The sequence below is a fragment of the Ostrea edulis genome, chromosome 4, assembly GCF_947568905.1.
Source record: "Ostrea edulis chromosome 4, xbOstEdul1.1, whole genome shotgun sequence".
NCBI classification, from domain to species: Eukaryota; Metazoa; Mollusca; class Bivalvia; order Ostreida; family Ostreidae; genus Ostrea; species Ostrea edulis.
In genome coordinates, this window is record NC_079167.1 from 86,428,245 (window position 1) to 86,478,859 (window position 50,615).

The following is a 50,615-nucleotide window of genomic DNA, read 5'->3' on the forward strand; positions in this document are numbered from 1 at the left end:
GGGAGATATGAAGATTTATAATTAATCATTTTCCCCGACGGACCCTCCACCCTTTCGTCAGAAAATTTGGCTGAAAAGGTAAAAATAATGCATTTTGGGGGTAGACCCCCACTTTTGAAAACCAAAATTAATGGTAGTCATGCAGTATTGCACAGTGTTCTTTTCTTCTGTCTGAGTTGACGAAATGAGAACTGTTATTTGTTATCTAGAATGAAATAAAAGTGATTGTATGTTTTTACTTTGCATGACATAATTATCTGAAATAAAGAATTTTTTTTAGCTAGGTAACACTTGCTACATTATGTTATTAATAAACAATGATTTCATATTATCTTAATGATGATGTTTGAGAGCAATATGTTAGAATAAGCAAATATTTTTCTCTCACTTTTGTGATTTTTTCTCCTGCAATAAATAGTCTCTGTAGAAAGGGGCGCAACTCTTAACAAACTACATAAAATACTTATAAGTATTGACATACACGAGTTATCCTTCTTAACTGGAAGATGAATGCAGTGTATATTAAACCTGTGTATTTCATGTTGATATTCTCAAAACACAAGATTTGACACTTTACCAGAACCAGTTTAACTGCATGTGACGTCACTGAATTGCCCAATACCCGGTGTTTATGATGCAATAGATGTACATATATATCAAGTTTTTATTTTAGATTTGAAATGTGAAAAGCACTTAACCAGGGCCGTAACTGCCGATGAGGCAGACGAGGCAACTGCCTCGTCTGATTTTTTGGCAAAAAAGAAAATAAAATTATATAAATGTTATATTATAGGATATATGTTTAAAATGAAGACAAGCACCTTTGTCTTTGACACCATATTACGATTCTTTACATAGTACAAATGAAACACAAACATGATAAATTGGGATTTAAAAAGTGTCATTTTCAGTCGTAAAGTCAATCGGCGGCCCCCAATCCCCTGCCTCCCCTGATTTAGAACCCTACTTACGGCCCTGTAACTAGATGTACATTATCTAAAAAAAGTATGATATTTTCGTAAATTCTAGAACATCATAGGTTTAAAAAAAAAATTCAAATGAACATCACTGTATTATTTTAGAATGGGAAGCATTATCGAAAATATATTATAAGATATTGAAATGATAGACACGAGAACAACCCAAATGTGTTTAACTTTTCTACATCAAAACTGGATATAAAATTACGTGTTTATTGTTAAGATTTATGAATTAGCAAATCATGATAATCTTTATTTATACAGGACTGCAATTTTAGTTATCATACAAAATAATTCACATCGAGGTCCTGTCTTTAACATATCAAATATCACGGATAATTATCTCAAAAGAGACCATACACTTGAGAACCAATGAGAATCAAAAAGCTGATTTAAAAGATGTCGAAGTTGTGCAATTTCTGATAAAATCTGGTAAAGAGTTCCATAAAGTTGATAAATTATCCTGTTCTCCATGAACAAACATGACTTGCTTTGTACAGGTTTTACCTGTCAATCTACATAATTGTCCCCTCTTAACGTTTACTTTTAACTTGTAAATCAAACACAATAAACAACTGCACATGCATCATGCATCCATTGAATAATATGCTGAACACCCAGAGACGTAATTCGGGATTCCTCTGACACTTACGTACACTTATTATAGCTTTGCATGTCAATCAGAACAGTATCGGATTACCCATGGTGTTTTGCTGTAAAGAACATCCATAGATGTTGATACCGAACCAAGGGAACTCTCGGAGAAGTTGTGTGGAGGAATTTAGTAGCTCTCGCTCTCTCTCTCTCTCTCCTATTAGGTGTCACGTTTCCTTGTGTACAAATGTCAACCAGGAAAGCATAGAATTATATTACAATGAATTTACTACGGGTATATATAATATTGCTACCCTCTGCGAACAAAAATGATAAGACGCAATGTTGTCCGAGTGTCTTTCAACAAAAGATGACCATATATAGTTTTTTCCCCCCGAATACCTCAAATTTGTAGGCGGATTAAGATCAACTAATTTCCATCGTAAATATATTTTTGAAAGCATGCATCAGGAAGTTTACTTACCTACTAAAAATCGATAGGTGAAAAAGGTGAGAGACAATTTTTAAATTAGACCCAATATATAGGATTTCTTGTATCTCAGCATCCATATTGTGTTAGTATCTGTTAAATTAGCCTGATCTGCAGAACCAAATCGACCAGTGTGCTAGGTCGCTCGATTAGGCCTCTGTTGGCAAATGATTTTGAGATTAAGCGAATCGGACACTTGGCTTGCGAAGATGAAATAACTGCAGCTTCTTCTGATACCGGTAGATCACGTGATAGAGTGAAACCGACACCATTTGGTACGACCGCCATGCAACCAGACAAAGGCACTATATAATCCTAATAATACAGTTTGTCCCAGGGAATATCCCGATATACTGGTAAGGATTTACTATGTATCATTTAGACTAACATTACTCTTCATATTAGTGACAGATATATGAATGCCGCATGTCACGTAATTTATATGAGGCTATGGAAAACCAAAAGGTACACAATTCTATTGCTGCAGGTTGGAAATTTGTGATAAAGACATGCATAATTCGTGACATAAAAAGGTGAAGATTGGTTAATTTCATAACTCCTATACGGAATACAAAATAGGCAGCTGGGCAAACACGGACCCATGTAAATGTTCAACGATCCGGTAATTAAAGTTATGAAAATTATCACTCACCTGAAACTTGTAATACGAAATCAGACAGCATGTGCACGATTCTGACACTGTTCAATATGAATAATAAATCTGTACTTTATGATTGCATATACAAAAGTGTAATTAGTAATTCTTCTACGTAGGCCTAAATGTTGCATATACAAACATAAATTGTATGGGTATTAAAATTTGTATTTCACAATATGTACTACGTAAAATGCAAAATCAAATTGCTAGCAAAACTCCCCTGGTTCGGACTTTGACAAAATTGACACAAGTTCGGACAATATACTGGTCTGTTGTTCATTGATGAAAAGTGCGCTATCGATGTATTTCGGAACAATGATATCTGTACCTATCGGTTCTATAGTAGAGATGATTTTTTTTTTTTTAAATGTCACGTGACTTGGTACACTATCACGGTGGGAAGATTATAATGAAGATTGGAAGCGGAATTGCGCAAGGAGAAAATCGAGGTAAAACAATTTGAGGTATTCAATGTATAATGGAAGGAGATTGAACGATTTAAACCAAGATAAATATTTATTGTTAGATAATGATGAATGTGAAATAGTTCAAATTCACATAACTGATAAATCTCTTTTCGGAAATCATCCGCCTTTGATAAAAATTAGAAAATTCTGATTTTCTAAAAATTTATACAGTAAATGATCAATTCTATTTCCTATTTTTGTAAAGAGAAAGTTTATGTAACTTTTTAACGAAGATATTTGTATGGAAATATAAATTCTTTTGAAAATATTTTAACGAAGATATTTGTATGGAAATATAAATTCTTTTGAAAATATTTTAATAAAGCATGCTCTTCCCATAGACTTTCATGTAAAATTCAAGGTGAAATAAACAGAGTAGAAATCAAAATAGGGTGTTGCACCGAAGCGGGAATTCATCCATATTTATACTCTTATTGCGTATTTGCCATTAAAATACCTGTAGGATTCTCCAATACTAAGGGCAAGCCTAATACATATTATGTGTCAATACATAATACATGTAGTCTAAACATAATTTTTGAAATCGTGAAAATCAAATTGCCTTTTTTCTTCTTCTGAGTATCAGATACAATGTATACGGTTACATGTTAGGAGTATATCAATTATTTGATATTCTATACTACTACAGTCCAAAAGTTCTTATACTCGTATGTATTATTTTCTACAATCAACAGCTGGCAACTGTACATAACTCTGACTACACAACAAAATATGGGAAGTTTATGAAGTACATGGACCTGTAAAATTGATTCACTATTATAGCAATTTGCTACTGGAATACATATAATCTTATCCAGTTAAACTGTTTACTAGTTATCTTGTTTGGCCTTAAAGTTTTTCTTTCAAAGCTTTGCAAAGTTCACAACGGTTTTTCGTAAAAGGCACCATGCTTTTGTCAACACCTTTCACTCAGAAAAACATACAACCTTGACTATTAAAACACAGGAATTGCATGCTGTATTCGGCGTGTTTGTTGCTAGTCCTATTCACAAGCTAAACACTGTCCAGGTTGAAAGCTTATTTCAAACTCGACACCTTGTCATAAACAGAAATTTGACACGAAACATTTATAAAATCTAGAAGTGTGTTTCAATTAAGAAAAAAAAATCTAGATGGAAAACGTAATATGAAAATAAAAAAATTAGTGTTCGTGAGGGATTCGAACCCGGTCGTTTTAAAAAGGAAAACATCGTTACCCATCAAAGTCTATGACCTTACCCACTGAACCACACAGTAGAATTAGCGTACAGCCTGTACTACAGGTGATGTTGAAAATAATATCAGTGAAGTCGTTTCGATTTTTTGAATTTTACCAAAAATGCCCTTGTGAAACAAAATTTGAAAGCGACAGTTTATTTAGTGGAAAACTTGAAGAACATGTTCATGCTAAATTTATTTTGTTTCACGGAGGCATTTTTTCTGAAATTTGGGGATACCCCTCCATTTAAACGCTAAAAATCATATAAATCGATTATTGCTTGATTTAAACTCGAATTAATTTGGCTAAGTTTTGTCAATGCACGACTGTTAAACTTATTTTCACAAATGTTTGAATCAAGACATAAGTTCCAATTGGTTTTATCATATATTCAAATAACTTAATTTTATCGATCTGATAAAATGGTTACCAAATTCGCACCATTCATTTATTAGAAATGAAATATGTTCGTTGTACATTGAATATCTTAAAAGGACTGATTCATGATTTTCCTGAACATTTTGTTTTTCACTTTTGATGATCAAAATCTACTGTCTAATGTGTTTAAAAGAAAAAGAATTTAAAAGGTTATACATTAGGACAGAAGCTCATTGTAGAGAGTTTATTATTTGTGATGTACACAAAGACTGAGGTATGTTATTGTAACATGTATGATGATGTAAGTTCTATATCACATTTCAATTATTCTTTAAGTAAAATGTGCCATTCAAAACTTAAATTTGTATCTATGCAAAATTAAGATGCTTTAAATTACAAAATTAACATTTCACTAGTTTGTTTGTAGACATAAACGAGGTTCGAGTCTTGTTTATATACCACAGAGTTAAGGCTAAAATATTGCTCGTATCCTTGCATTAAGAAGGTCCAAATTTCTGTTGTCAATTTTAAATGGCCTGTGGGATATATTTAAAGAGTCCTGGTATAAAAATATTACAATTCTAAAAGTTTATCAAATACGGTAAACCAACAATTTCAAAATAGAAAAATATTGGTTTGTAAAAACGTGACTGAGTTCCTACAATAACTAAAGCACTATTGTTTTATTTTGTAATTTCCAATCAAGTCTTGTTCTAATTATCTTACTTTTGATACAAAGTGCTCAGTGATTCATTAGGAATATGAACTATCTATAAATCAATCCGCATCTAAGCCAGGCTGGGGTTCGTACATCGCGATGACCTTGATTCGTGAACTAATTGTATTTCTACAACTAAGGGTATAATGTGAAAAATATACAAGTCTCCTGTGAATCCGGCGATGAAGTATTGCACTATGTTATATAGATATAATTATGTTTGATAGATGCCGTCAATATTTTTGGTACGCGTTGCGAGACACATAATCGTACACAACTGGTATATAAAGTGCAAAATATCTACCTGGTATTTAAACGGATTTAATTATTAGTTATAATTTTCAAGCTTTGCTGAAAAGTCATTTACTGTATCACCGTGGACGGTAAATTTGGGGGTGGGTGGGGGGTGGGGCGGGGCAAAGCACGTGGCTACAAAGGGCGTACTTCCTGTATACATCACAGGGTCCTGGGGAGTATGGTATTGAAACTGATTTATAGGTACAGTATACATATACTCAATTTTAAAGACCCCTTGAAGTTGAAAAAGTGCACTTGTCGGTCAGTTCAAGAGTTGTTCACTATATCAGTCTGTAGACCATGTGTTGTCCGCTTAATATCTTAAGAACCCTTTGCTTGACAGACATAAAACTTAGTATTCTGGTTTTCCCTATAAGGAGTAGATGATTTAGAGGTCACAAGGTGAAAAGTCAAGGGTCAAATTGGACATAATAAGATATTGTCCGCTCAATATGATTATATCTTAGAACCTTTTACTTGACAGATATCAAACTTGGTACACTGATTCTACATAATGATTAGATGACCCCTATTGACTCTGAGGTAACAAGATCAAAGATCAAGCGTCAAACTACTCCGGACATAGGAAAATATTGCCCGCTCAATATTTGTAAACCTTGTGATGACAGACATAAAACTTGGTACATTGGTGCCCCCTAAAGAGTAGGTGGCCCCCATTGGTTTTCAAGTCAGAAGGTCAAAGGTCGTGTCTCAAAAGACTGGTTATCTGGAAATGTCTTCTCAGTATCGCGAGAAATCAAACTGAGCATCGCGAGAAATCGCGAGAAATCAAACTGAGCATCGCGAGAAATCAAACTGAGCATCGCGGTTGCCCATAACATGCAACGATCCCTTTCCACATTGCTACGCGGGGCCGGGGGAAGGGGTATATGCTACTAAAACATTTCTTGTTTATGTTAAATTCTAATAAAGAATTTAATATATATTACGGTATTCTATAACAGAAATAAAACGACAAACTCTATTATGCATACAAAAACTACGGATGTAACTTGTAGAGATATTTAAATGAAAATAGTTTCAAAAGTACGGCCCGTAGTTTTAACAAGCCGAGAGCTGACAGCCATTGTTCTATCAGCATATTGCCTGTTATTTTCCCACCAAAACTTGGGTGCATATCTAACTACCTTTTAGTATTTAGTTTTAAACATGATCTAGCATAATGCATTTGGTCTGATAAATCCTATTCCTATACATACAAATAGATGAACTCGATGACAAACCTTACCAACGCCATTGTTTTCTTTATGACCACGTGTGGAATAGACGCGCGCAATGCATGCATGGAACTGATATAGATACAGCTGACAGTGGATACTCCAGAGATAAAGTCAAGAATGAACTTCCAATTCAACCTATTCCTTTCATCTGGGATGAAATGAGATCGTTTACGTTGCATAATTTCTTATATAACATCATTATAGGTATCATATTAAACCGTGTTACTCTTAATTCTTAAAATGTAGGTACCTTTAAATGTCATTGCCGTGCACGAGGAAAATATGTTAAAAAAGCTAGCTATCTTCGTCCAAACGTATTTCTCAGAGCCAAGTTATTGTAACAAAATTTAAGTCAAGGCCGTTACTAATTAAAGGCAAGGTCCATGTTACGGAAAATGTGTAGCTGACAGATTAATTATAGAGTCGGGGATCCGAAAGCGTTTGGACTTTAAGTTACTATTTAGTTAAAATGATCATGCATTGGAAAATTTATTAATAGGAAATATTCACACAATTTACATTTTGTTTTTAAAAAAATTGTAGATAAAACAAGAAAAACGTAGAAAGAGAAAGTACAACCAGACCACCTTGATGGCAACGGATCATGATACATAGAGAGGGATGTCCGTCAGGAAGTCGGTTACCACAATGATATATATAGAGAGGTGTCCGTCACGAAGGCGGCTGTCACAATGATACATAGAGAGGGTGTGGCCGTCAGGAAGGCGGCTGTCACAATGATACATAGAGAGGGTGTGGCCGTCAGGAAGGCGGCTGTCACAATGATACATAGAGAGGGTGTGGCCGTCAGGAAGGCGGCTACCACAACAATATATAGAGAGAGGTGTCCATCAGGAAGGCGGCTGTCACAATGATAATTATATAGAGACGGTGTGTCCGTCAGGAAGGCGTCTACCACAATGATATATAGAGAGAGGTGTCCGTCAGGAAGGCAGCCATTACAATGATGTATATAGAGAGGTGTCCATCAGGAAGGCGGCTGTCACAATGATAATTATATAGAGACGGTGTCCGTCAGGAAGGCGTCTACCACAATGATATATAGAGAGGGTATGTCCGTCAGGAGGGCGTCTACCACAATGATATATAGAGAGGGTGTGTCCGTCCGGAGGGCGTCTACCACAATGTTATATAGGGAGGGTGTGTCCGTCCGGAGGGCGTGTACCATAATGATATATAGAGAGGGTATGTCCGTCCGGAGGGCATCTACCACAATGATATATAGAGAGGGTGTGTCCATCCGGAGGGCGTCTACCACAATGATATAGAGAGAGGGTATGTCCGTCCGGAGGGCGTCTACCACAATGATATATAGAGAGGGTGTGTCCGTCAGGAAGACGGCTACCACAATGATATATAGAGAGGGTATGTCCGTCCGGAGGGCGTCTACCACAGATGGTGTTCCCTCTCCCACTCTGTGTGATAAACGTACAGTGAGAATCAGTCTCACAACCAAAGATGGGTCGAAACCCAAACCCCCGGAGGATGGAAAACAATAACTATCACAAACTGGGCAGTGATGGAATTAAAGCTAATGTTTTTCAGATATGGATCGATCTTACCATCAAGAAAGGCTCCCCATTTAAAAGAGGAAGCCCGTTATGTAAATGGTGGCACTTCTTGATAAAAGAGGTATTATGACGTCATTAAGTTGTACGGAGCCCAAAGAGCACGATCATTTTCCGACGTAAAATAATGACGGAGGAGACAATGGGACCGTATTTTTACTCCCTGAGCTGGAGAAATTCGGAATCTACAACAATTCAGATCATCTTCACCTTTTTAGCTCACCTGAGCTGAAATCTCAAGTAAGCTTTTCTGATCACCCGTATTCCGGCGTCTGTCCGTCCGTCTGTCCGTCTGTAAACTTTTCACATTTTCAACTTCTTCTCAACAACCACTGGGCCAATTTCAACCAAAGTTGGCACAAAACATCCTTAGGTAAAGGGAATTCTAAATTGTTAAAATAAAGGACCAGGTCACCTTCCAAGGGGAGATAATCAAGAAAAGGTAAAAATAGGGTAGGGTCATTAAAAAATCTTCTTCTCAAGAACCACTGGGCCAGAAAAGATGAAATTTATAGATAAGCTTTATTAGGTAGTGCAGATTCTAAATTGTTAAAATCCTGGCCCCCGGGGGTCGGATGGGGCCACAATAGGGGATCAAAGTTTTACATACAAATATATAGGGAAAATCTTTATCGCAATTCACCTTTGAATTAGAACGCTTTACACGATATAGTATTGCGTTGTGTGACGACACAATTGAATGAGACGATCGAACAGTTTGAATGACATGTTTGATGTAATACAATAAAAGTTTTCATTGGCCGATTACAGCCCGCCCACTTTCTCGAGCTGATTCAGGTGACCGGTGATCAGACTAGAAAATTACTAGGCCTACCCGGAGAACTGTAGCTCTCTGAAAAAATATTGTGACGGAACAGAGCTACAGATCCAGCTCTTATAAAAACCTTCGATTTACGGGGCACAAAAAGCTGCGCACGGTTGAGGCCCAATATCGCGTTATCGGTGTATTCTCGTGTTGCTGTCTCATAAATTCAATATAAAAAAATCTTAACATATTTTCCTACTATATTTGTGTCCAAACATACCTTCAAATATTCATTAAAGCCACACACGACCCGAAAACTCGCAGCTTCAAATGATTTCGTTTGTTGACGTAGCCATGTTAGGTAGCCGGTCAATTCGAACTACTGTTGCTATTGGTATCTATTCATAAAATTGGTTGTAAGTTATGTATTCACTCGTCATTAATTATCAACGCGAATGATTAATAGAAATTAAAAGATACAGTTTTTGTAAAGGTAAAATAAGCTCTTGATTAACGAAAATGCTACATAAACCCATTATGGTCCTTAACACTCGTGTGGCAGAGATGGAGACCGTGAGTTTAGCTATTTGAATAATTATCATCTAATGGAACTGGGATAATATATTAATTAAAATATAGTTGGAAAATATGTTAGGATTTTTTAATATCAAATTTATGAGACAACAACACAAGAATAAAACTTTTTTTCTTTCTTCCTTTGAAGTTTGTTTCCATCTAGCCGTCATGTTTTCTAATGCCGACTACTCCCGTATAAGGGAATTTGGGCGGACTTATACATATGGACCAATGAGAGTTTCTGTTGCATTTCGCAATTGTATTACAAACATATTCAATTGTGTCGTCACACAACGCAATACTACATCGGCCAAAGCGTTCTAATTCAAAGGTGAATTGCGATAAAAATCTTCTTCTCAAGAACCACTGATCCAGAAAAGCTGAGATTTATATGAAAGCTTTCTTATATAATGCAGATTCTAAATTGTTAAATTCATGGCCCTCGGGGGTCGGATGGGGCCACAATAGGGGATCAAAGTTTTACATACAAATATATAGGGAAAATATTTAAAGATCTTCTTCCCAAGAACCACTGAGCCAGAAAAGCTGAGATTTATATGAAAGCTTCCTGATATAGTACAGATTCTAAATTGTTAAAATCATGGCCCCCGGGGATCGGATGGGGCCGCAATAGGGGATCAAAGTTTTTTAGCTCACCTGAGCTGAAAGCTCAAGTGAGCTTTTCTGATCACCCGTATTCCGGCGTCCGTCCGTCCGTCTGTTTGTCTGTAAACTTTTCACATTTTCAACTTCTTCTCAACAACCACTCGGCCAATTTCAACCAAAGGTGGCACAAAACATCCTTAGGTAAAAGGAATTCTAAATTGTTAAAATAAAGGGCCAGACCACTTTCCAAGGGGAGATAATCAAGAAAAGGTAAAAATAGGGTAGGGTCATTAAAATATTTTCTTCTCAAGAACCACTGGTCCAGAAAAGATGAAATTTATAGATAAGCTTTATTAGGTAGTGCAGATTTTAAATTGTTAAAATCCTGGCCCCCGGGGGTCGGATGGGGCCACAATAGGGGATCAAAGTTTTACATACAAATATATAGGGAAAATCTTTAAAAATCTTCTTCTCAAGAACCACTGAGCCAGAAAAGCTGAGATTTATATGAAAGCTTCCTTATATAATGCAGATTCTAAATTCTTAAAATCATGGCCCCCTGGTGTCGGATGGGGCCACAATAGGGGATCAAAGTTTTACATACAAATATATAGGGAAAATCTTTAAAAATCTTCTTCTCAAGAACCACTGAGCCAGAAAAGCTGAAATTTATATGAAAGCTTCCTTATATAATGCAGATTCTAAATTGTTAAAACCATGGCCCCCGGGGGTCGGATGGGGCCACAATAGGGGATCAAAGTTTTACATACAAATATATAGGAAAAATCTTTAAAAATCTTCTTCTCAAGAACCACTGAACCAGAAAAGCTGAGATTTATATGAAATCTTCCTTATATAATGCAGATTCTAAATTGTTAAAATCATGGCCCCCTGGGGTAGGATGGGGCCACAATAGGGGATCAAAGTTTTACATACAAATATGTAGGGAAAATCTTTAAAAATCTTCTTCTCAAGAACCACTGAGTCAGAAAAGCTGAGATTTATATGAAAGCTTCCTGATAGAGTACAGATTTTAAATTGTTAAAATCATGGCCCCGGGGGGTCGGATTGGGCCACAATAGGGGGTCAAAGTTTTACATACAAATATATAGGAAAAATCTTTAAAAATCTTCTTCCCAAGAACCACTAAGCCAGAAAAGCTGAGATTTATATGAAAGCTTCCTGATATAGTACAGATTTTAAATTGTTAAAATCATGGCCCCCGGGGGTCGGATGGGGTCATAATAGGGGGTCAAAGTTTTACATACAAATATATAGGAAAAATCTTTGAAAATCATCTTACCAAGAACCACTAAGCCAGAAAAGCTGAGATTTATATGAAAGCTTTCTGGTATAGTGCAGATTCAGGTTTGTTAAAATCATGGCCCCTGGGGGTCGGATGGGGCCACAATAGGGGATCAAAGTTTTACATACAAATATATAGGGAAAATCTTTAAAAATCTTCTTCTCAAGAACCATTGGGCCAAAGAAGTTCACAAAGAAGCTTTCTGACATAGTGTAGATTAAAGTTTGCAAAAACCATGGCATCCAGGGGTAGGTTTGGGGCCATAATAGGGACTACGATTTTACATGCAAATAGATATGGAAAATCTTCTGATATGGACCAAGGTGACTCAGGTGAGCGATGTGGCCCATGGGCCTCTTGTTTTGTTACGTCTGGAACATGGTATATAGAAAAATGAAAAACTGACTAAGGATCTTGTTCCGCTTTAACTGCAGAGCTTGGGCCAGATATTGCAGAGTCTAAGGTTGCAGTTTTCTTTGGTGAATACGCCTGTCCAATTCGCCCCATACATGTTTGAGATAGGGTTCAAATCTGGTGATTTGATGGCCAAGGAAAAGCCTAGATATTATGTCTAGCAGAACATCATGTGTTAGACGTATGTGGTCTTGTGTTGTCATGTTGGAATACTGCTACGAGATGCTGCATGTTTGAAACAACATGTGGTGGTATGACTTCATTAATATACTATTGAGATGTCAAAGTGCCTCTTTGTGAACCAGTGCTGTCCTGCCTGTATAGGATATTGCTGCCTACAACATAACACTACCCCTCCAAATCGGTCATCTCCTGGATGTAATTTTGGCGCCTCTACACTCTGAGCCTTCCATCAGGCCTCTGCAGTAAAAATCGAGATTCATCGCTGAACCAAACTGTCTGCCAGCGTTACCACGGCCATAATCTATGAGTCTGAGACCATTGAAGTGGGTTGCAGAGTCAGAACAATGCCACGAACAGGTTTGCACGCTCTCATCCCAGCATCCCATAGTCGATGATGCTGTTACGAATTTTTAACGAAGATGACGCAATTGGATGAAGCGATCCTGTTTTTCTGACGCTATGACTCTTATTTGTTGAACCATGCTGTTGATATCTGCTCCAAAGGCGAGATACGGTTCTTTGTGCAACATTGAAATCTATTGCAACTGCAAATTATGACACACCAGCTTCCAGTCATCCAATGTTTATGCGTTTTTGCGTTGAGCATCATTCAGATGCGGCATTTCTCAGAAAGTGGTTACATTTAAAGACAACGAAATCATATATGTATCGAGAACCCGTGCCTTTGACTGATGGTTTCCGAATCATGTGCATTAGGAACATACAACAATCGAGAGTTACAGAGAACGATTTCAGGATTTTATGAAAACACATTTTATTGTACATGTAATCATATTCTGCAGAATATAATTATATCCAGTAAACAATAAACAAATGTAACAAGGAGTAATCATGCGATTCATTTTAGACCCAAAAAGTATGAAAAAATTATTTGAAAAGATTCAGCGAAGCGTTTGTTTTTTTTATCAATATACTAATCAGATCAGTCAAATAAGATTAATTCAATTGTATAAATGTATATAATGTAATGTATAAGATTAATTAATGTTGTATTCTTTATAGGAGTTACGAGATTGATCACTGTTCGATATCTTCACCTTTTCATTGAAACTAAATACATATGTGATGATTTTACCAAAACATGTACCATTATCCTAATGTTAATTAGCAAGACGAAGTGTGATTTACTGCAAATTCCTTATTTTACGCGAATATTTGATAGCGCAGAAACTGGTAAACTTTACTGACTCTGCAATTGTTCACTCATATTGAGACGTCACCAGTTGCAGGTGAAGAACCACAAGTTTAGATATATGCTTAGCGCTTACGGTCGTTGGAGGGAGGATTCTTTAACGTTCCAATGCCTGCTGGTACACCACAGGTCACACCTGAAAGACCCGTGATTCTCACTTCTAATTGCCGGGTGTTTGGAGAAGGAGCAATCACTAACTGTGTTAACGTCATAGGCTTGACGCGGCTATGGCACGAGCGGAAACTTCCGGTTACGAAGCGAACGCTCTACCATTTAACTACAGCGACCGGTTTCATATTAGGGAGAATTTAACAACACAACACAAGAAATCGTTTCCTCTTGTGGATTATCTTCTCCAGCAAGATTGATCAAGATTCAGGTTTTTCACAAACTTTCAGCAAAATGTTCATCTTGTACTTATGCAAAGTCTTGTTTCACACAAGCTAACTTTTCTGAGTTCTTATTACCTGTAACCATTAGGGATGGTTCGTATTTTAGTTATCAGTCGCTGTAGAAAGTTATTATCAACACCTTGATTTGCTATGAGCTTGAATATCCCTCTGTGTATCCTGACATTTTTGTCAAGAAACTAGAATTAAAATGTATCTGACATATAAATTCAATAGAAATAACTAAATATATGACAAGTTTGACAACTGTTTGTCAACAACTAAAATCTCTTTTAGTCTGCAAACAAGATGAAGATAAATTTACAACCAATACAAATAGTTTATTGCCAAATAATGGGCCCTTAGGGGCAAAGATATAAACATTGCAATTAAGTACAATATGTTTGAACAAGATACTGTTATATAGATATGAAATTTTTTATTGTATCTATATCCATTTGTATACACCCTTTCAATCATAAAAAAGGTAAACAGATTTGTTCCGCCTCGTACCAAAAGTTGGGATCAAGAATATTCATACATTTGTAAAAAGGAGATTGAAAACCTTAATGAACATATACTACATATACCTGTACATGATATGTAGACTCTCATACATGAACTAGTCATAATACAAGTTTATGAATTTGGAGACAGACACAAGGATTCTTGGATTTTCATTATTCATTATTGTAGACAACTGAAATTAGCACATTCTTCATTTATTGTCTTTAACATTTCTAGTCTTTCAAAATTAAACTTATCACAACGCAATAGAAAGTTATGGATTTCGTCACCCACAGCACCAGAATTACAATGTGAGCATATTCTAAGATGTGCAGGTATATTTCTGTATCTATCAGTTTCAATGATTAATTTATGACTTGAAATTCTGAAGCTTCTTCTGTAGCCATAATTTTAAATAATTGACAAATAATTCTCTCTTTGAAAAGAAACATTTGAACTTAGTTTATGTTCTAAGCTTAGAATTTAAATGTTCAGGTCTAGTATCAATGGGTCACGTATAATGATCTGAGAGCAGTATGAAAGTACTTCATTACTAGCTTGAAAATACGGATGTATATTTAATTGCTGCGATAAAATTTAGAAATTAATTTCAAAATTAAGGATTATCTCCCTCATGCATAGCTCTGATCCTTAGACGAATTTGACTCCAGTCTTTCGCACTCTGTTTTTCTTTTTAGTTCTTACAAGTTTATTGTTATTTCGGATTTCCAATATTTCAGCTTGAGCATCACTGAAGAGACATTATTTGTCGAAATGCGCATCTTGTGCATCAAAATTGGTATACCGTATACTTTTTACATGCACTTGTCTCTTAAAAGTGTTCGCAGATACAGTCTTTGTTTTTTGGTTGTTTTTTTTTTTAAAACGAATGTATGCTTAGGAAATATGCAAGAATGACATTTATAAAGCTAAACCAGGAAGGAATGTTATAGTCATGAAGTTCCTTAAATGTTGTGTATGCATTTGATATTATGTTGTTAAAAGGTTCTATGTTTTCTAATCGGTGCCAATAATTCACCATATTGCTTAATAAGTTGTAGGATAGAGGAAATCTACCAAGTTCTGAATTAACTCCAAAAGTTGATGCTTTGTTATGAACACCCAATACTTCAATATGCAGTTTTTCAGAATATTGATTACACTTTTATCTTTTCTAAACTTGGATGGGAATGGGTTAAAAGATCCCCTAATTTCACTACCATATAAAAGGACAGAAGTAATTGTGTGGTCAAAAATATGTATAGCTATGTTAGTTCCAGGATTGTGAGATAAAGTGTTTGTTAAACTTAAAGTAAGCTTTCATTGCTTTTTTGTACAATTCCGTTAGTGCAAGAGTGAAAGACCCAGAAGCTGTGAAATGAATTCCCAAATATTTGTATTGTTGAACACAGTCAATTGTGTTATTGTCGAACATGACTTTTTCCTGAATAAATATGCCAGCCTTGTTAAAAATAAGTACTTTTAATGGGATTTACAGATAAGCACCAGTCATTATAAAACTTGTTTAGACTATCAAGTATTTTTTGAAGGTCTTTTAGTGAAGTAGATAAAAGTACAAGGTCATCAGCATATAATAAACAATTAACAGACTGGTCATTTAGAAAAATACAATCAGTGCAATCTTGGAAGTAATTGGGCAGATCATTGATAAAGATTTTGAATAAATTTGGGCTTAAATTACCTCCTTGTTTCATTCCTAGTGTTACTGGCATTGAGTCAGTAACAAAATTGTTACATCTTCTTGAACTAATGCTGACTTCATACATTTTCTTAACAATTTTGTAAAAGAGGTTACCTATGCCTAGTTCTAAAAGTTCAAGCTTGACGCCAGTGTGAATTCAACAAAACAGGAATATACACTGTACTCTTCCATCTTTGGAGTTACAGTATTTATCAATGATTGTTTTTAAGATAAAAATATGGTCAGATGTTCTAGCAGCTTTGGTAAATCCCAGCTGACAGCTAGCTGAAAGGTGAAGATAACGAACAGTGATCAATCTCATAACTCATATAAGCAATACAAAATAGATAGTTGGGCAAACACAAACGCCTGAACCCACCAGATGTGGGATCATGTGCCTAGGAGGATTAAGCATCCCCTGTCGACCAGTCACACCCGCCGTGATCCCTATATCCTGATCAGGTAAACGGAGTTATCCGTAGTCAAAATCAGTGTGCCAAGAAAGGCCTAACAATCGGTATGAAATTCGTCAGACAGCATTTGACCCAATGATATATGTAGGTTGTATTAACGAATTAGATCATTATAACAACCATATAATTTGCGAAATGCTGACTTCAATCGAGACTGTTGAAACCCCTGTACCATCAACTTGTTTGTCAGCAGCTTACCTCGATTTAAAAACTTACCATACGCAGAACAAGCTCTTGCGTATCGAATCAGTTGAGATATATAAACACCATATGCAGGTGATAATGGAATATTGCTACATAAATATGGGAAGTTGACGATGGAGAAGCTGAAATCATCCCATTTGTCATACAGTTGAGTTGTCAGTTTGCCGTTAATGTCTACTTTCAATAAAATAGCTCAGTATGAAGCAGAAGTGAACGACTCTGTGGTGTCCTTTATTTCGAGCTCACAGGGATATATCGAATCGACATATGAATGAAAGTTATTATTGTTAATAGACAAAACGTCGTCAATATATCTAAATGTCGAATTGAAGGCCACAGGAAGATATTTTATCTTCTCAAGTAGAAGTTTCTGAATAAATTCTGCTTCATGGGAATATAGAAACAGGTCAGCTAACAAAGCACAATTTGTGTCCATGGGAATTCCAAAACAGACGGTTGGAAGACCTTATCACCAAAGACCACGAATATATTGTCAATGAGGAACTCTAGCTTATTTTTTATTTCAATTTCAGAGTACTTGTGCGTGGAATCAGAGTGGTGTTTAAAAAAGTAATTTTTAGGATGACTGATCGCTAGATATGAATATTTCCGTTTTCCATTTTTGTTGAAGAAGCAACTGTCTACGATGTCAAAAAGTCTAGTCTTTAATTATCGTGAGGAATGGCCGTGTAAAGTGTAGAAAAGTCATAGGTTTTAATGTTATTGATTTGGGAAAAGTTTTGCGATTTCAAGTTTACTAAAAGTTCTTTAGAATATTTTAGATTCCACATTTGATTAACACCACTTCTGACATATTTAGTCGCACAGTAAATTTGAAGTTTCTCCTTCACAGCTGTTAATTTTTTCGTGAGGAGCAAAGATAGGAGCTTGGTAGAGCACTTACTGGATCCAGCAATGTATCTTTGTTTGCAAGGGTTTTTATGTAGTATAGGAATCCAGTATAGGTACGGTAACTCATATTCATTCGACCCATTGACTGGGATATTAAATGTGTCTAAACTAAAAGTGAAGCATGGTTTTGAAGGATTTCATCTTTTAAAAGGGCAGTTGGAGTATAAGTACGATTACCAAAAGTGGAATGAATGCCAAGTTCGTTTAAAATATAGTTGTAATAATGAGCCTTACTAACAAAGACAATGTTGTTACAAGCTTTGTCAGAAACCCTTGACTTGAGAAGATGGCTGGAACCAAAACATATTCCACATGTAACCTATCTAATTCTTTTATCACTTCTGGTTTACTAAACACAGAAGGATAGATGGTACGTACTTTTGTTAGCCGAGTTGCGTAGCAAATCTCGGCTTTTAAATTGGCGAAGGATGGGCGGGCGGGCGGCGTCCACAATTAGCTTGTCCGGTCTCTAACTTTCATACTTTTTGGTGCATCTTTGTGAGACTTACATAACATGATCAAATCGAAAAGAGGAAGGTTCCTATTTATTTTGAGGTCAAAGGTATATGGTCAGGGTCAGTTTGTCACTAAATGCCATAGATTTGAGCTTGTCCGGTCTCTAACTTTCATACTACTTGGTGCGTCTTTGTCAGACTTGCATACTTTGATCACATCCAAAAGAGAAGGTTCCTATTTATTTTGAGGTCAAAAGGTCAAGGTCACTTTGTCACTAAATGTCAAAGATTTGAGCTTGTCCGGTCTCTAACTTTCATACTACTTGGTGCGTCTTTGTCAGACTTGCATACTTTGATCACATCCAAAAGAGAAGGTTCCTATTTATTTTGAGGTCAAAAGGTCAAGGTCACTTTGTCACTAAATGTCAAAGATTTGAGCTTGTCCGGTCTCTAACTTTCATACTACTTGGTGCGTCTTTGTCAGACTTGCATACTTTGATCACATCCAAAAGAGGAAGGTTCCTATTTATTTTGAGGTCCAAAGGTTAAATATCAAGGTCTCTTTTTCACTATATACTGTAGATTTGAACTTATCTCTAACTTTTATACATGTACTTGCTGGTGCATGTTTATCAGACTTCAAATCCCGATGACATTCAAGATTCATGTTGCTTTTAAAATCCAAAGGCCAAAGTCATTATCACACTAAATACCTATTGCGGCCATTCAAAGCTTCATACTTATAAACTATATTAAAGCTGACATGAATTAATAAATACGTACACCTTTCTCATCTTATCCGCCATATTTCTCTCAGGTAGCCTACTTCACTCTACCCGTATATACCCCAAATGTGATTGTTACACCTGAGTGATTTTTCTAGGTGGACTCGACCAGTGCACATCTACGATAGTAATATATAGGGAATACGAAACAAATAAAATCACATTTTAAAACATCATCCTTTGCTCAAAATTACAAAATATTTATTGTATACCAATGCAACATTCCGAAAGTTTAGATAATTTAGAAGGAAAAAAAATGTAAAAAAAGAGGCTTTTCTTGCGTACTTCCATGTTCATGCAAGTATTTGCAGTTTCTTATGAAATAAATGCGGAGAAATCATTTGCCAATTACATACTGATAGAATGGAATAAGCAAAGAGCATAAAATATATTATTTATATCAATTCTTGCTAAATACAGGTCCATGCCATATGCATAATATGTAATGCACATGGCATATTCGCCAAAATAAAAACCCGTATCAAATACGGACGTCTATTCAACAGGTATCGGAGATGTGCACTTTCCGAAAATATTAGATTCTCTTTATTCTGATAAATCCACGAAACAAAATGATAAACTCCATTTGTATCTCGTTAGAACTTTACAACACGTTGTCATTCCATAATACAGACTGCGACACACTTCACCCGTGCCAAACAAGGTGTCTTCAATCAGGGGAAATGTCAGAGTCGAAAAATTTTCCTGTATTGAATGCTTGTCTGGTCGAGGTTTTGCAGTTTATAGAAATCGGGAATCTAATCATATACACTGAGCATTTTGGTTGGATATATTGCGTGCTCAATTCAAAATTTATCGATGATCATATACAAACTTGGATATCCAAATAAGAGAATAATGATCGAAAATATACATCTGTTTAAAAATGCGGGTATTACATTTGCAATCTATAATAAAACTGATAAACAGTTGATTACACAAAGACACATATAAAAGGAAATGTATAAACGAAAATATAGTTTTATTGTTTCTTTGGAAACCACATAATTATTTACGGTCTCTGTATGTCCATATTCATTGATTGAACAGGAGAGAGAGAGAGAGAGAGAGAGAGAGATAGTGTGTGTGTCCTACTTCGATGTACAATATATCATTTCACAGAAGGAAAAAAATTGATCACTGATATAATGGTAAGCTTACAAGCATTAAAAAATTCCAGCTATTTAAAAATTTGTTATTGACAATAGATTAAAAATTTACAGGAGTTGATGCTTATAATTGAATTCATTACAGATTTTAAAAAAACAATATCAGTTTAAACTGTGCATGTAGAAAATACTGACTTTGTATGTTAGAATAACGGAAAAAAGTAAATTGTCAAAAAGGTGGGGAGAGCAGACCAGCTTAGCCTCCCTGCCCACCCCAACCCAGGTATACGTGCCTGAAACAACATATCAATTCGTGTTGAAAGAAAGGTGCATATCTGCATTTCATTAAATTCCAAAGGAGCTCGAATTTATGTGGTCCCCTATTAATTATTTTGTATGCAAGATTCGTTCCCGAATTTAGAATCATGCTTTCAGTCAGAGCAGAAATGAATTCATTTTGAAGTACATCTAGTTTGAATGCAAATGTGGGGTTCCTTCTTTAAATGTCATCAGACTCATTAGAACCCCTCCCCCAAACTATGCAGCTTTGTTTTTATTGATATCTAAATCGACATATGAATCCGGATATAAATTATATGTTTTTTCGTGATCATATAGATATCGATACTAGAAAATGTTTATACTCTTGCGTTTTGCATATCCTACTAATGCATTACAGTAGATTGACACTGTATCATATCAAATAAAACCTCAACACGAATTTTACTGATTTATGAATACTAACATCTTATCAAATACATTTGAATTTGAAATTTGGACGTACAGCAGTATGTCTATTTTCAGAATATATCCATTGAGCCAGATTTACGAAATGAAAATAATCATTATGGCATGTTACAGAAACGTTAAAACACACATATGCTATAGTCCTGCAATGCATGCATGCGATTTTTCTGAATACATGTATTTATGTATTCGTGAATGAAGTTCCTACGCTTAAAACTATCTTGGCCTTTATGCATTTTGTTTTGTGATTTTGGTTTGCCATTCCTTACACTGTGTAAATGAAGGAAAGCTTGGTAAAGGGTGCAATTCTACACCATACAATTAGTATGCATGCATGTGTTGAAAAGCAAAATGTACATGTAATAACCAGACATGTATCGTCATTTTTCAGGGGGCGGGGGGGGGGGGGGGTACAACAGGAAGAAAAAAATGGAAAATTGGATTCTTCAAAATTTCTTGCCATTCAAACTAATAATTAAAAAAGATGAATGAAAACAGCAATAAAATAAAACAAAAAACCCAAACAAACCAAGATGTTTTATCCGATGTTCAAAGTTCTAATGTGCGGGTGAAGGGTTAAAAGTGTCTTTTACTTTCACTGCCTCAATAATTTCCCCCTACACTTCATTTTCTTCCATCGTTGGGGGTGGGATGGGGTGGTTAGAGTCCTCTAGCATGAGTGCCTCATAATATCTTCATTTTCTTAATTGGTGGCGGTGTGTGTCTTCTACTATTATATCAGAACTTTCAAGCTGGGGTCAAGTTTGGGGGGGGGGTGTCACCCAATATATTTTTTACTTGCATTACAAAATAACGGCCTCTCACTTCTGTCGGCGCGGGTTCGAAACCCGCTCGCGCCGATAAGTGAGAAAGTTTCCCAGTTTACTTTCGGAAGGTCGGTGGTCTCTTCCCAGGTACATTGTATCTGGTTTCTCTTTCCACCAACAAAAACTGGGCGCCACCAGATAACTGAAAAATTGTTGAGTTTGACGGAAAACATCAAAGAACAAACAAACAAAATAACAAAAAAATTGAATATTGTTATCAAAGGTGGGGGACAGACACTCTTGTCCCCTCCCCTTGATTCTATGTACCTTTGTACCTTTGTACTTAACCTTTGTATTTGGGAGAGGGCCTACAGAGGCTATGCCTGTTGCCCAATCCTGTTGAGTTTCTCAATAAAATATGTTTAAATAAAACAAAAATCTATGTGCTTGATAACTACGCATATGATAAACTCAATTATTGCATTTTGCATTACTACAATTTGCGTCGAGTTCAACGCAGAATGTAATAAAGCAAAATGGCATAGATATATAAGATATATTGAGCGCGGAATTAGCATAAAATGAAGTAATTGAAAATAACATTATTTAAAGATATGTTTAATTTTTAATTATTGCGTGCTTTAAATGAATCAAATAAATCTGTATTATCAATTAATGAGAGCAATATTGAGTTACTGTTCTCTTATATTGAATTTACGATATCATTTGTCTTAATAAGAGCGCGATTATTACAAGATCATTGTTTGAATCCCCCCCCCCTCTCTCTCTCTCTCTCTCTCTCTCTCTCTCTCTCTCATCCCATACATTCGTGCAGTGTTGTATATGCAAATTATCTATGCACAAACAATTTATGTACCTAAATGATTTCCTGATTTATAAATCTGCAATACTCTGACAAGTAAATCATATGGTATAAGGATTCATGCACAATACAGGGTAAATATTCTACTCTGATACTTCCCCTGATTGAAGATAGCTGATCGGCACGGGCTAAGTGTGTCGCAGTCTGTACAATGGACAATGTTGTTTACTGTTGGAATACAGATGGAGTGAATCGTTTTGTTTCATGGATTATGCTAATAAAGGGAGTTTTACTACTACTTTGAGTATTTTCGACAAGTGTACACGTACATCTTCGTTCCTTTACAGATATTACGAGTAGACCCAGGTAAATAGTCATCCGCATTCGATGCTTTTTCATGGCCAGCATACATACATGACCATGTCTTCTTTATACGTACAGTAGCATTTATGTATTTGCATTTTGCTTGATGTAAGTGTGAATGGCGTAGATTTTATACCCTTTGCTTGTTCCATTTCATCAATAGAGCTAGATAATAGATGAAATATTTCTCCGCGTTTTTGTATAGTTTTGACATATTTATTGCAAATGTACGCACATTCACGTAAAGAAAAGGCATTCTATATTTATCTATCCAAAGCCTTTAGAATGATTTACTACTGTACGATATGTTTATTGTAATTTTGAGCCCTGCATGGTGTTTCAAAACGTGATTTCATTTCTTCTTGATGTCCTATAAATTAGTATCGGAGATGTACGTGTTACCTGTCGAAGCTACCCGCACAGGAAAATCGAAGACACTGATGTGAAGTGAAGCGTAGCAAAACTCGTCCCCTTATATACTATGTGAACCCTGATAAATATAACAATAGAATATCCAACAAATATGGCGGATTAGCAAAGAAATATGGCGGATATATAGAATTATACTATATTTATTAATTCATGTCAGCTTTAAATACGTGCATGTTTTTACTTCGTGAATGCAAGCGTGCATAAATTTCCAAACTGCAACTCGGCCATACGCATCTTTAATGCGTTTTAGCAATTTTTTTTAATATGTCTAATGCGGGATTTTAATATTCCTCTTATGCTTTTAACCCATTCTGACAATGTATCAAGTTCTTTTTCATATTTAGTCCCTCGTCTGGCATAATCTTCGACATAATTCATAATAGAGACGAAGTTCGGTCGCCAATTGAGAGACCGAGGTTCTCTGTATTTAGAACCTTTTAGAATAAGTGATTAAAGGTCCTCATTTTCAACTATATGAACATCACCAGTAATGACATGTCCAGCTGGACTATAGTTGAAAGAAGGTGAAGAACAAGAACATGTTGGTGGATTATGTATAAGATGGTCTATATCTAGGCACTGCAAAGTTTGTTAATAATTTTAAAAAATTGGATGCAATAGTAGAAGTATAGTTGTAGGAAATACAGGGTGTAGATTTGAACTTGAAATAAGTTGGAATACACGACTGAACCCTTTTATGACGAAGAATGTTGCTTATGTTGACGGCATCTATTCCTTTGTTTGTAATTTTGAGTTTAAGGAACTGGCGGCATGATTTGGAAGGAATATCATCCATGACCCGTGCTGGTTGAAAAAGCCTGTGATTGGCAACAGTCATAATCATAGAGTTCAGTCTATATTCAGGTGTTGAAAAATCCAAGTATAGACTAGATGTGGTTACTTCTAATAACGTATGTAAAACTCTCAATGGAACAGAGTCAAGTTTTGTACGAATATGATGTGGACCTAATTGTCTGTTGACGTGAGGCAAAAATGAATCAAACGTGACATCATTTATACTTGGTCTTTTATATGAACGATGCCCATGACTGCGTTTCCGTCTTTGAGTATTGGGAAAGAGTCCCATCACATTCACGTTATTTCCTTGTGGACTAGTCAAATTTCCCACATCATGTACATTATCATTATATCCATATGGAAATGCAGTGCCCAGGGTCCTGATCCAGTGATCTTCTCGTTGTCTACGAAAAGGAGTACTTAGTATTGGATTTTCTGTGTGATGGTAGTTTTTCTCTCCAAAATCCTTATCCTCATGGACAAGATGGATTGGTTCGGTGCATTAAAATGCTTGTAAAGAAGTTGGTTACCACCATTATTTTTTTGCAATATGTGTCCTGATATTCTTTTATTAAGTGAACCTTTAGTTTCTCCCACGTAAATTAAGCCACATGGGTTACACTCAATAGCGTAGACAACGTTAGAAGATTTTCAAGTCAAATTATCAAAAGTTTTGGTACAGAAACTACGTCCAGTGAGATTACTACGACAGGAATTTCTAGTGATCAGTATATCACAAGTTTTAAATTTTTTACAGAACATTTTGAGATCGAGCACATGGAATGTGAAAAGGAATCATCAAAAATATCTCTTATCTATAACTTTGTTTTTAGTCAGGAATTTTTCTAATCTTTCATTCAGAATACTATTGAATAATTTGACAATTGCACTAGTAACAGTAATTCCTCGATAATAGTTAGGATAAGATTTGGTGCCAGATTTGTGTATGGTTGTGATATAACGTGAAGCCCACAGTGTAGGGTAGATGCTTTGAGAAAAACAGAGAGCAGGAAGAAGTATATGGTTACCTGTTTTCAGCATATGATTAGAAATATGGTCTAATCCAGGAGATTTGTTACATTTTAATTTTGTTAGAGCTGCTGGGATTTCAACTTCAGTAAATGTATAGTCAAGCTCATTGAAACAAATGTTCTTTTCTATTTAAGAAAGTTTAATATCCAATTCCTGTAATCTAAAATGAAACTTTTCCTTAATGCTGATTTGGTAGGAGTATTGCATGTTTGATAGAATTCACGTAATCGGTATTGAATTTCACAAGTGTTCAAAGCATTCAAATTTTTTTTCTGGTGAATCATTAGTCCAATGAAAATTTAGCAATAAAGTATGTGTATTCATCCAGTTAGAGCTCTTTTCAATTTTGAATCTAGCTGATACAGCCCAAGACAATCTATAATGGGTATCAGATAATGTAGATATAAACTCAGACACTCTAAAATACAAAATATCATCCAGTATCTGTTCAGGTACTATTGCATAATCAACAGTACTGGATCCATTTGGAGTAAAACAAGTGAAATTTCGAAACATAATATGTTGTACGGTGTGACCGTTGAGACAAGCGAAGCCCATTAACATCTTGCAACACGACTTATAGACATTTTATCCGCCTCTTCATTTAACGCGGGAAATATAACGCGGTGGATGTAAACAGTTATATTGTGACGTCATATTAGCTGCAATGTTTTTTCTTCTTCTCTCAAACCAAGCAAAAACAAAACATTTGAAGCTATAAGAGAGCTTGTCTGGAATTTAAAAACGTTTATGGTACTTTTAAACAATCTATTTATTTTAATTACGGGTTTGTCCTTGAAGTATACCGCAGTGACGGCGACATTTTTCCAGAAGCATTATGGGTAATACTCATCTTTTTTCAGCTGATGAAGAGCAAATCACGTGACTCATATGTGTAATCATTGGAGCGAACTCGTCGCTTCGCTCGCTATCACCAAAAGTTCTTCCATTTAAAAATCTTAATTGGTTTCCAATACACATATCAATTACATCTCTACCTCTTCTATCTATTATACAATTTTTGCAAGATCTGTGAATTAACTGATTGTCTGCAGGGTAATCATCAAATATTGGAAGAAAATCAGCACTATCACCAACAATAATAGTTGTCTCAGATCCAGTTCTGGCATTAAAGTATCCACATAGGATATTACCAAGACCTTTGTATTTTACAATGTCTTACTCTAAACAATCAAGAATACATGTATAATAATAAAGGTTTTGAATGTAGGTAGACACAGTGGGGGTATATGAATTAAACATGTATATAGATCTTAATTGGTACAAGTTGAAAAAGATTTTGTCCAGTTTCATCCATTGATAGTTTTTGCAAGTATTTGGTAAGATTGTATTAGAATTGTTTAAGCATTTTCTTATTAATATACCCAGTCCTACAAAGTATCGGTTCTTGTGTTTGGACTACATATTGTATGGAAATGATAAGAACCCAGACTGGATATTGATGACTCAGGACCAAGATGCGTTTCTGCTAGAAATATCAAGTGAAATATCAAGTGAAATTACACAGTATTGATTTGAACTAAAATAACATGTATAATAACTTTAAGCAATACATAATTGAATTTAAACAAAACTATAACGGAGCAATTAAATACATACGACAATATTTCATACTTACACGCACTTTGTCATCAAACTTTTATCATGATAAGCCATAAAATTATAATATTCAGTGTGAACAATATCCCTATCCATTCTTTGCAAATGCCTCACCTCAGTGAAAGTTGGAGATAACGAACAGTGATCAATCTCATAACTCCTAAACTCAATACAAATAGAGAGTTGGGCAAACACGGACCCCTGGACTCACCAGAGGTGGGATCAGGTGCCTATGAGGAGTAACCATCCCCTGTCGACCGGTGTGAACAATTTTCATTGTCTTTCATTGCAAATGCCTCATCTCAATGTGAACAATTTCCCTACCCCTTCTTTGATAATCAATGTCTCACCTCAGTGTGAACATTTCCCAATTCCTTCACTAATAACGCCCAACCGTAGTACAATTTCCATTCATTATACAGATTCCTTGTTATTTATTGCTTACTGTTAAACAGTGTATATCCTCCAAATCCAGTTTGGCAAAGCATCTGTTTGTCCTTTTATTTTCGTATGTGTTAAGAATAAATCTACAAAGGCTTTCGTTTTACAATAAGAGCATTAACATTCATTTGCAGACATCATGTCGACACCGAAAGGCAACAGAATGATTTGGAAGTTGACACCCGACATTATCAAGAAGTCGGCTGATGAACTCATGTCCAAAACCAAAGCTGCTTACAACGGCGTGGGGGCACTATCACCAGATGCTGTAACCTATAACAATGTTGTGAAGGTATTTATGTTTGTTATTTTATGTAGTGATGATATTTATGTTTGAAACAAAAGGTGAAGATAACGAACATTGATCAACCTCATAATTCCTATAAGCAATACAAAATAGAGAGTTGGGCAAACACAAACCCCAGGATATACCAAAGGTGGGATCAGGTGCCTAGGAGGAGTAAGCATCCCCTATCGACCGGTCACACCAGCCGTGAGTCCTATACCTTGATCACACAAATGGAGTAATCCGTAGTCAAAATCAGTGTGCCAAGACCAGCCTAACAATCGGTTTGAAACACGTCAGACAGCATTTGACCCAATAATAGGTTGTATTGGCAAACTAAATCATTATAACGACCATATAATTTGCGGAATGCTGACTATAAACAAGACTGTTGAAACCCCTGTATAACATCGGCTTGTTTGTTGGTAGCATGTCTCGATTTTAAAACTGTTCATACGAGGAACAAGCTCTTGCGTATCGAATCAGTTGAGAGATATAAACACCATATGCAGGTGATAATGGAATATTGCAACATAAATAAGGGAAGTTGACGATGGAAAATCTGAAACCATCCCGTTTATCATAAAGTTAAGTTGTTTGTTGTTAAAATCTATTTTCAACAAAATATCTAAGTACGAAGCCGATGTTGAGGACTCTGTGATGTCTTTCATTTCGAGTTCACAGGAATATATGGAATAGTTATAGGAATGAAAATGATTATTGTTGATAGATAAAACGTCGTCGATATATCTAAATGTGGAGTTGAAGGCAACAGCAAGTGTAAGTTATTTATGTTTAACAATGTGGTATTTATTTTTACCATTTTATGTAGTTAAGCTATTTACATTTCATGTAGTGACGGTATCTATATTTAACATTATAGTGAAGGTATTTATATTTGACAATCAACATAGTGAAGATATTTATATTAAATTAAGAATGCGGTGAAGGTATTTATATTTGACAATGTAGTGAAGGTATTTATATTCAATTTTGTAAATTCAGCATTATCATTATCTTCTGTGAGATGTATATGCCACAGGAAGCCGAAGTGTGGATAACTTGTATAGATCTTGTTTGTACATACCCCCTTCTAGAATGAACTTATTTTTATACAGAAACAATAATTTGTTCAAAATATGCTATTTACCACCACAGGCACCTGATATGTTATTTACCCCACCGATCACCATCATAAATCGTTCTGAATAGTCCGTTTCTACTTTCTGTAAGCTTTTGAGATGACCACTTGTGAAATACTGATATATCCACTAGTATCTCACAAGTTGTAATCTCAAATGCTTACAGAAAGTGGAAACTGACTATTCAGAACGATTTATGATGGTGGTCGGTGGGATAAATACCATATCAGGTGCCTGTGGTATATGCTGCACGCACATATACAACATGCAGTTAAAGTATTGCGTAAAGATTAATATTTACATTGTCAATGTTTTTGCATTGGTATCTTTACGATAGCCATTTCCGAATGAAGGCATTGCAGTCACATATAAATACAGATATACATATATATATATATATATATATATATATATATATATATATATATATATATATATATATATGTAGTACGTCTATTTTAACGGCAGAGATTTCCGACAGAAATGAAAGTAAAATGTAAATATTAAAAAAAAATCAACGCACTTCATGAAGTATGATGGCTTGAAGCGTTGCAGTTCACACCCTCACGAATTTTCAAAACTGAAATGTGTTTCTTAAATTAATATTAATGTAGTGTTTTCTTTTTTTTTTTTTTTTTACAGGTACTTGCTGATAATGATTGTGAATATGAAGTGAAGCGGAACAACCTGACCTTCCTGCAGCTTGTATCTCCCGAGAAAGAGCTCAGGGACGCCAGTGTAGAAATTGACAAAAAACTCTCTGAATTTGACGTGGAAATGAGGTAAATTTTAATTCGCATTTCAATTTAAACTGAGGGGTTCAAGATGATTGTCGGAAGAATAAAAACGTTTTCTTTATGATTACCTTTTGACAGTATGAGGCAAGATGTTTATGATGCACTTGTTGCTTTTGAGAAAAAAATCCCATCAGAAGAATCAACAGAATCCAGGAGATATGTAGAAAGAATGATCAAGATCGGCAGACGAAACGGTAAGTGATGAATTATTAAAGAGAATTTTGTAGTGTAATTGTTTCATTGAAATTATCCACACCTGAAATTTAAAAAATGACATAACGATGTAATGGTACTCGTGTGTATCTTATAATTCGCATTGTTGCTTTAGTACCGTGATAAAATAATCAGACGTGTTCACGATGAAAATGAGGAAGGTCAGTAGATACACACAGACATTATTGTATAAAAATTTCACTTTTCTAAGATTTTCTGGTCGATGTTATTACTGTCTATATGTAATGTGCACTTTTTCAAGCTCACATTTTTCACACTGCTTAATCAATTTTACCCGAAGGAAGCAAAATCATTCTGAGTAAAAGAATTTGTTTGCCAAATTGAAAAATCATTCACCCAACCTTCAGAAATTGGTTGGATTTTTTTTTTTATCAGAAAATATATATCTTTTTAATATAAAAAATTCTTCACAACTTCATCGGAGTTATAAGTTAAAACTAATGATGTGACGGCTTTCTTTGATGATATGACTTCAAGAAATGAGATCTACTCTGAACTTATCAAACCATTGTATAACAATTTAGGAATACAGCATAGTGGTAATTTGCATGAGCAATGAATCGATATCTCTGACAAATATTGTAACATTCCTGGTTCCTAGTTCTAACTTCGTGTGCATTAACTGGACGTCAACAACCAGAAACTGAAGCATTAATTAGATGTCATTACTGACCAACAAAATCTAGAAACTGAAATACCAACTGGACATCAACACTGACCAACGAAATCCAGAAACTGAAATATCATTATGAGTTATGAGATTAATCACTGTTCGTTATCTTCACCTTACATTATCTGGACATTAGCATAATCTACAATGAAAGGTTAAGATAATGAACAGTGACCAATCTCATAACTCCTAAGGAATATAAAATAGAAAGTTAGGCAAACACGGACCCCTGGATATACCAGAGGTGGGATCAAGTGTATAGGAGGAGAAAGCATCCCCTGTGGACCAGTCACACCCTCCTTGAGCACTATATCTTGATCAAATTCAGTGTGCCAACAACGAGCAAACCACGAAGTATTACCTTGTTATCAGTTAGAGGTGGAATGCATATAGTGTAATCCATAGCTGTCGAAACTGTTGAAAAATACCTTACACAGAGATCATTGCAATTCAGTCCAGTAAAGGGTTTAATAGGCCACGAAATAAAACGCAAAATGTGAACTGATCTGGATATTCCGAGTCTCAGTCCATATTCACTCTCAGAAAAACACGAATTACGTTAAACAGCTTATCAATGATTAATTACTTTGTATTATATTATAAGATTGTGTAAACACCAAATAACTTTCCAAAAACCATTTTATTAGGTCTCCACCTGTCCACAGAAAAACAGCAAATGATTAAAGAAATCAAGAAGAGAATGAGTGATCTGTGCATCGACTTCAGTAAAAACCTCAACGAAGAAAACACGGTTCTTACCTTCACAGTTGAGGAACTCGGTGAGGAAATTCTCTCTTCTCAATATCAAAGTGTTTCAATGATAGCTTCCACCAAAAGAATATCAAGCTGTTTTGTTTTTGATAGATGAATAAATTATGAATATTGTACAATTAGTGACATTTTTTAAGTCAATACGATGCTTTAGTACAATTTTCACGGAGCCTGGAGGATAGCTAAAGCATCATATTGACGTAGACAATGTCAATAATTGTTTTATTATATGATTGAATAATTCAAAAGCAAAACCGGCTACTAGAGCCCACTAAAAAAAATATGATTAGTCATCATTATTTACAGCTAGAGTGCAATGCCAAGTTGAACGTGATTAAAAGTGACCTTTTCATTAGAATATCATATAAACATCCTCATGCAGCAACACTGATTAATTTAATCTTGATTCTTTTTTTCTTTTTCTTTTCTTTGTAGTCGGACTTCCTGTAGATTTCCTTAAATCTCTTGAAAAGGTAGGTATGCATTAAATGACAAAGGTGAAGATAACGAATAGTGATAATTTTAATGAAAGGTGAAGATAACGAACAGTGATCAATCTCATAACTCCAATAAGCAATACAAAATAGAAAGTTGGGCAAAGACGGACCCCTGGACACACCAGAGGTGGGATCAGATGCCTAGAATGGGTAAGCATCCTCTGTCGAACATTTACACTCGCCGTAAGCCTTATAGTTTGATAAGGTAAACGGAGTAATCCATAGTCAAAATCAGTATGTAAAGAACGGCCGAACAATCGGTATGAAACACGTGAGACAGCATTTGATCTGATGGCAGTTGCAAATAACCTGATAACGATCATATATCTTTATGTTTAATCACGTGTGGCCAAACTCTTGTAGGGATTTATTTGTATTTGTACAAAGGATTTGAAGTATTGTTAAATAGCAAGATCTAATAATAAGTGATTGATTTTGTGTAAAACATGAATATCATAACTTTAAATATAAAAAAAAAAACCCGAAAAGTTAATTTTGTCATCTTCATCTCTGAAATATGCTGAAACACTACCTTATAATTATACTGGATTTGATGATCACGTGATATTTGGAATATCACTATTTCACTGTACTTCTTACAGTAGAAATGAAAACCCACCTTACGTTAATTCTTACAGAATGAAGATGGCAAACTGAAAGTGACGTTGAAGTACCCGCATTATTTCCCTTGCATGAAGAAAGTGAGAAACCCAGAGACAAGAAAGAAACTAGAGACAGCATTCAACTCCAGGTATCCACGGTAGACCTACCTCACCAAACTTGATGTTTAATGTACTAATAACAATCACCAAAGATGATGTTTATTATGTCCCTCAAAGATGAGGGGCATATTGCTTTGCACCTGTCGGTCAGTAGACCACATGTTGTCCGCTTAATATCTTGACAACCATCCATTTGATTGTAATGATAATTCATGTGTAGATTGGTTATGAGTAGAGGAGGACCTCTATTGTTTTTCAGGTCAAAAAGGTCAAGGATCAGTCTACTCTGGACAAAGGAAGACACTGTCCACTCAATATCTGGAGAACCCTTTGCTTGACAGACACCAAGAAGTAGATGACCCCTTTTGATTTTGAGGTCACATGGTCAAAGGTCAAGGGTCAAACTTGACATAGGAATATACTGTCCGCTCAATATCTTGAGAACCCTTTACTTGACAGACAACAAACTTGGTACACTAGTACATCATCAAGAGAATATGACCCCTATTTATTTTTTGAAGTCACATGGTCAAAGGTCACGGGTCAAACTGGACATAGTAGTATATTGTCTCCTATATTTTATGAATTATTTGCTTGATTGACAACAAGCTTGGTACACTGATGCAGTATAAGAAGTAGATGACCCCTATTAATTTTTAGGTCCACTCCTGACATAGGATGATCTTGTCTGCTCAATATTTTAAATTGGTGACAATACTATCAAGTAAATGAAAGGCGAAGATAACGAACAATGATCAATCTCATAACTCCTACAAGCAATACAAAATAGATAGTTGGGCACATGATGCATATGTATAACCATTTCAGTTTTGCACCATGGGGGCATATATGTTTTACAAACACCTCTTGTTGTACTAATGCCTCGCCAAACTTGATGTTTATTGTACTAATTCTTATCATGTGTTAATTGGAGACAATATGAATACAGGGCTCAACTAATATCAGCTGTTCAACAGATACCATTGTATCCATTCATTTTTTCGTGTTTTCTAAACAAATATCATTATACTCATTCATCTTATTGTCTTTTCTAAACAGATATCATGCTATCCATTCATCACTTTGTCTGTTCCAAATTGTTATATTGTTTGTTACCTTTCGCCAAATTTCGTTTACCCTTCGCGAAGTTATAGGAGGGAATAGGAGGGACTACATGAATGAGCACAGTAACTTTGACTGGTGCTTACAGCTCAAAGGTATACAGATAGTCAAAATACTTGTAGAATTTTTTTTGCGGGATGGTATATGCATAAGTACACGTAATATCAATCTCCTGAGTGTGGGGTGGGGTGGGTGGGGATCTATCATCCTCTATACTGTACTTCACGTATTGCCATCAGTCTGTGGCGTCAGCTTTACCTGAGAGTCTACAGATCTAGTGTGTCTATAGTTGTTTGTTTGCTTTATGTCCCGTCGAGAATGTTTCACTCATATTGAAATGTCACCAGTTGTAGATGAGGTACCACAAATTTAGACCTATACTTAGCACTCAGGTTCTTCGACGTGCCAACGCCTGTCACGACGGGAACCTCTGTTTTCAAGGTCATATCCAAAAGATTCGTGATTCTTACTTCTAAATGCCGAGTGTTTGGCAAAGGAGCAACCACTACTTATTACGTCTTGGATTTGACGCAGCCATGACACAAGTGGGGCTCGAACTCACGACTTCCTGGGAACGAAATGAACACTCTACCACTGAGCTACCGTGACTGATTGTGTCTATAGTCATAATCCAGGCTTTATAGTAGGGAAAATTACATTGCTTAGAATAATATTTTGATATCAAATTGCTGCTGGCTCTTTCAAATTAAATGAGATACTTTATGTGTAGTTTAAAATTTCTAGGATTGAATTATTTTGATATGAAACTGCTGGCCCGTTGAGATTGAATGAGATCATTTATGTCTAGTTCAAACTGAAGTAATTACATTAATGAGTTTTTAAAGCAAACCTCATGATTTCAATGGTGTCTTGTTTGAGGCTTTTGTCATGGTTTTAAAACAATTTCATTTCCTTTTTAATTTCTGCTTTGAAGGATGTCCATTTTGTATCGTGTAAAACTGCACTGACTGGTGTGTCCAGGGGTCCGTGTTTGCCCAACTATCTATTTTGTATTGCTTGTAGGAGTTATGAGATTGATCACTGTTCGTTATCTTCACCTTGCATTCATACCTTCACTATCAAACCCTTCTATACAATTTTCTTTAAACTTTATCTCATTTATAATATTTTCAATGTTTAGTTAATATTTATTTCCATCCTTAGATGTCTTCATCCAAATACATCCATTTTGGAGGAACTGGTAGAGCTTAGAAGTCAGGTATGACTGGATTCTTATCGTATCATTGAATAATCATGTTTGGACAGTTTTGATATCACAATATGAGCCATAAGATGGTGGACATTTTTCTGATGTCTGTCGTCTCTAATGGTCGTCGTGGCACGATAAAGATCCCTCCCTGTTCAAAGGCCGTAAGTGCCGAGCATAGTCCTAAATTTTGCAGCACTTCACCAGCAATGGTGACGTCTCCATATAAGTGAGAAATTCTCGAGCGGGATGTTAAACAATATACAACCAACCAAGAATCTAGTTTACTAATACAGCATGTCATTGGATAATATGCTGTCTGACATGTTTCATACCAATTGAGACCGTTCTTTACACACTGATTTTGACTACAGATTACTCTGTTTATCCGATCGAGATATAGGGCTCACGGCGGGTGTGACCGGTCGACAGGGGATGCGTACTCCTCCTAGACACCTGATCCCACCTCTGGTGTGTCCAGGGATCCATCCTTGTCCTACTCTTTATTTTGTATTCTTTATAGGAGTTTTGAGATTCATCACTGTTCGATATCTTAACCTTTCCATAGGAGAAATCTGTTTTAAAATATTTCAATTAAAAACAAAAGGGTATAGTTTGCCATCAATTAAACCGCAAAAACATGTTAGTGAAATGTAAAATTGTTATCCCACGACTCCTGGTTAATGATTTGGTCAATATAGGGGTTTTAGTATACATAGAAATATGTAGAGAAATCTTTAAACATATCCCTCCCATAAACCACAATGGTACAATATATAAACTTTTGCCAGTATCCTCATATAGACCAGCTTGAACTTTATTCAATCATTACCTTGTGTCCAGAGTGAAGCCACAATAGGAATTTAGAATTCTCGCATTTATCTCTGTATTAACACGACTACTCTTACTTTCATTTAACATCTAGAATGCAAATATTTTGGGGTTCCCCACCCATGCAGATTTTATCCTCGAAATGAGAATGGCCAAAGATCCCAAGAACGTGAAAACATTCCTTGTGGATCTAGCTCAAAAACTCCGTCCTCTACAAAGTCAAGAGGTCAAAGTCTTCCTCAACTATAAACAAGAGGAGGTAAGTTCACTTAAAACTATCAATTAATGTTCCGTGTTGCTATTACCCTATTGATTAATTCAAAATGTCTTAATATCCAGTGTTGTTTATGTTTTAGTGTCAATATCTAAACATCCAGTGTTATGTTTTAGTGTGAGAAGTACGGGTATGAATTTGATGGGAAGATTAACTGGTGGGACTTACGATACTACATGACGATAGCAGAAGAATGTCAGTATGAAGTAGATTCGAACCTCCTAAAAGAGTACTTCCCAATAGAAGTTGTGACTGTTGGATTGCTGAACATTTACCAGGTAACCTTTCATTATGCAAGATACGGTTTGATAAACATTTTCATTGATAAGTAGTGTCAAAATAGTGGAAGTAAACCTGTGTCTGACATTTGCAGGAGCTGCTAAATCTCAAGTTTACTCAGGTGAAAGATGCTGAAGTTTGGCATCCCGAGGTCACCTTGGTGAGTGAAATCTAATAGGAGTACATGTTGATAATCAAGGATAAATTCCACAACTCACAGGATAATGCATAGTAGATTCGTTACAGAAGACAAATTGTGTTTTACGGTATTAGATTTTGAAGATGAGGATATTATTGATGATAATCATGATGATGATAATGCTGATATTGATGATAATGATATTGATGGTGATGATATTGATATGAAGATGCTGATTATGTCATTTTGATTGTAGTACGGTGTTGAGGACAAAGAGTCATCCAACCTCCTGGGCTATTTTTATCTTGATCTTCATCCTCGGGAGGGTAAATTTGGACATGCTGCATGTTTCGGACTTCAGGTAATCTTGTTCTCTTGGTATCAATCTCCTAGCTCTATATTCTTTTGTCCATCTCTGAAGGATTACGAGAATGCCAGTATGTTAGTCTGTTCCTCTTTATTCCTGCACATATTTCACTGTTTAAGGCATTGAACGGAAGAACTAGAAATCCAGGTTGACTTTCGTTATGGCGAACCTTCTTTTGCAAGAGTTCTTTGAGTTCTTTGTCCGCAAAATTCTCTGCAATATCGATACAATACTTGCTATTTAGTTTCTCAATCATTAACTGTAGATTTCAGTTACAGTTAATTCCCTTTTTATTTGATAAAATATTGTTGTATGGTTGTAACACTAGCTGTGTAAATTTCCTGGAAACAGCTGTAATTTGTCATGATGGACTCTATTTCAACGGTTGGTGTTGCCCTCTGCTGTATATTACACTATACTTTACTTTGTTTCTGAATTCGAAATAGATATACAGAAGTAAAGTAGTGGTTACTTTTGCGTTATTTTTCATAAAACTTTCTCATCAGCCAGGATGCCTGCAGTCGGACGGAACGAGACAGATTTCTGTGGCAGCAATGCTCGCTAATTTTACCAAGTCAACAAAAGACAGACCAGCCCTTCTAAGTCACGATGAGGTATCAGTTACAATGCGATATCGGTTATATTAGTCACTGTGAGATGTCGGTTATATTATCCACTGTGAGATATTGGTTATAGTAGTCACTGTGAGATATTAGTTATATTAGTCACTGTGAGATATTAATTATATTTGTCACTGTGATATATCGGTTATATTAGCCACTGTGATATATCAGTGATATTAGTCACTGTGAGATATTAATTATAGTAGTCACTGTGAGATATTAGTTATATTAGTCACTGAGATATTGGTTATATTACTCACTACGAGATATTAGTTATATTAGTCACTGAGATATTGGTTATATTAGTCACTGTGAGATGTCGGTTATATTAGTCACTGAGATATTAGTTATATTAGTTACTGTGAGATATTGGTTATATTAGTCACTGTGAGATATTGGTTATATTAGTCACTGTGAGATATTGGTTATATTAGTCATTTATATATATTTATTAATTTATGTACAGTAAAACATTTTACAAATACCGGCTCTGTCAGATTCGGAGGACCGTCGTATCAATCTCTACCCAGAGTTATCGTTCATTCCACTCACTTACAAGTGAGAGCAAGGAACGACAACTCTGGGTAGAGATTGCCATCGTCTGCCATTTTGGCATGTTTACGTCGTTACGGTAACGTCAATATTGAACGCTCATACTCGGAATGTTTCGGGCGCATACAATTTACGCAATGCAAAGTTAGCGTTCAATAAATTCTCAGGATATTGAACGCTAATATTCTCTAGATTTTATGCAGATTTTATAATAGACTATTTATTAGCTATATAATAATATCGTTTTACTGTATATTTATGAAATGTAGTACCGGTCTTGTAAAATTATGTAATATTATTTTCATTTGAGCCGTTCTTAGCAAAAAGAGCCATTAGGTATCAAAATATTAAAGCAATGTTGATTGTCGTTGAAATATTACAGTCAATCAAAGATGACAACCAGCTCGTGATTGGTAATCATGACTTTTTTCTTTACATTAATGCAAAAAATGACGTTACCTATTTTTCATTATGACGTTTTTTGAAAAACATTGTTCGATAAGATAAGGGCCTTTTTTGCTAGGAACAGTTCATTTGAAAGACATAATGTAGCATTTACATTGAAAACATATGACATCACTTATGTAAACAATTTCGCAGACACTGGAAATGTGGATACATGTAGCTTGTATAGATCACATATTAGTATCTCAGAAGTGGTCATCTCAAGAGCTTACAGAACAGGTACAAACTGACTATACAGAATGACTTATGAGGGTGATCGGTGGGGGAATAACATATTTTGGATAAAATATTGGTTCTGTATAAAAATAACTTCATTATAGAAGGGAGGGGGGTATGTACACAAGATCTATACAAGCTATCCACACTTCAGGTGCCTGTGAACAATTCACTATATGTTAGGCATGCTTATCTGCTGTTTCTTCTCTTCTTAATGATCATCTATAATGATTGATAATTATAAATCTTTGTACATATAACATCTACAGGTGAAGAATTCACTGTATGTTAGACATGCTTATCTGCTACAGGTGAAGACGTACTTCCATGAGTTTGGTCATGTCATGCACGAGATTTGTTCTCAGGCTGAATTTTCTCTGTTCCGGTGAGTTCTGTACTTCCATGAGTTTGGTCATGTCATGCACGAGATTTGTTCTCAGGCTGAATTTTCTCTGTTCCGGTGAGTTCTGTACTTCTATGAGTTTGGTCATGTCATGCATGATATTTGTTCTCAGGCTGAATTTTCTCTGTTCCGGTGAGTTCTGTTCAGACTTCGATTTTGAAGGAAATGACTCCATTGTGCTAAGTATCTTTTGGATTTTGAGCGTTGATTGTATGAACGTCTTAGCCAAATTTGTGTTTAAATTCATGGGGTACATTAATAAATGTAAGCATGGGGTAGTATTGGGCTATACAGAAATATTGACATCCTTTCAGGTTTTTTACCCCATGACACAAACAACTAGGAGTAGGACATTTATTGCCCTTTTATCTACATTTTGTAATTCTTTTTGTAAATATACAGGCTTTATGTCCATGAATTCATTCAAAAAATAAGATACGTGTAAACGTCAACATAGGTGTGTTGTTTGACAAAAGATTTAATTTGGTAAATGTAAATACATGTATTTGTATTTATTGCGCTCTGTAAAGGCTTTTGAATAATATTATGTGATTTAATTTGGGAACCATGCTAACCCACTAAGCAAAGAAGATGTTTCACCATTCTTATTATATAACTTTACGCAATGTCAGGATTCTTTGCTCTAGACGAAAAATGTTTAATGGATAGATATTATAAATTTTACGTTATAAGACAAACGTGGCGTGGACCTAAATACTGTAACATTATCAATATCTTGGGGTTTTAAATGTTTTCATGATATGGATCCCGTGTGGATCCGGGTTACAATAGGTCCTCAGTACCCTTTGCTTGTCATAAGAGGCGACAAAATGTTGCGGTTCTTTGGATGAAACCGCAAAAACCGAGGTCCCGTGTTACAGCAGGTGTGGCATGATAAAGATCCTATCCTGCTCAAAGGCCATAAGAGCCGAGCATAGGCCTAACTTTTGCAGCCCTTCACCGGCAATGGTGACGTCTCCATATCAGTGAAATATTCTCGAGAGAGACGTTAAGCAATATTCAATCAATCAATCATAATATGGACATTCCCACAAATTTAGACTCTCCACAAGCAAGAAAATTAACTGCACTGCATGTACCATACAGGTATATAATGTCAACCACAAAATTAAGCTCTCGCCAACTTGTTTATTTTTATGAAACAAACATTGGGTTCATATGAAAGTCCAATGATCTTTAGGAATGCAGTCTGTTTATTGTGATTTGGCCAGTGATAGTAATAGATGCTGGTCAAGGTAGCTCAATACTGTTGTGACTTCACATACTCTGCAGTCTCGTATCGTTTTATGACATATAAACTTTTCGTTCACTATCATAATCTTAAATAAGAAATGCAATAATAGATAAAATACAAAAATCAATAATTACATGTATGATATGATGTCGATCTACTCTATAGATGGAATAGTGTTAGAATATTCTGGAAAAAGCAATTTGAAACTGGTTTCGTGACGTATTCCTTTCTCCAGAAAAACCAGTTATACGATTGTCTCGGAAGTGAATATGAAATTAATTTCAATGATTATGCAGTTTATATCGTTTACCGTTATTGATATTGTTTCTGAGTATATGTCCACGTTTGAAAGGTGAAGATAATGAACAGTGATTAATCTCATAACTCCTTTAAAGGTGAAGATAACGAACAGTGACCAATCTCATAACTCCTATAAAGGTGAAGATAACTAACAGTGATCAATCTCATAACTCCTATAAAGGCGAAGATAACGAACAGTGATCAATCTCATAACTCCTATAAAGGTGAAGATAACGAACAGTGATCAATCTCATAACTCCAATAAAGGTGAAGATAACGAACAGTGATCAATCTCATAACTCCTATAAAGGTGAATATACCGAACAGTGATCGATATTCCTATAAGGAATACAATTAAAAGGTCGGGCAAACACAGACCCCTGGCTGGACATATCAGAGGTGGGATCAGGTGTATATGTTTGATTCATTGATTATTTAACATTGTAGGGGTACCAATGTGGAAGTGGATTTTCTAGAAGCTCCGTCCCAGATGTTAGAGAACTGGTGCTGGGAGAAAGAGCCGCTCAGGAGAATGTCCAAACATTACAAAACGGGGGAACCGATTCCGGACGACCTTTTGGAGAAACTGATCAAGAGCCGGATCGCCAACGCCGGGATGTTCAACCTTCGCAAAATTCTTCTAGGAATGTTTGATCAAACCATACACACCAACAGCAAGGTAGAATTCGGAGATGTGTTCTGTACAAACAAAGAATTTCGTGTGGTAAAATCTTCCAAGATTGAAAGATAAATGGTGATTGATTTCTCAGTATAACAGTTTTCTGTGTTAAAAGTCAGTGGGTTCTTGCATGTTTTGTGTTGGGGTCAATAAAGTGGGTTTTTTTATCCCGCTTTGCAGAGTCCGTCTTCATTTTGTAATATTTCATCTAGGCTTTTTTTCCTTGAAGTTGGAAGTTACGTTTAGATGACTTTGGGTGATTTTTTAAATAGTAAACTTGTATTCATTTTGAATGAAAAGATTTCTTTTCAGAAATAGTTTGAAAGAGAATAACTTAGATTTGTCTAAAGAAATAAAAATGGGGAAAACTAGGAACTAACATCTACTTTCATTCCAGGCTGACACGGCCAAACTGTTCTCGGAGCTCTCAGAAAAATACCTAGGATTCACGTCCACAGAAGGAACAAATATGCCTGCCTCGTTTGGCCATCTGGCGGCGGGATATGATGCCCAGTTTTATGGATACCTGGTAGGCTGATTGATTGTTTTACGTCCCGTTGAGAATTTTTCTCTCTTATTGAGACGTTATCAGCTGTAGGTGAAGTACCACACATTCATACCAATGCTTAGCGTTCATGGCCGTAGCAGTAAGGGTTCCTTTTCGTGCCAACGCCTGCTGCGACACGGGAACTCCATTTTAAAGTTCAAATCCGAAAGACCCGTGATTCTCACTTTTAAATACCGAGCGTTTGGCGAAGGAGCAACCACTACCTTTGGGTCTTAGGTTTGACGTGGCCATTGAACGAGAGGGGCCCAATCCCACGACCTCTTGGTTACGAAGCAAACGCTCTACCACGACCGGTGATACCTAGTGATGTTGACGTCAGAACTTGATATCCCAATTTTTAAAATCACAAATTCCGAAGTTTTGATTATGAGTGGGGGGGGGGGGGGGGGGGGGGGTTGGGGGGGGGGGGGTTGATTTTGTGTTTTGTTATATATACTTAAGCTATGTCAATGCTTTGTCGTGATCATATCTTTAATATTCAGTGTGATCTTCCTTAAAGTTTCATCAACAGTTACAATCTCTTTACAAGATTTTACAACATTTTAAAAATCTAGAAGATTTTCATTTTCATCAATGTTTCTAGTACAAAAAAGTTCACTCAGGATCAACAATAAAATGTTATTTCTACCACCTAGCCAACTGGGGTTTAGACATTATAATCACATTCTGTTCCATTAAGTAAGAGACTCATTGATCCTTGTCATTGATCATACGGTGAAACTTCGAAAAGTAATTTGACAAAGAAATGTATTTACATATATACGATTGCTTTGTCGGTAATAAACGGATATTGTTGCACTGAAAGGTGAAGATAACGAACAGTGATCAATCTCATAACTCCTATAAAGAAAACAAATTAAAAAATTGAACAAATACGGACCCCTGAACATACCAGAGGTGGGATCAGATGTTAGGAGGAGTAAGCATCCCCTTTTGACCGGTCACACCAGCCATGAGCCCTGTCTTAATCAGCTCAACAGAGTAATCTGGTTGTTGGTTTTCCGTTCCTTTGAGATTATTTAAATATCGAACAGGAGGTGTTTACTCCTCCCAGGCACCTGATCCCACCTCTGGTGTGTCCAGGGGTCCGTGTTTGCCCAACTCTCTATTGTGTATTGCTTCTAGGAGTTATGAGATTGATCACTGTTCGTTATCTTCACTTTTCATCGAGAAGTCACCAGCTCTAGGGGTGTTAATGTATCTTATTTTAGATAAAAGATCTGCCCTTTCAATGTGATATAGATACTATTTATTACGAGACCTAAATATAAATATCTAGATATTGTGTATTATAGGGTATATAAAAGTAAGGGAATGACAAGGTAGTTTCGCTGTATATTATAACGCCCCGCTCGAGAATATTTCACTCATATGGAGATGTCATCATTGCCGGTGAAAGGCTGCAAAATTTAGAACTATGCTCGGCGCTTATGACCTTTGATCAGGGAGGGATCTTTATCGTGCCACACCTGATGTAAATTAGGGCCTCGTTGGGTTTTTTTTTTTGGTGGTGTTTTTTTTTTGCGGTCTCATCCGAAGTACCGCCCCATTTAGTCACCTCTTACAACAAACAAGGGGTACTGAGGATTATCTAGGTTTGTGTATTATAGGGTATATCAGAGCAATAGAATGAGATGTAAATTCGCTGCATATTATAATTAGATTGTGTGACAGGTTGATGATACAGGGGTTTCAACAACCTCGTTCATAGTCAGCATTTCGCAAAGTCTATGATCGTTATAATGATCTAGTTTGCCAATACAACCTAGCATTGGGTCAAATGCTGTTTAATGTGTTTCATATATACTGATTGTTAAACCGTTCTTGTCACACTGGTATGTCCAGGGGTCCGTATTTGCCAACGTTTTAATTTTTTTCTATATAGGAGTGTCCAGGGGTCCGTGTTTGCCCATCTCTTTACTTTGTACTCCTTTATAGGAGATAAGAGATTGTTCGTTATCTTCACTTTTCATATAATATATATATATATATATATATATATATATATATATATACAGTGTATATATATATATATATATATATATATTAAATGTCCATGATATAGGTAATAAGTAGCTAGAAAAAGTATATCCAACGCTGATTAAGTACACATGATCCGCATTTAATTAATTACACTGAGCGCTTTCGCTGTACTGTTCGGGTCTTCAGAGTGTAACAATTTTAAAAAATACTAATACGAAAAGAGTACTTGTTATGACTGTAGTGAAGAAGTCGATATTGTGACGTCACAAAGGCAGCATACTAATTTGGCGCAAGTTAAAGTCAATAAAGCGCCAAAAATAAAGCAATGATCTGAAATATAACATCTAAGTTATAATATGTACATTCAATTTAGGTTATAGTCCTCTTCCAGGTTAGAATAGATCCTCAGTACCCCTTACTTGTCGTAAGAGGCGACCAAATGGGGTGGTCCTTCGGGTGAGACTGCAAAAACCGAGATCCCATGTAACAGCAGGTGTGGCACGATAAAGATCCCTCCCTGCTCAAAGGCCATAAGTGCCGAGCATAGGCCTAAATTTTGCAGCCCTTCATCGGCAGTGGTGACGTCTCCATATGAGTGAAATATTCTCGAGAGGGACGTTAAACAATATTCAATCAATCAATCAATCTTTCTGATATATATATATATATATATATATATATATATATATATATATACGAGTAGATACATGTATATATATATAGAAAGAGGATTATAACCTAAATACATTTGTATATATGCCAGAGTTATCTTTCTTTGAGTCCGTTTTATGCTGTCACGGTATTCAGTGTGCTTGCACTTTTTAAGATAGGTAGGCGGATCCTCGTCACGGTAGGCGTTAACACATCCATATCTCAATGCTAAGGCATAGCATCACAAATATAGGTCAAAATTTGAGGAACTTCAACTGACGTCTCCCTCCGGGTGAAACATTTCTTAAGGATAGGTAAAACAACATACAAAGATAAGAAAACATGATCAATCAATGTTACATTTTCTTGTAGTGGAGTGAAGTGTTCTGTATGGACATGTTTTATACCCGTTTTAAGAAGGAGGGCATCATGAGTCCAAAAGTGGGCGGGGACTACAGAAGATGTATACTGCAGCCGGGGGCATCCAAAGTAAGACATTTTAAAAGATGTACCCTCGTATATCAGACCTTAATGTTTTCAAAAACCCAGGTGAAAATGCATGCTCCTGTACACAAAATATGAAAATAATGTTGGACTTCATGTGCTCTTTTCTCATAGTGACGTCACTCGGTACCAGTGTCTGTATATTTCAGTGATGTTTGTTACCGTAATTTTTTTTTCCAGAATTGACTTTGTCAAATGAACAAGTGAAGATATTGAACAGTGATCAATCTCATAAATCCTACAAAGAATAAAAAATAATGAGAAGGGCAAACACGGATCCCTGGACATATCAGAGATGGGATCAGGTGCCTAGGTGGACTAAACATCCCCTGTTGACCGGTCACACATCCGCTGTGAGCCGTATATCTTGATCTAGGTAAACGGAGTGATCCGTAGTCAAAATCAGTATATAAAAACGGTCTAACAATCGGTATGAAACACGTCAGACAGCATGTCAGCCAGTGATAGGTTGTATTTGCAAAATAGATTGTTATAACGACAATAGAATTTGCGAAATGCTAACTTTAAGCGAGACTGTTGAAACTCCTATAACTTCAACGTACATGTCATTAGTCTATCTCGATTTATATTTGATGATATGCAGAACATGCTCTCGCGTCTTGAATCAGTTGTGAGACATAAACACCACATGTAGGTGATGATGGAATATTGCTACACAATATGGGGAATTGACGATGAAGAAGCTGAAGTCATTTCGTTTGTCATATTCTTATGTCGTTTGGTTGTTGTTGATATCTATGTTCAATGAAATATCCAAATATGAAGCAGATATGGAATACTCTATGGTGTCTTTTATTTCTAGTTACTGGGGTATATTGAATCTACATACATGTATGAATGAAATGAGTATTGTTAATAGATAAAATATCGTCAATAGGTCTAAATGTCGAGTTGAGGGCCACGGCAAGAGATTTTTTTTTTCTTTTCATGTAGAAGCGTTTGAATAAATTCTGTCTCATATGAATACAAAATCAGGTCAGCTAATAATGGAACACAATTTGTGTCATGGGAACTCCAAAATATTCTTGCAAGACCTGATCACCAAAGACTACATAAATGAGAGGCGAAGATAGCGAACAGTGATCAATCTCATAACTCCTATAATATGATATTGTCAATGAGGAACTCCATCATCTTTTCATATCAACTCCAGAGTACTTGAGCGCAGAATCAGAGTGGTGTTTAAAACGTACTTTTTGAATGACTGATCACAAGATATGAATATTTCCGCGTTCCATTATCTTAATTAAAGACAGCTGTTTATGATTGTCAGTTGTTTTGGTCTTTAATTTATCGTGAGGAATGGTCTTATGAAATGTTGAAAATTCGTACGTTTTGATGTTGATGTGGGAAAAGTTTTGTGATTTAAAATTTACTAAACGTTCTTTGAATTGTTTGAGAATCCACATTAGAGTTAATGTTGTAACATGATACGTCTAAAGTTTCCCCTTCACAACAGTTATTATAGTAGATATAGGGGCTTGGTAGAACATTTACTGGATCCAGCAATATATATCTGTTTGTAAGAGCTTTTGTGTAGTTTTGGAATCCAGTTCAGATACGGTAATTCACATTCATTCGGGATATCAAATGTGTTTAAAACTGAAACATGATTTTGAAGAATTTCGTCTTTGGAAAGGGAACTTGGAGTATATGCTGGATTACCAAATGCGAAACTAAAGCTAAGTTCGTTTAAAATAAGTTGAAATAATGAGCCTTACAAAAACAATGTTGACACAAGTTAAATATCATTTCAGGATGCTGCTGACATGTTACGTAACTTCTTGGGTCGTGACCCAACACCGGAAGCTTTCTTGACTAGCAAGGGACTTAATTCAAACGTATAAAATACAACTTTTACTGACACTTGTGATGCCTTATGCAAGAGATGCACCAGGGATTACTAAACATATGAGAAAGAGACAATCAAAAGAGCGAAAATTCCATGATTGGAATGACTTAACATGCTCGATTTTGCGTTATTTATGCTTTTGCTTTTTACTTTGACTTTTGTGTTGCTTTATGGTCTATTTGTTGGGGATTACCTATTAATCAGTTAGCCTTATACCGTAAAAGCATTGAATTTATTATTGGTTATTCCATGTTAAGCCTTTAGAAGCTATCAAGACCAGTCATCTTTTGCATATTCATGAATGCTTTCATCATTACACAGATCTTTGCATTGTTAGTTATCAGTAGTAGATGGTGCTGCAGTGATAGGTGTCTTCATATTCATCAGCAGGAATTTTTAGAAGAAACTGGAAACCAGACTGCTTACCTGTTTTGTATGAAAAAGGGCCAGAAAAGGATTTAAGAAATAAATAAAACACATAACGGTTTCTTTTCAATGTATCAGCTCAGTATGAATATTCATGACAAGCTGGATTCCTATTCAAACTGATATTTTTTTTAATATTACAATGTATTCAGAGAGTTGTGATGTTGCTTGCTGCTTGGTGATAGGGATGCATGTCATACTAAATAAAATATTATTTTGACAAACAATAGGAATGTTTTATTTCTTTTTATGAGATATAACTTCAAACAAGACCTATTCGCCATACGATTTAACGATTGAAAACTCGATTGACGATGTTTTCATATCTGACTTGGTCCTAGTTGGCAAAATTACGGTAAAGGAATAACAAAGCAGTACAGCCATGTATAATTTTAAACAACTGTATGAGATAAAAGTGACCTAACAGTTATACTGCTACTATTTCAAAATGTGTCTCTATCGACTAACTTTCGGAAGGTCGGTGGTCTCTTCCCAGGTACATTGTATCTGGGTTCTCTCTTCCACCAATAAAAACTGGGCGCCACCTGATAACTGAAAAATTGTTGAGTGTGGCGGAAAACATCAATCAATCAACTATAGACTACAAGGAACTGGTGACAGGTAAAGTAGTGGAAAACTTGTACCAACAGTAAACCGCTAGTCATCCCTACAAGCCGGAGTAAACATTTCATATAGACTCTATTTATCCATTGTAACAGGCCGGAGTAAACTTTTCAAATAAACTCTATTTATCCATTGTAACAGGCCGGAGTAAACTTTTCATATAGACTCTATTTGTCCATGGTAACAGGCCGGAGTAAACATTTCATATAGACTCTATTTGTCCATTGTAACAGGCCGGAGTAAACATTTCATATAGACTCTATTTGTCCATTGTAACAAGCCGGAGTAAACATTTCATATAAACTCTATTTATCCATTGTAACAGGCCGGAGTAAACATTTCATATAGACTCTATTTATCCATTGTAACAGGCCGGAGTAAACTTTTCATATAGACTCTATTTATCCATTGTAACAGGCGGGAGTAAACATTTCATACAAACTCTATTTATCCATTGTAACAGGCCGGAGTAAACATTTCATACAAACTCTATTTATCCATTGTAACAGGCCGGAGTAAACATTTCATATAGACTCTATTTATCCATTGTACATGTAACAGGCCGGAGTAAACATTTCATATAGACTCTATTTATCCATTGTAACAGGCCGGAGTAAACATTTCATATAAACTCTATTTATCCATTGTAACAGGCCGGAGTAAACATTTCATAAACTCTATTTGTCCATTGTAACAGGCCGGAGTAAACATTTCATAAACTCTATTTATCCATTGTAACAGGCCGGAGTAAACATTTCATATAAACTCTATTTATCCATTGTAACAGGCCGGAGTAAACATTTCATATAGACTCTATTTATCCATTGTAACAGGCCGGAGTAAACATTTCATATGAACTCTATTTATCAATTGTAACAGTCCGGAGTAAACTTTTCATATAAACTCTATTTATCCATTGTCACAGGCCGGAGTAAACATTTTATATAAACTCTATTTGTCCATTGTCACAGCCCGGAGTAAACATTTCATATAAACTCTATTTGTCCATTGTAACAGGCCGGAGTAAACATTTCATATAGACTCTATTTGTCCATTGTAACAGGCGGGAGTAAACATTTCATATAAACTCTATTTATCCATTGTAACAGACAGGAGTAAACATTTCATATATACTCTATTTACCCATTGTAACAGGCGGGAGTAAACAATACGTGATCTCTTCTGTTTAGCTCACCTGAGCTGAAAGTTCAAATGAGCTTTTCTGATCACCTGTTGTCCGTCGTCTATCCGTCCGTCCGTCCGTCTGTCTGTAAACTTTTCACATTTTCGACTTCTTCTTCAGAACCAATGAGCCAAATTCTAACCAAACTTGACAAAATGAATCCTTGAGTAAAGGGCTTTCAAGTTTGTTAAAATGAAGGGTCATGCCACTTCAAAGGGGAGATAATCACAAAAATGCAAAAATAGGGTGAGGTCATTTAAAAATCTTCTCAAACACCACTGGACCAGAAGAGCTGAGCTTCTTATGAATGTTTCTTGACATAGTGCAGATTCAGGTTTGTTAAAACCATGGTCCCCGGGGTTAGGGTAAGGCCACAATAGGGGATAAAAGATTTCAACATCTATGTACATCAAAATCAGGTATCTGACAGCAACAGTACGCAAAAATGACCCCCCCCCCCAAAAAAAAAACCCCACCTCGATTCATAGATTATGCTTAATATGAAACTTGAAGTTTCCGGAATTGATTTTAAGGGTTCTCGGGTACAAATGCTGTGCCCTTACAGACATTGAAGATGTTCTGATACCAAAATTATATATGTACAGTTCAGAGCAGTGCTGTATGTTCCATTGTCAGAATTTTGATTTTTGTTGTTGCGGAAACGTAATATCAATTTGCGGAAATGTGGTGCGCCGGACCCAATGGGGCCCCGTCACTTAGAAGATTCTGATCCAATGGGGCCCCGTCACTTAGAAGATTCTGATCCAATGGGGCCCCGTCACTTAGAAGAATCTGATCCAATGGGGCCCGTCACTTAGAAGAATTTATTTTTATTGAATGATGGGAATTAGGTGCCCCAATCTTCAAAAATTTGACATTGGTCATAACTTCTAAATGGTATGTATTAGAGCTTTTATATTGCACCTGAATATTTCTTGTGACAAAATCTTTCTACTGGTACCAAGATATTTATCCTTGTGACATTGGCCATCTTAGGAATTGGCGATTATCGGGGGCATTAGTATGGCACGCCAAATTCACAAAAATGAGCTAAACATAGTTTCACAGTTGATAAACTAGGTTTATCGACTGTAAACTATAGTTTACGCACCGTAAACTATAGTTAACGACGTTAATCTATATTTCACATCTGTAAACCATAGTTAACAGATAATCTATGTTTCACAAGCGTAAACTATAATTAACAATGAAAACAATCATTAGCGATTGCAAAACATAGTTTATCTGATAAATACGGTTTCACGATTGTAAACTACGGTTTACAAGTAATAGTTTATCTGATAAAGATAGTATCACAATTTGTGAAACTAGGATTAACAATTGTGAACTATAGTTAACAAATGTAAATTATAGTTTACAAATGTGAATCTGTATTTATCAACAAAATCTATTGTTAACGTTTATTTAAAGACAGATAAACTTGGATTAGCATTTGTAAACTATAGTTTACAACCGTTAAATATAGTTTTACGGATGAAAACTATAGTTAACGAATCGTTAAATATAGTTTACGGTCCGTAAGCTATAGTTTACAGTCGATAAATCTAGTTCATCAACTGTGAAACTATGTTTAGCTCATTTTTGTGAATTTGTCGTGCCATACATTTGTGTTTCACAAACACATCTTGTTAGAAATCTAATTCCCTAGCTGGGTACCTCTGTAGGTTTAATGGTTGGACTGCTGATCTGCAGTTTGT

General features: G+C 35.7%; 1 protein-coding gene across 6 annotated transcripts; it reads left to right on the plus strand.

Annotated features, from left to right (window-relative positions):
* The first annotated feature begins 2,275 nt into the window (after positions 1-2,275).
* On the plus strand, positions 2,276-47,317 carry LOC125668094 (thimet oligopeptidase-like). Of its 6 annotated transcripts, none has more exons than XR_008802726.1 (19): positions 2,282-2,420; positions 27,389-27,546; positions 29,325-29,464; positions 29,558-29,673; positions 31,031-31,162; positions 31,590-31,627; positions 32,290-32,411; positions 34,660-34,714; positions 35,628-35,792; positions 35,924-36,085; positions 36,181-36,246; positions 36,482-36,586; positions 37,099-37,206; positions 38,760-38,833; positions 40,854-41,085; positions 41,483-41,614; positions 44,660-44,776; positions 44,972-45,167; positions 46,570-47,317. XR_008802726.1 is itself a non-coding variant. In XM_048901870.2 (18 exons), the coding sequence occupies exons 2-18, from the start codon at positions 27,394-27,396 to the stop codon at positions 46,657-46,659; spliced, it is 1,998 nt and encodes a 665-aa protein (XP_048757827.2). In that variant the 5' UTR covers positions 2,276-2,420; positions 27,389-27,393; the 3' UTR covers positions 46,660-47,317. The 6 variants fall into 6 exon arrangements, 4 of the variants coding, with proteins under 4 accessions (XP_048757827.2, XP_056020059.1, XP_056020061.1 ...); XR_008802727.1 differs by having other exon boundaries at positions 32,290-32,402; XM_048901870.2 differs by lacking the exon at positions 44,972-45,167 and having other exon boundaries at positions 2,276-2,420; positions 32,290-32,402.
* The last annotated feature ends 3,298 nt before the right edge of the window (positions 47,318-50,615 follow it).

What these genes read in the sequence shown, in the direction of transcription:
- LOC125668094 (XM_056164084.1), top strand. Translation starts at nt 27,394, where the DNA reads ATGTCGACACCGAAAGGCAACAGAATGATTTGGAAGTTGACACCCGAC. An exon ending in TCAACTATAAACAAGAGGAG is followed by an intron (nt 35,793 to 35,923) that starts GTAAGTTCACTT and finishes GTTATGTTTTAG; the next exon opens with TGTGAGAAGTACGGGTATGA. An exon ending in CCCAGTTTTATGGATACCTG is followed by an intron (nt 41,615 to 44,659) that starts GTAGGCTGATTG and finishes ATTTTCTTGTAG; the next exon opens with TGGAGTGAAGTGTTCTGTAT.